At 37.9% G+C, this 72,089-nt stretch overlaps 4 protein-coding genes across 12 annotated transcripts in view; 2 read left to right on the top strand and 2 right to left on the bottom strand.

Moving 5' to 3' along the window:
• The window catches only part of LOC127421517 (oxysterol-binding protein-related protein 10-like), a 62,938-nt gene extending 61,281 nt beyond the window's left edge, over window positions 1-1,657 (bottom strand). The window contains exon 1 of the mRNA XM_051664610.1: window positions 1,187-1,657. Within this exon, the coding sequence (XP_051520570.1) occupies window positions 1,187-1,383 (197 nt within the window). The 5' untranslated portion in view covers window positions 1,384-1,657. The remainder of the gene's footprint in view (window positions 1-1,186) is intronic.
• Window positions 1,658-10,439: 8,782 nt separating this feature from the next.
• On the top strand, window positions 10,440-18,200 carry LOC127421516 (transmembrane protein 42-like). Its single transcript, XM_051664609.1, has 3 exons — window positions 10,440-10,656; window positions 12,371-12,517; window positions 14,740-18,200. The coding sequence occupies exons 1-3, from the start codon at window positions 10,480-10,482 to the stop codon at window positions 14,881-14,883; spliced, it is 468 nt and encodes a 155-aa protein (XP_051520569.1). The 5' UTR covers window positions 10,440-10,479; the 3' UTR covers window positions 14,884-18,200.
• Window positions 18,201-23,298: 5,098 nt separating this feature from the next.
• On the bottom strand, window positions 23,299-39,597 carry LOC127421512 (palmitoyltransferase ZDHHC3-like). The gene is made up of 7 exons (XM_051664605.1): window positions 39,393-39,597; window positions 36,910-37,257; window positions 30,618-30,742; window positions 30,424-30,520; window positions 28,803-28,884; window positions 28,444-28,574; window positions 23,299-26,550 (listed from the first exon to the last, which is right to left on the bottom strand). Exons 2-7 carry the CDS (start codon window positions 37,216-37,218, stop codon window positions 26,392-26,394), a joined length of 903 nt encoding a protein of 300 aa, XP_051520565.1. The 5' UTR covers window positions 37,219-37,257; window positions 39,393-39,597; the 3' UTR covers window positions 23,299-26,391.
• Window positions 39,598-40,943: 1,346 nt separating this feature from the next.
• On the top strand, window positions 40,944-71,845 carry LOC127421499 (histone-lysine N-methyltransferase EHMT2-like). 9 transcript variants are annotated; one of them, XM_051664583.1, is made up of 28 exons: window positions 40,944-40,985; window positions 41,545-41,584; window positions 43,731-43,832; window positions 46,447-46,688; window positions 46,777-46,855; window positions 46,937-47,025; window positions 47,290-47,460; window positions 47,554-47,607; window positions 50,392-50,524; window positions 50,594-50,716; window positions 53,496-53,629; window positions 53,773-53,916; window positions 53,994-54,301; window positions 56,851-57,084; window positions 57,627-57,709; window positions 59,389-59,495; window positions 59,665-59,787; window positions 59,911-60,012; window positions 60,098-60,202; window positions 60,286-60,440; window positions 62,825-62,992; window positions 63,069-63,213; window positions 66,475-66,552; window positions 67,127-67,242; window positions 67,399-67,485; window positions 69,245-69,323; window positions 70,881-71,056; window positions 71,268-71,845. In XM_051664583.1, exons 1-28 carry the CDS (start codon window positions 40,959-40,961, stop codon window positions 71,446-71,448), a joined length of 3,585 nt encoding a protein of 1,194 aa, XP_051520543.1. In that variant the 5' UTR covers window positions 40,944-40,958; the 3' UTR covers window positions 71,449-71,845. The 9 variants fall into 9 exon arrangements, 7 of the variants coding, with proteins under 7 accessions (XP_051520543.1, XP_051520544.1, XP_051520542.1 ...); XR_007894002.1 differs by having other exon boundaries at window positions 40,950-40,985; window positions 43,728-43,832; window positions 70,881-71,121; window positions 71,268-71,414; XM_051664584.1 differs by having other exon boundaries at window positions 40,950-40,985; window positions 43,728-43,832; window positions 59,914-60,012.
• The last annotated feature ends 244 nt before the right edge of the window (window positions 71,846-72,089 follow it).

Below are 72,089 nucleotides of genomic sequence, written 5' to 3'. Positions count from 1 at the left end.
AAAAAACAAACAAATAAATAAATAAATAAATACAAATATAATATGTACCTAAAATATAGTGCATAACTGAAAAAATAAATAAATAAATAAAAATATAATATGGACCTAAAATATAGTGCATAACTTAAAAAACAAACAAACAAATAAATAAATAAATACAAATATAATATGTACCTAAAATAAAGTGCATAAATAAAAAAATTAAAAATAAATAAAAAAATAAAAAAATATTATATGGACCTAAAATATAGTGCATAACTAAAAAAAACAAAAACAAATAAATAAATAAATAAAAATATAATATGTACCTAAAATATAGTGCATGACTAAAAAAAACAAAAACAAATAAATAAATAAATAAAAATATAATATGTACCTAAAATATAGTGCATGACTAAAAAAAATAAAAAATTAAAAAATAAAAATAAAATATTATATGGACCTAAAATATAGTGCATAAATTAAAAAACGAATAAATAAATAAATTAAATATAATATGGACCTAAAATATAGTGCATAACAAATAATAATAATAATAATAATAATAATAATAATAATAATAATAATAAATAAATAAAATATAATATGGACCTAAAATATAGTGCATAACTAAAAAAAAAATAATAATAATAATATATTATATGCACCTAAAATATAGTGCATAACTAAAAAAACGAATAAATAAATAAATAAATAAAATATAATATGGACCTAAAATATAGTGCATAACTAAAAAACAAACAAACAAATAAATAAGAACAAATTCTAAATTATAAATAAAATATGGACCTATAATATAGTTTATGATAAAGAAATTATGCCACACATTTATTCGGATACTGTAACATATGGGGCCGTTCACACCGAACACGTCCTTGGGATTAAAACAAATAAAATTAAATAATTAAAGCTAGACGCAGCGCCACCAACAGAGCAGACGCGTTTTTAAATGTGCAAGTTCTTCTGAACTTGACACGGCGTCTAAAAAACGCCAGACGCTGAAAAAAGAACGGCGCGACGCGGCGCAACGCTCAAAGGCGTACGTGTAGCGCGTGTTTACGCTGTAATATGAACAGCGCGGAGGGACACAAAAACGTGTTCGGTGTGAACGACCACAAAGATGCCACGAGTTTAGTCCAATCTAAACTTCCTCGAGTAATTAACCGGAATCGGTTGTGTTCGGTACCTGTTCTGCCAGCCTTGGATGAGGTTGGTGTATTTGCTGAGCACTCCCTCTATCCTGCGCTTGTGTCCGGACTGCAGCGGTGCGACCTTCCCCAGCGGAGCTGCACCCGGACCGGGAGAACCGAGCGAGGCCGAGCCCGTCCGACCCGCGTCCCTTCTCTCGACGCTCGCTTTAGCGGCGTACTGCGTCTTCTCCATCGCGCTGTTCGTGTCTATCCCGATTTTCGCTTCCCTCTGACCGATGCCATCCTCCCAATCTCTCTCCCTGTCTCTAATTTTACAGCGTGTTTCTATTGGAAATCTCAAAGTGACACTCCCCTCCAACCCGGATATTACAAACCCATCTGAACGCGTCTCATCGCGGCAGTGAGCGCGACGCGGAGCCGTTGAGCGACGCGTGCGTTACGCGCAGCCTCTCGTCCAATTGCTGATTCACTTAAACCGAGTCTTGACACACTCACACACACTGTCCTGACTGTATGCATCTCCTGCATGGACTGCAACACTTCTGACAGCACTAGATTGAGGCAATAGCACAACAACCCTTTTTGGTGTGAAATAAAATTTTTTAGGATTCATAAAGAACAGCAGCCTAGTGCTAAACCAAGAATCTTAAAGCTTTCGCAATCTCTTGTTCCCTTCATCTCAGGGAACCAAGGGTACATGTGTAACCGGAGACGTTTTCGTTTTCAGTTTCTGTGCCGTCATTGTTTTCCAAAGAAACCGGTTTTCATAATGCTGTTTTCAAATGAAGGAAATGTAGTTCTAGTGTAGATGAGAGTCGTAAATGTGGCAAAATCATTGTGTTTTTAAACAAAAATGTATTAGTCTGGGCATGCCCTTAAACCTCAGATTTCAGGGTTCTTTAGGCCGTATGGTTCTGAGGCCGCATCCACCCTTATACACTTTTGTTTGTTTTTGTAGCATCATCGTTTTCCAAAGTATGCGGTCATGAAGTGCGTTTTCCAAAGTCTTCGTTTTCGGTTGAAGAATGGCATCAACGAGGCATCAACGTAGCAAAAATGTGCTTTCAGATGAAAACGTTTTATTGTGGGCATGGCCACTCAATTTTCAGTGTCCTGACATCATCATTTTCCAAAGTATGTGGTTAGGGAGAGGATTTTAGGAATGCTCTGTTTTCAGTGGAAGAAAACATCATTCTAGTGTGGATTAGATATGTCAACGTAGCCAGAGATTATGTAGCAGAGACGGGACACTTCTATTCAAACTAATGGGAGAAATTGGAACACCCAACCAAGAAGCTCTCGCGCCCAGTGGTCAACGGATGTAGAAAGGAAGTCCCGCCATTTTGTGCAAAAGTGTATGTGTGTCAGTAGACTTAAAAAACACCTTTGTACCCAAACCTTTCATTCTCCTAACCACACCTTTAAAAAAAACCTAGGTGTCTAAAGATTCCAGATGGATGACAAACAGACAGACAGACAGACAGACAGATAGACAGACCAGATGATAGATAGATAGACAGACAGACAGACAGCCCAGGTGATAGATAGATAGATAGACAGACAGACAGCCCAGATGATAGATAGACAGACAGACAGACAGACAGACAGACAGACTGACCAGATGATAGATAGATAGATAGACAGACAGACAGACAGACAGACAGACCAGATGATCGATAGATAGACAGACAGAGAGACAGACAGACAGACCAGATGATAGATAGATAGATAGATAGACAGACAGACAGCCCAGATGATAGATAGATAGATAGACAGACAGACAGCCCAGATGATAGATAGATAGATAGATAGACAGATAGATAGATAGACAGACAGACAGACAGACAGACTGACCAGATGATAGATAGAGAGACAGACAGACAGACAGACCAGATGATCGATAGACAGACAGACAGACAGACAGACAGACCAGATGATAGATAGATAGACAGACAGACAGACAGACCAGATGATAGATAGATAGATAGATAGATAGATAGATAGATAGATAGATAGATAGATAGATAGACCAGATGATAGATAGATAGACAGACAGACAGACAGACCAGATGATAGATACTGTAGATAGACAGACAGACAGACAGACAGACCAGATGATAGAAAGATAGATAGATAGATAGATAGACAGATAGACAGACAGACCAGATGATAGATATTCTAGATAGACAGACAGACAGACCAGATGATAGATAGACAGACAGACAGACAGACAGACCAGATGATAGATACTGTAGATAGAGAGACAGATAGACAGACAGACCAGATGATAGATAGATAGATAGATATATAGATAGATAGACAGACAGACAGACAGACCAGATGATAGACAGACAGACAGACAGACAGACAGTTCTTGTCATGTCAGAATTACTGTAATTACGAGATGGCAACTCTGGGGTTCTGCTCGGAGCCATTCACGTCTTGGAAACTCGGAAATGATCAGTTCCTATGACAACACTCATAACGGCAAAACGACCTTGTTATTGGAGCCGTAAACATGTAACGACATTATTGCGTTCTCAAACAAAATTGGATTAGTGTGGACATGCCCTTAAACCTCTGGTTCTTTAGGTAGATATGGTTCTAAGGCCACATCTAATTTTCAGGATTTGTAGCATCATTGTTTTTCAAAATACAGTTTGGAAGTCTCTACTTTCAGTGGGAAAAAAACGTCATTCTAGTGTGGATGAGAGGTGTAAATGTAGTGAAATGAATGAGCTTTCAAATTAGTGTGCATGTGTTCTAAGAAGTTCTATTAAGCCAACTCCATGCCAATCCATTTAAGTTTAAAAACGTTGTTTTCAGTTTCCACAGCATCATCGTTATACAAGAAATGTGATAATGGAAAGCATTTTTTAAATGCTGTGTTTTCGTTGGAAGAAAACAGCATTCTCTGTTCTAGTATGGATGAAACAAAAGCATCCTTCCTCAGTTCTGTCAGTCTTTCTCTGTCCATCTTTTAGTATGATCCAGAAATGCACCCATGTCTGAAGCATCTTAGCGAGTCACTAAATCAATTTCAGTCATGCTGAGAAATGGACCTACAGCACAGAGTCGATGGATCTGTGCTGCATATTAACCAGACCCCCCCGCATCAGATTTCACTACAAGAAGCCAGAGATAGACTTCCTTCTGCCAGCACGACTTTGCAAACACATACAGCAGATCAATAGGAGCAGAGAAAGAGAGAGACTAAAATCAAGCTCAGGTCAACTTGATTATTTCTACAAGCCAAAGAAACCTGGTTTTCACATGGAGAGACTCACACCGAAGGAGAGACTCTAGTCATATCTATAGAGCAGAACACATAAAGACTTGAGAGTGGGCTTTTGTCTTGGACCAGGAAAAAAAAAAAAACACCTATCAACCATCTAAAACATACTTACAAGAAATGCACTAAAACAGTCTCAGAAGACCTTAACGACTGCGTGTCAATGCCCTGGCAATCATTCACAACACAGCACGGTGGCAGTGAGTTTCAAGCACTGTCGAGCACCACGTACATTTTCTTTGCAAAAGTAAATGAAAAAAATTCTGTTCCTGTGTTCTCTCGTGTTAAAAGTATACTGTATGTATTTCACAGTGTTAAATGTTCACAACATTGTTTCCATGGAAACTACATGGAGTTTCTTTCCTCACTATGCTGAAAAGAAATAACGATAAACCAACTTGATTGAGAATTTATCACAGGAATTTCGTTTTCATTATTTACAATTATTTCATTATCAGTATATGCCTACAGCACACACAGAGATCACAAATCCTGCCACAGTCTTAAAACGGTAACGTTTATTGTGAGGACAGACAGATATGGTGTGATCCAGATCTAATGCACTTCTGTGATCAGTCACTTATTCAATGCATTTGATGAATTCATAAGTGGAAATGCCACACCCACACTAAGAGTCAATCAGTTCAGATTAAACATTCAGATGTTTCTGAAAACCATCTGAATAATTAGACAGACTCACAATGAAAACATTTAAATATCATCCCATGATGATTGTGTGTTTGTTATACCTGCCATGATTCTGTGTTGTCAAATGCAGCAGGAATGTTTTGGCATTTGTCCAGTGAAGCGTGTTGTCATTCACTCTCTCTGATGTTAAACTGCGCTGCCGTCTACAGCAGCACACAGGCTGCGATGGAGTCTATATTAAGCTTAACTTGCTCACAGTGAACGTCATTCCAGCTGAGAGGGTCCTGTCAAATTAGGCCCCATGTCCAAATGTGGATCCCTAAGAGTCGTTTAACAGTGAAGACGTCACAGTTCTGCCTCCACACATTGACTGAAGCCTCTTACATACAGAGAGAATCAAACTCCAGCATGTTTTTAGTAATAGAGAAAAACTGTAGATTGCAGATAACTAGACAGACAGGCAGACAGACAGACAGAAAGACAGACAGACAGATAGATAGATAGATAGATAGATAGATAGATAGACAGACAAGATGGATGGACAGATGGAAAAACAGACAGACAGACAGACAGACAAGACGGATGGACAGACAGACAGACAGACTGGATAAATGGACAGACAGACAGACAGACCAGATAAACGGACAGACAGACCGACAGACAGACTGGATAAACAGACAGACAGACAGACCGGATAAACGGACAGACAGACCGACAGACAGACAGAATGGATAAATGGACAGACAGACAGACATACAGACTGGATAAATGGACAGACAGACCAACAGACAGACAGACCAGATAAACGGACAGACATACAGACAGACCAGATAAAGAGACAGACAGACAGACAGACAGACAGACAGACAGACAGACAGATCGGATAAACGGACAGACAGACCGACAGACATACAGACTGGATAAATGGACGGACAGACAGACAGACATACAGACAGACCGGATAAATGGACAGAAAGACAGACTGGATATACAGACAGACTGACAGACAGACCGGATATACAGACAGACAGACAGACAGACCGGATATACAGACAGACAGACAGACCAGATAAACAGACAGACAGACCAGATAAATGGACAGACAGACCAACAGACAGACCGGATAATCAAATCAAATCAAATCACTTTTATTGTCACACAACCATATACACAAGTGCAATGGTGTGTGAAATTCTTAGGTGCAGTTCCGATCAACATAGCAGTCGTGACAGTGATGAGACATATACCAATTTACAATAAACATCAAATTAACACAACACAATTTAAACATCTGATATACACATAATTACACTCAACAATATACAAATAATAACATACACTGTACAGTATACAATACACACAATATAGATACACATTATTCAATAAAAAAGTATATATAGTATATATAGAATGTACAGTAGGTTGTATTGTACTGTATTGACATTCAGGCTGTCAGTTGATAGTAAGTTGTTAAGAGAGAATATAATATAATAATAATATAATTTATGACAGTCCGGTGTGAGATATAAGAGTAATAAAGTGCAGTGCTGATGTATTTTGATCGTGGGAGATCAAGAGTTCAAAAGTCTGATTGCTTGGGTGAAGAAGCTGTCACGAAGTCGGCTGGTGCGGGTCCTGATGCTGCAATACCGCCTACCTGATGGTAGCAGTGAGAACAGCCCATGGCTCGGGTGGCTGGAGTCTCTGATGATCCTCCGAGCTTTTTTCACACACCGCCTTGTATATATTTCCTGGAGGGAGGGAAGCTCACCTCTGATGATGTGTCTGGCAGTTCGCACCACCCTTTGCAGTGCTTTGCGGTTGTGGGCGGTGCTATTGCCGTACCAGGCGGAGATACAGCCAGTCAGGATGCTCTCTACAGTGCAGGTGTAGAACCGTGTGAGGATGTGGCGGTTCATTCCAAACTTCCTCAGCCATCTCAGGAAGAAGAGGCGCTGATGAGCCTTCTTCACAACGACTTCAGTGTGGATGGACCATGTGATTTCCTCAGTGATGCGGACACCCAGGAACTTGAAGCTGCTGACTATCTCCACTGGTGCTCCATTGATGGTGATGGGACTGTGTTCTCTGTCTTTTCTTCTGAAGTCCACCACAAGCTCCTTTGTCTTACTGACGTTGAGGGAGAGGTTGTGCTCCTGACACCAGTGTGTCAGAGTGTGCATCTCCTCTCTGTAGGCTGTTTCATCATTGTCAGTGATCAGACCTACCACCGTCGTGTCATCAGCAAACTTAATGATGGCATTGGAGCTATGTGTTGCCACACAGTCATGTGTGTACAAGGAATACAACAGTGGGCTGAGAACACAGCCCTGTGGGGCAGCAGTGTTGAGGGTCAGTGATGAGGAGATGTTGCTGCCTATTCTAACCACCTGGTGTCTGCTTGACAGGAAGTCCAGGATCCAGCTGCACAGCGAGCTATTTAAGCCCAGAGCCCAGAGTTTCTCATCAAGCTTGGAGGGCACTATGGTGTTGAATGCTGAGCTGTAGTCTACAAACAGCATTCTCACATAAGTGTTGGCTTGTGGTGGGATGTACACAGCAGTGATAATGACTGCTGTGAATTCCCTTGGTAGCCAGAATGGTCGACACAGAAGCATGAGAAATTCCAGATCAGGAGAGCAGAAAGACTTGACAGAATGTATGTTCCTCTGATCACACCAGGATTTGTTGGTCATAAAACATACACCACCACCTCTGCTTTTACCTCAGAGGTCTTTCGCTCTGTCCGCTCGGTGCACGGAGAACCCCGCGGGTTCAATGGCTGAGTCTGGAATCTCTGCAGACATCCAAGTTTCCATAAGGCAGATAATGCAGCAGTCCCTCATCTCTCATTGGAAAGAGATCCGCGCTTTCAGCTCGCAGAGCTTGTTATCCAGAGACTGAACATTTGCCAGTAGAATACTGGGTAGCGGGGGCCAATTTGCACGGCGTCTTACTCTGATGAGAACGCCGGCTCTGTTTTCCCTTTTCCTCCTGCGTTTCTGCGGCCGGGCAGCCCAGACAAAGGGCTCCGTTTGCGTGTTTGTAAACAGCGGGTCGGCATTGAGGAATTTGAAGTCCGGTTTACGGTGTGTAATTGCTGAACCAATGTCCAAAAGTGTTTGTCTGTTGTAGACAATAAGGCAGACAACATTCAAGACAAATAACATAAGAATTGTAAACAAAACAAACAAAACACTACCATGTTGTGTTGGAGCTCGCAACGCAGCAGACATACTCGGTGACAACTTGAGTCCAACGAACAGACAAACAGACAGACTGGATAAACAGACAGACAGACAGACATACAGACAGACTGGATAAACGGACAGACAGACAGACAGACCAGATAAACGGACAGACAGATCGGATAAACGGACAGACAGACTGACCAGACAGATGGACAGACGGACAAACAAGACAGGTAGATAGGATTCAGACAGACCTCTGACAGGCTTTAATTAGTTTCTGTCTGTTGTTCATTGAAAGTTTTTTTAAGTCAAGCTGCTGAATTTTTTCTCCCTCAGATCTGTTCTGTCCTCTCATTGCTTTCATTCTTCAGAGTGTTACTGTGCTAATGAGAGAAGAAAAGAGTTAAACCTCTGGAGAGATCTGGAAGAACTTCTGAGTTCACTGATAAAGAAAACGTGCCGCTGATGACCTTAAACGACTTCTCTGTGCTGCATGATGCGATTGTCAGAGGTTACTTTTTGAGAGGGCACTAGAGTATGATAAATGAGTTTTACAGATGAATATACAGCTGTTTTTCACTACAATAACAGTGTTTAAGAGTCTACCCCCAATAGCAAACACCAATAATACATTTATGATACATCAGTGCACAAGGGTGCAGATAGTTAAGAGAAACTCTAGCATCCTCTAGTGGCCCTAAAACTACAAATCACAAATATTCTTCTGTTTAAAATATGTCTTTTGCACATCAGAGCATCTTCAAGACATCAGTATTGATTGACTCTTGAATCATTCCATATCAAAATAACACCTCTTTAGTGAGAACTAAACCTTACCCTTTAAATTCAATTGGAGACACCAAGATTTGACTCTAGCGAGAGCAATTTCCTCTCTCTCTCTCTCTCTCTCTCTAAGGGGATCATGATTCTAGTGTCTCTAGGAAAAGAAAACATCTCATTAGAACTGGTTTGCTCCTGCCTTCCATAAACAAAGAATTCTGAGAAATTCAATTGAATTTTTTCGATTCTGACCCTCTGTCAGAAACGCTCGGTTTTGGTGCTACTTCCCCTTTTAGACTTGACAGTAAACACCCACTGTTCTGATTGGCTCTCTGCCCTTGACTGACCTGTCATCTCACTGCTCACCACTACTGGGCGGGGCTACGGAAGTGACAAGGCAAAGCTGGGGTTGACGTGTTGTTGTGGAGGCGGTCAGATGCAGATGTCGTTTTGGCGGCTTGGTTTTAAAAAAATGCTCTTTTTGCAGTGAGGAGGACGTTTTGAGTGCTGAAACTTATAGTCTGTGTTTACAATACAATGGGGGAGGTGGAGGTCGTACTGTTGTGACTGCTGTCACCATCTTTGCATTATGCAAGCAGGGCAAACACTGGTTGCTCAAGAATTGCATTTGAGCAGAAAAAGCATGTTTCTCTATCGACGGTCATTCAAAAGTAGACGTCTAATTCTGACCAAGTTTATTTGCATGCAACATATAAATATTTATCTCATTAGCAGATATTAGGCTCTTAAAAGCGTGACTGATATTTTCCCAACTGCTGTAAGGACTTTAAATACATTTGAACACCTTAGTTAGCCATTCACTTAGCATAAGGCAGCACATGCTTAGAAATCAATCATCCCGCAATAAGCATCCTCAAGTGTTTTGTAACGTCTCAACAATACTTATTGCGGTGGAGCGGTGCTGTAATAACTGCTGTAACCAACATAGACATAAGCTGACCCAAGTGACACATTATTCACACAATGCACTTACAATATACACATGCATTTAGCCATACATGGTCCCCATTGTCCACTCTTCAATGCTTTATTGAAATGCAATTTATTGTGTAATACAGCATGAATAGTCTTGGGCTGTATGTTATATATATTGAATATTAACATTCCTCTGGACTGCCACAAACAGCTATTTTCTTTAGAAAATGCAAATCTAATTTATAATAGGTCTTCCTGCTACAGAATGGGTGTTATATTATATCATGCTGCATAAACTACTGTTCCCAGAATGCATTTGTCAGGTTTTACTGGCAATGGTGATAATGATGGAGTGTTTTCATTGGCGTGCAACATCTCACACACACACACACACACACACACACACAAACACACACACACACACACACACACGGGCTGCGGTAGAGATGTGTTGGTCTGGTGAAGTTATGAGCTGATCGTCATGTTTCCCGGGGTTTTGTACGCGCTGCTGGCGGGGTTTCTCGGTGCCGTCGCGTCCTCGTCCGCCAAACTGTCTCTCGGTACCGATTATCTGAAGGGCGTGTGTGAGACGGGACTGCGGACATGGGGAGAGCAGAGGAAATTCAGACCAGAGAACGAGACCACCGCCTGTGACTGGGTGAGTGTCAATGATTAATGCGTTGAGAGTGAGACAGGGGCGGAAGGTCGAGATTCAACATCAGCATCAGGACCAGAGCCGCATCACTCACCGACACACCGAGTCAGTGTGTTTACAAACAACATCGAATTCAACGCATGTCTACAGGGAGATGATGATGATGATGATGATGATGGTGGTGGTGTTACGTGACAGCCACATATGACCTTCAACACCAAGAGCACGTGTCTTCCTTCCTCTGCTAATTAACTATGGGTCAATGACGTCATACTCGTATCTGGGTGTGCTACATTGAATACACCTTTTCTATGATGAACACCTTTTACATTTCTGAACTAAAAATAACTTTGATATTGAGGGAAAAAAATGCCTATGTGATCTTACTAAGGCTGAAAATACTTTCAGTAGTTTGGCATAATCTTTTCTTTTTTTTTTTTTTTTAGCAGTATTATTTTAAAATATTATGATAATAATTTAGTAATTATATTTTAATATTTTTATAAATATTATTTTTATTATATTTTTTTATTTAAATATTCTTTAACATTTATTTAATATTATTAATTAATTAAAAACTAAATAATATTCACGATTAAAAAATTGAAAACTAAAAGTCATCATTTTTATTTATTTCTTTAAAGAAGATCATGTATTAACAGAAAATGAAACTATAATAAAGTCTTCATTGTGTAGTTTGATTAAATATGATTACAAATTGTGTATAAAAATAAATAATTAAATAATAATTGTATTTTAAAGAAAATGACTTGAGGGTTACACCACTTGATATTTTTTTAGAGACATTAAATCAAAATTTATGTTGAATTATTTAAATGTTTTACAAAAAACGTAACATAAATATATTGCACTAATATGAATTTGGCAGGTGCACTCAAAAAATAGATTTTTGCTCCTTGTTGAGTTTAGTTACTTAAAATAAGCTAATGTAACACAATTCTTTAATTTTCATGTCATAATGTTGTGTGCAATCAATTTAAATTTGTAAAATGGAAGTTCACTGAATCCATTTGTGTTGGGACAATTTAAATCATTTTCGTTGGCCATAAGCACATGATGTTGAGTTCGCAGCATGCACTGGAGCGTGAGTAAAACTGCTAATTAATGTCTTAATAATTGCTTTTATTGTGGTATTTGACTGGTGGTGTTGTGTCACCGTCACTGTGGTTTGTGTGTTAAGGACCCTGCATGCTTGCTTGAAAAGTTTTACTTAAAACTCATATAATGTTGTTCTCTATTGCTCAGACTACAAGCTCACGGCTTGTTACACAACATGAAATGATTGGCAACAAAAGTGGAGTAAATTAAGTTGCCTCAATGCAGTTAAAATGATGACTGACAAGTTTTTATCTAGTAGATGTGATAAATGCATTTAAGTTCGAACAACAAGACTTTTTTTAGAAAGAAAAATTATTTAATTGCATGGAAAAGTTTGCTGAAGTTAATTCAAAGTATAGATTTTTTTTAAATGTGCATTTTAAACTCAGTTTTGAAGAGATTTCTTCTCTGTCATTGAGTCTTATGTCTTCCAGGATTAATTGAGCATTAATATTACACATTTATTTAAAAAGCCCATTATTCCCCAGAATGAGACATTTATGGCCTCTGAATTTTGCAGTATGTAAGTGATCTGTAATTGAAAATGAATCTGCCTCACTTTATTCTGTGTGTGTGTGTGTGTGTGTGTGTGTGTCAGTTACACATCCCGCTCAGACTGCTGTGTGGTGGTCTGCTGTTCACCTGTAACGCTGTGATGTGGACGTTCCTTGCGAAAGCTCTCCGCAGCTCGTGTTCATCCACCCGTACCACTGTGACCACCACCGCATCCAACTTCATCTCCTCTGTGAGTGCCAGCACAGCTTCACATATGGCAATTAAACACGTCATTGTAGGAATAAGTACCTTTAGCATAGACCAGGATTACAATTAAAAGAAAGTAACACAAAAAATTGTGGGCCTGGGTATCTCAGCGAGTATTGATGCTGACTATCACACCTGGAGTCACGAGTTTGAATCCAGGGCGTGCTGAGTGACTCCAGCCAGGTCTCCTAAGCAACCAAATTGGCCCGGTTGCTAGGGAGGGTAGAGTCACATGGGGTAACCTCCTCGTGGTCACTATAATGTGGTTCTCGCTCTCGGTGGGGCGTGTGGTGAGTTGTGCGTGGATGCTGCGGAGAATAGCGTGAAGCCTCCACAAGCGCTACGTCTCCGCGGTAACGCACTCAACAAGTCACGTGATAAGATGCGCGGATTGACGGTCTCAGACGCGGAGGGAACTGAGATTCGTCCTCCGCCACCCGGATTGAGACGAGTCACTATGCCACCACGAGGACTTAGAGCACATTGGGACTTCCAGATAGAGGAGAAAAAAAATTGTGGGATCTTAAAAAGGACACTTACTTAATTTTACATATTATGCATGTAAATGACATTTCAACAGTGTTTTTAAATAACGCTTCAGTGTGTGTATGGGTCAGTGACATGGTGCTCATTTATGTTTTCCAGATCTATGAAGTTATTAAAAAATACATTAAAAACACAATTCAAACAAAACATTTACTTGATGAACATATTTTCATTTTCTGAGTTCAAAGTCATTTTAATATTTTTTTCTGGGGCTTAAACTAAAAAATGTCTTAGGGGTTTAACCACCCGGAAACAGAAATAAATAAATAAATAAATAAATAATGTCTCGTTAAAAGCTGAAATTCTTGAAAAAAGAAATGTTGGCATAAGTAGTTTGGAGTAATCCTTTATTATTAATATTTTATTTAAAAAATGAAAACAAGAAGTGAAACAATTGTTTTATAATATTATTTATAGTTGAAAAACTTCAAATCAGTGTCATGTGACAAAAACAACCATAAAACAGAGAGGACCCCTTTAGACCCTCATGACCGTGAAATCTTCAAAATATATCAGATTATATTAAAATTTTATAAAATGGCACATTTCTTTTTCAGATCAAATCAACCAACCCTAAGAAAACTTTAAAAATTCATGATATTTGTAAATATATTTTTTACCTTTTTTTTTTTTATTTGTTTGAAATTGTGTACACACTCATGTTTTCAAGGTGCAATGAAAGTCATTTTAATAGCTTTTACTTGATGGTTCCACTAAAAAAATAAAGATAAAATAAAAAATAAATATGCATTTAAATTTCATAACAAAATTCCATCAAAAATGTAATTGAGCAATCTTTAATAAAATAAAATAAAAACCCTTAATATTTGACATTTTATTCATTTAATTTTGTAAAAAAAAAAACAAAAAAAAAAAAAAAAAAAAAAATTAGGGGCAGTGGTGGCTCAGTGGTTAAGGCTTTGGGTTATTGATAAGGAGGTTAAGGGTTCAAGCCCCAGCACCACCAAGATGCCACTGTTGGGCCCTTGAGTAAGGCCCTTGACCCTATCTGCTCCAGGGGCACTGTATCATGGCTGACCCTGCACTCTGACCCCAGCTTAGCTGGGATATGAGAAAAGAAGAATTTCACTGTATATGTGCAAATGTGTGATAAATAAATACAATTATTAAAATATATATATATTATTAAACATAATGCAGTTCAATTTGATGGAATTTTGTTATGAAATTGAAATGCTTAAATTTAAAAAATTGGCTAAAATATTATTTTTTTAAATGTACACCATTTGACATTTTTAAAGTCATATCAACTTTTTGTATAAAATGTTATAAATGTTTTTTTTTTTGTTTTGTTTTTTTAAATGCATAAAACCAGCATGGACTCAAAGAATACATTTTTACAAACTTGACTTTATATTTCTTATTTTTATCATCTCGTACAACCTTATTTGTCAGTGACACTTATACTTTAAAAAAAAAAAAAAACAATTATACGAATTTCAATATCACAACTAAATTCCATCAAATTGAAATAAGGAATCTTAAATAAAATAATATATATTTGTATTATAATTAAATTTAGTTAAACATTACACGGTTACATTTGATGGAATTTTGTTATGAAATTAAAATGCGTAAATCTTCAAAACAAGCTAAGACATTTTTTAAAGTGTATATTATTATTGTGTTTCTCGACAGGCATTTCTGGGGCAGCTAATATTCGGTGAGACGCACATGGCTCTGTGGTGGGTGGGCATCTCTCTCACTCTCTTTGGACTTCTGGTGCTACATCATGCATCTCCCAATCTCACCCAATCACACGCCAGCAAGAGAGACGACTGAACGCTCACAAACATGTCAACATGCATGCAAAAATGATCAGTGACATTAATATTTGGGTCCAACTCCTCTGAGACACACAAACCTCTTAACAGTTTTTTATTTTCTTGCTTCACTGCAGCAACGTTGCTCTAATGTTTGAGGTTAAATATGAAAATAGAGAGTTTGAAATGTTCATGCAGCTGTTAAATCTCAGTCCATATCCAAAGAGCCATTTGAATCGTGAAATAACTAATGTTAATGTGGAATGGTGGATTTCACGAAGACCATGACCGGGTTACATTTCACCTCAAAACATAAAAATATGAAAATATATTTTGCATAAGGAAAATTATACTTACAGTATATTAATCATTAAGACCGAGTCATTTTCATGACAATCAAGCACATTTTCTCGATTCTCACTGAATGATTCTGTGAAATAAAATCAGCATAAAGTACTTAAGTTTCATGACAATAATGTCACAATCAGTGCTGGGTGTAATCTGATTACAAAGTAATTAGTTACTGTAATCAAATGCAAAAAAGTAGTGTAACACATTACAATAATTATAGTAATCAGATTACATTCACTCTCTTTCAATTACGTTTTTAAGTACATTACTTGGGTTACACATATTTCTAAAATAATATTATTTGATTAGAATACATTTAAAACATGATTATATTTACATATCTTTATGTTTCCGTGAAACATCGACAACAACAATGAACAAGGAGTTTTTACAGAAGCAAGGATAACTATGTGTAAGTAATTTGCCCAACACTGGATTTCCAATTGTAGTTACAGCTGCTTGAATTTTCAATCTGACTATTTTGATGTTTCATGCCCTCGGTGACATCACTTCCTTTAACTTGTGCCTGAGTTTCCACACTTTCATGAGCGTTTACATCACTGTGAGCACAGCGTACGACTTTGAGTTGTGCAATAATGACAACAAACCTCTCACATTGTTTTCTGGAAGATTTTTTCATATATTATGCATGCAAGCATCAGTGATGTGAAAGACACTTTCTGTAGCATAAATGAAACCAAAACCTGTCCTTTAGCCCGTCGACAGACACTGAATGAGAAGTTATCAGGATATTGCAGTGTTTGTCTATATGTACTGATGTAGCATTCTTAAGAAAATATGGTCAACTTTATTTTATGTTGAATCTAGGGTGATAAAACTGCATTTCTGATCCTGGTAGCTTTTCTTTGCTAGTCCAAGGTGGCCCTAGCTAGCTTGAAAATAGATAGCATACCAGGTCGAAACCATCCAGACCAGCTTGGACCGGCTAGAAACCATTGATTTCCAGATTGTTAAGCAGTGAGTGGGCTGAAGGAAGCTGGCTGCTGTGATGTACTTCCTGTGAATCTCTTCGAGTTCTTCCTGTGTGCTGGGTCTCGGTGTGTGAGACTCATAGTGCAGCTAAATGACTAATTAAATCAAGATGGACTGATGCAGTGCATGCATCGCATGAGAGTTCATCCATAGTGCACAAACACCAAACGCTTCCTCGGTCAAACATAATGTGACATACTATTCCTGGCAATGTGACGCTGTATTTTAGCAGATATTTCTGCTTTGGTTTTCTCATGTCAATGTTTAATGTTGAAAGCATCTGTCCTGTTGTGTTTTATTGTTGATATAATTGTCAATAACACATTGAAATGATTTTTAACAGGGGTGTATTTGACTTGCAAAGAGCAATTATTAAATAAGTGATCATTTGATTTTGAGTACTGTCAAATCTACAGTTTAACACTCATTAAACAAAAATACCGCAGAGTACCACTATTTACCAATCACAATCAAGAATTCCATTAATATCAAATGTATTACTTATTAATTTCTTATTTAAAATACAGTTATTGACATATTTTCATCATTTCTTGACATGCTTTTATCATATCACAATAATTAAAACAAATCGTTGACCAAATTTAAGATTTTGTGATGCATCACATCATTAAGCAAAGAATACAAATAAAAAATAAAGTTTTTTGCGTCTTTATAGGGACGCCCCATTTTAAAGAACCAATAACCGATTAAGTGGAAATATCGGTTAAAAATATCAGTCAAACTGATTATTGGTCTATCTCTAACTCAATTCATGTTTACAATTTCAAGTCTTACATTATAAGGACTCCCCATATTAAAGAACCGATAATCGATTAAGTGGAAATATTGGTTAAAAATATTGGTCAAACTGATTATCGGTCTATCTCTAACTCAATTCATATTTAAAATGTAAAGTCTTGTGTGTCTTACTTTATAGGGAAACCCCATATTAAAGAACCGATAACCGATTAAGTGGAAATATCGGTTAAAAATATTGGTAAAACCGATTATTGGTCTAACTCAATTCATATTTAAAATTTCAAATCTTGTGTGTCTTACTTTATAGGGACGCCCCATATTAAAGAACCGATAACTGATTAAGTGGAAATATCGGTTAAAAATATTGGTAAAACCGATTATTGGTCTAACTCAATTCATATTTAAAATTTCAAGTCTTGTGTGTCTTACTTTATAGGGACGCCCCATATTAAAGAACCGATAACTGATTAAGTGGAAATATCGGTTAAAAATATTGGTCAAACTGATTATCGGTCTATCTCTAACTCAATTCATATTTAAAATTTCAAGTCTTGTGTGTCTTACTTTATAGGGACGCCCCATATTAAAGAACCGATAACCGATTAAGTGGAAATATTGGTTAAAAATATTGGTCAAACTGATTATCGGTCTATCTCTAACTCAATTCATATTTAAAATTTCAAGTCTTGTGTGTCTTACATTATAGGGACTCCCCATGTTAAAGATCCAATAACCGATTAAGTGGAAATATTGGTTAAAAATATTGGTAAAATCGATTATTGGTCTAACTCAATTCATATTTAAAATGTAAAGTCTTGTGTGTCTTACTTTATAGGGACGCCCCATGTTAAAGATCCAATAACCGATTAAGTGGAAATATTGGTTAAAAATATTGGTAAAACCGATTATTGGTCTAACTCAATTCATATTTACAATTTCAAGTCTTGTGTGTCTTACTTTATAGGGATGCCCCATATTAAAGAACCGATAACCGATTAAGTGGAAATATCGGTTAAAAATATCGGTCAAACTGATTATCGGTCTATCTCTAACTCAATTCATATTTACAATTTCAAGTCTTGGGTGTCTTTATAGGGACTCCCCATGTTAAAGAACCGATAACCGATTAAGTGGAAATATTGGTTAAAAATATTGGTCAAACTGATTATCGGTCTATCTCTAACTCAATTCATATTTAAAATTTCAAGTCTTGTGTGTCTTACATTATAGGGACTCCCCATGTTAAAGATCCGATAACCGATTAAGTGGAAATATTGGTTAAAAATATTGGTAAAATCGATTATTGGTCTAACTCAATTCATATTTAAAATGTAAAGTCTTGTGTGTCTTACTTTATAGGGACGCCCCATTTTAAAGAACCGATAATCGATTAAGTGGAAATATTGGTTAAAAATATCGGTCAAACTGATTATCGGTCTATCTCTAACTCAATTCATATTTACAATTTCAAGTCTTGTGTGTCTTTATAGGGATGCCCCATATTAAAGAACCGATAACCGATTAAGTGGAAATATCGGTTAAAAATATTGGTCAAACTGATTATTGGTCTAACTCAATTCATATTTAAAATGTAAAGTCTTGTGTGTCTTACTTTATAGGGACTCCCCATGTTAAAGAACCGATAACCGATTAAGTGGAAATATCGGTTAAAAATATTGGTCAAACTGATTATTGGTCTGACTCTAACTTAATTCATATTTACAATTTCAAGTCTTGTGTGTCTTACTTTATAGGGACTCCCCATGTTAAAGAACCGATAACCGATTAAGTGGAAATATCGGTTAAAAATATTGGTCAAACTGATTATTGGTCTATCTCTAACTTAATTCATATTTACAATTTCAAGTCTTGTGTGTCTTACTTTATAGGGACTCCCCATGTTAAAGAACCGATAACCGATTAAGTGGAAATATTGGTTAAAATATTGGTAAAACCGATTATTGGTCTATCTCAATTCATATTTAAAATTTCAAGTCTTGTGTGTCTTACTTTATAGGGACGCCCCATATTAAAGAACCGATAACCGATTAATTGGAAATATTGGTTAAAATATTGGTAAAACCGATTATTGGTCTATCTCTAACTCAATTCATTTTTAAAATTTCAAGTCTTGTGTGTCTTACATTATAGGGACGCCCCATTTTAAAGAACCGATAACTGATTAAGTGGAAAAGTGTAAATATCGGTTAAAAATATCAGTCAAACCGATTATCGGTCTCTCTCTAACTGAATACTTACAATTTCAATTTTTTTGTGTCTTACTTTATAGGGAAACCACATGTTAAAGAACTGCTAACCAATTAAGTGAAAAAGTGTAAATATCGTTTAAAAATATCAGTCAAACCAATTATGGGTCTATCTGTAGTTTAGGGGTTTATTGAATTAAGGCCAAAATCATGTAAATCTTAACAAGGACACTTAATTTATACTTTAAATACTGTTACCTTTAGTTACCTATAGTAACTTTTAAGTTAAACTATGAGTAATTTGCCTAAAATGGGGGCATTTTGTCAGTGCCATTAATATTTACTAATACTTTAATATCTGTAATTAGATACTTTATTATTGGGGACCAGTAGCGGTTCTAGCTTGTATGGTGCCCTGAAAGTTGTTGACCGGGGGGTGGGGGTAGTTGTGGGTTGTTGGAGATGAGATGGCTGGTGGACTTCAGGGCGCCCACGTTTTTGTGTGCTGCTCCGGGCAGCTACCCATGTCACCCATGTCTAAACCCGCCCCTGTTGGGGACAAAATAAATTAAATAAAATCAAAATTGAATGTAAATATTTTGTGTTGGGTGGCTCAGGGGCCAGGTCTAAAACTTTTGGTTTGGATTTCAAATTGCTAAACAAACGAGAGTAAATACAGTAAATCAATAATTAAAGTCAGGGGCTGCCGGTAACCTCATACGTTCATGTAATGCTTAGTCAAATCTGTCGTTAATCTTCATTTGTGATGGAAAGACTTGTTTGTACTAATTTGTCTGAAGCATTAACTGTCCGTTTAGGTGAATTTATGTTGAAGTCTGATGCTTGTAGGCCACATTTATACATGTGTAAATAGTTTTCTTATTTAATGGACAAATTAAAGCTCTGTAAATTCATCTAAATGAAATTATACTAAAATGATTCATTAAACTGCAATGGAAATAAATAAAAAAAAGTGTTTGAATGATTCGTTGTTTTCAGTGTTGTATAACTACCGTTGCTTTTTCAGAGAAAACTGAGAAAAATACACAGATGTAAAAACAAAGAGAGAAATTTATTGAATTGACTTTAAAGGTAAAAGCACCAAAATGGCATTGAAATATTATATTTAAAATACATGCACAATATACATCATTCACAGAAGAGGGTGAAATAATGTGCAAAGTAAATAGAAAAGGCCTGTAAACAGCAGTGATTGTGAAGACTGGAGGGTGATTCTCTGTGATTGACAGCTGTCTCTCAAACTTTACCTGTGGATCCCTATATCTCAGCAGCGGAGGAGAAAATGCCGATCAACCACCAAAATCACTTTACACAACAGTATGAATATCTCCTGATCACATGACCTGATGCAAACAGCCACTGATTGTGCTGAATGATAAAATAATGTGGAGAAAAACATCTACAGCTGTGAGACAGTTTCAAAGCGAGACGAGAGCCGCTGTCTGGATTATGAGATTTCATGAACATTTGAAAGCAGATTCATTTTTAAATACTGTAATGACACCATTTCTGAACATTTATCAATTTGGTAACACTTTACAGTAAGGTTGTACTCATTAACATTAGTTAACTACATTAGATAAACTAACAATGGACAATAGTTTTACAGCACTTATTAATATTGATTTCAACATATACTAATTTGTAGATTTTTAACATTAGAACATTAATGCATTATGAACTAACATACTTAAACTAAAATGACTGGTATTATTAATATGTTAACATTAACCAGTACTACTAAATGCTATATTAAATTGTTCATTGTAAGTACATTATACCTAAAGCAATTACTAATGTTGTAAAAAATACAACCTTAGTGTAAAATGTTACCATCAATATTATGATCCAAAACATGTTTTAAATGTTGTACTATAGATGTGAATGTATGTTGAGGCCCATAATAAAATACTGCATTTAAAAATGAATTAGGGTGAATCTCAAAAAAGACGTGTCTGGGTCATGTTTCAACCCAAAATAAAAAAATGATAATAAAATAAATTAATTTAGCATGCAGAAATTACGTCTATTTTACGACCATTAAGATGTCTTTTGCAATGTGACACATTTTCACTCCAGACTGTCATTACCGTAAAGCAAAAAAAAATAAATAAAATAAAATAAAAAAAAAAATAATAATAATAAATGTCATTCTCGCTTTTTAATTAAGAAAAATGTATATATTGTTTAAATATATATTTGAGATATTTATATTGAATATATATATATATATACACATACACAGTGGTGTGAAAAAGTGTTTGCCCCCTTCCTGATTTCTTATTTTTTTGCATGTTTGTCACACTTAAATGTTTCAGATCATCAAACAAGTTTACATATTAGTCAATGATAACACAAGTAAACACAAAATGCAGTTTTTAAATGAAGGTTGTTATTATTAAGGGAAAACAAAATCCAAACCTACATGGCCCTGTGTGAAAAAGTGATTGCCCCCTAAACCTAATAACTGGTTGGGCCACCCTTAGCAGCAACAGCTGCAATCAAGCGTTTGCGATAACTTGCGATGAGTCTTTTACAGCGCTGTGGAGGAATTTTGACCCACTCATCTTTGCAGAATTGTTGTAATTCAGCCACATTGGAGGGTTTACGAGCATTAACTGCCTTTTTAAGGTCATGCCACAGCATCTCAATAGGATTCAGGTCAGGACTTTGACTAGGCCACTCCAAAGTCTTCATTTTGTTTTTCTTCAGCCATTCAGAGGTGGACTAGCTAGTGTGTTTTGGATCATTGTCCTGCTGCAGAACCCAAGTTCGCTTCAGCTTGAGGTCACGAACAGATGGCCGGACAGATCTCCTTCAGGATTTTTTGGTAGATAGCAGAATTCATGGTTCCATTTATCACAGCAAGTCTTCCAGGTCCTGAAGCAGCAAAACAGCCCCAGACCATCACACTACCACCACCATATTTTACTGTTGGTATGATGTTCTTTTTCTGAAATGCGGTGTTACTTTTACGCCAGATGTAATGGGACACACACCTTCCAAAAAGTTCAACTTTTGTCTCGTCAGTCCACAGAGTATTTTCCCAAAAGTCTTGGGGATCATCAAGATGTTTTCTGGCAAAAATGAGACGAGCCTTAATGTTCTTTTTGCTCAGCAGTGGTTTTCGAACTCTGCCATGCAGGCCATTTTTGCCCAGTCTCTTTCTTATAGTGGAGTCATGAACACTGACCTTAACTGAGGCAAGTGAGGCCTGCAGTTCTTTGGATGTTGTTGTGGGGTCTTTTGTGACCTCTTGGATGAGTCATCGCTGCACTCTTGGGGTAATTTTGGTCGGCCGGCCACTCCTGGGAAGGTTCACCACTGTTCCATGTTTTCGCCATTTGTGGATAATGGCTCTCACTGTGGTTCTCTGGAGTCCCAAAGCTTTAGAAATGGCTTTATAACCTTTTCCTTTCTCATTTGTTAACTTTCTTTCTCATTTGTTCCTGAATTTCTTTGGATCTCGGCATGATGTCTAGCTTTTGAAGATCTTTTGGTCTACTTCACTTTGTCAGGCAGGTCCTATTTAAGTGATTTCTTGATGGAGAACAGGTGTGGCAGTAATCAGGCCTGGGTGTGGCTAGAGAAATTGAACTCAGGTGTGATAAACCACAGTTAAGTTATGTTTTAACAGGTGGGGCAAACACTTTTTCACACAGGGCCATGTAGGTTTGGATTTTGTTTTCCCTTAATAACAACAACCTTCATTTAAAAACTGCATTTTGTGTTTACTTGTGTTATCTCTGACTAACATTTAAACTTGTTTGATGATCTGAAACATTTAAGTGTGACAAACATGCAAAAAAATAAGAAATCAGGAAGGGGGCAAACACTTTTTCACACCACTGTGTGTGCGTGTATATATATATATATAAGTATATATAACTGATGTATTTAAATATGTATATTGTATATATTTGTATTTATATATAATATATGTATATACATACAGTATATACTGTATATACACACATATATACAGTGCCTTGCAAAAGTATTCATACCCCTGGCCAATTATCTCATATTACTGAATTACAAATTGTGCAATTAAATTTAATTCTGTTTGATATTTTATTGAAAACACTGGAACTCAAAATCAATTATTGTTAGGTGAAATTGGTTTTATGTTGGGAAATATAAAAAAACTAAATAAAAAAATGGAAATATCTTGCTTGCATAAGTATTCAACCCCTGTGCTGTGGAAGCTGCCATGTTACACCGATGAAAGAGATTGCCCTAATGAGGACACAATTACTTTACCACTGGCATCCACCTGTGAAACATTAAAGTTGCAATCACATTTTCTGGATAAAAAACCCATTGTTGAGGGATCATTGGTCAGGCTGTGAATATGAAGGAAAATGAAGACAGAAGTTATAGATAAAGTAATAAAATTGCATAGATTAGGGAAAGGTACCAAACAATATCCAAATGTTTGGATATCCCAGTGCACACAGTTGGATCAATAATCACGAAGTGGAAGCTGCACCACACCACCCAGGCACTGCCAAGAAAAGGCTGTCCCTCAAAACTCAGCGCTCTTACAAAAAGGAGACTTGTGAGAGAAGCCACAGAGAGGCAAACAATCACTTTGAAGGAGTTACAGAGTTCAGTGGTTGGGAGTGGAGTAATGGTGCACCAGTCAACCATATCAAGAGCACTGCATAACGCTGGCCTGTATGGGAGGGTGGCAAGAAAGAAGCCGTTACTCAAAAAGTACCATCTGAAAGCACGTCTGGAGTTTGCCAGAAAGCATGTGAGTGACCCAGCTGATGTGGGAGAAGCTTTTGTGGTCAGATGACACCAAGATAGAGCTTTTTAGCCAAAACTCAAAGCACTATGTGTGGTGCAAACCCAACACTATGCCTCAAGACACACCATCGGTGGTGGCAGCATCATGCTGTCTTGTTAGAACTGAAGGAAGAATGGATGGAGCACAATATAGGGAAATACTGCAAGAGAACCTGCTTCAGTCCTTAGGAGGAAATTCACCTTTCAGCATGACAATGATCCCAAGCACAAGGCCAAAGCAACTTTGGAGTGGCTCAAGAACAAAAAGATAAATGTTCTACAGTGGCCCAGTCAAAGTCCTGATCTCAGTCCTATTGAGAATCTGTGGCACTATTTGAAAACTGCAGTCCACAAGCGTCACCCAACCAACCGGAACAACCTGGAGCAAATCTGCCGAGAAGAATGGGCCAAAATCACTTCGTCGCTGTGTGCAAAGCTGGTACATATGTACCCCAAAAGACATAAAGCAGTTATTGCAGCAAAAGGTGGCTCAACCAATTATTAATGTGTGGGGGTTGAATACTTTTGCAAGGCACTGTGTGTGTGTATATATATATATATATATATATACACACACACACACACACATATACAGTATATGCACATACAGTATATATTATAAATATATATTTTTTAAGTAGTTATACATAATGCAGGTATTTGTTGCAAAGCCTTTATGCTGATTTACATTTAAGAAATATTGTTAAAAGAGAATCTAATGAAATTCACCATACAATAATGAGAGTTACAAACAAACACTAAAGTAAAACATAGAAAAATAGATTCTTTTTTTATGCAATATTTCATTTTAATTTTAAGGTAAAATGTGACCTGTATATATTTCTGTAAAGTCCGTCCGTTAGTGTTATGCAACAACAATTACACTTTTCTGTTCAATAAAGGCAGAATCTTCACTCGGCTGAATTGGTGACGTTATTATGTCGTTTCACTATTCAAAACCCAATCAAATTTGGCAACAGATGATTCCTCTCACACTAAAGCGTCGTTTGTGTTCTTGTGCAGAGAATGAACAACAGTATGTGCTCGCTTTCTCTAAAGGCAAAGGCATGTCTTCATTTACCAGCTAATATAAAAGGCATCTGTCAATCCACATTGCCATCAATAGGAAATAGTTCTGTGTCACAGCTGGTGATAGTTTGAAAGTTTTATGGTCAAGGCCTCTTAAATGTTGTCAGCGTCAATAGTTCATTCACACACTTTTGCAGAATCTCAACGGGCGACTAAATCCAGTTCAGCAATATAGACAAATCTAATTCACAAGATTCACAGTGCAGGACATATAATAAGAGTTTAGCTTTAAATAACCGTGGTCAGGATATCGATACTTCTCTCAACAGCTGGTTTAAGGAATATTTCACTGTTAATGTCTCTATGGACGTAAACCAGTGTGGCGTGTTTTTCTCTGGGCGAGCTATACTTGACCGCAGTGAAATCTTCTTGGTTTAGAAAAAGATCAATATAAGTTGAGCTCAATCGACAGCATTTGTGGCATAATACTGATTACCACAGAAATTATTTTAAAAAGTGAGGCACTTACAATGGAAGTTATATCCAATTTTACAACTTCGTTGCCATGACAACAAAGCTGGTATTGTAAAACTGGCTTTAACTTTAAACGTGATAAGGTTAGTAAGAGATTTTACCATATTAAAATCATGTTAACACACATATTGTTTACATCTTGTGTCTATACTTTTGAAACAGTGAGTATTTTAATGTTTACAGATTGGCCCCATTGACTTCCATTGTGAGTGTCTCACTGGAACAGATTTGTGCTTTTTTTTTTTTTTTTTTAAAGGAAACAAGGATCGATATTAATTTTACATTATGACACAAAAATGCTAACGATTGAGCTTAACTTGTATTGAACCCGGAATATTCCTTTAAATAAATATAGTTCACCCAAAGTGAAAATTCTGTCATTATTTACTCACCCTCATGTCATTCTAAACCTGCATACTGTTATTATGAGAACTTTTGAAGAAGCTCTTAATGCATACAGTATATTTCGTTATTTACAGACAAGAAGTTAAATAAAAAAAACAGTCTGTTCCTCTTACAAAGCTATCGTATGACTTCAGATATAGTGTATAAGTCATATGGAATACTTTTATGATACTTCAATGGTGTTTTTGGCCTTTTAGGAGCTTGACAGACGTGCTCACTATGAACCTTGAGTGAATGAGCTACGTAGCAATTCTTCCAGAAGTTTCACAGACAACACAATAGCATACAGGTTTGGAATGACGTGAGGGTGAACAACTAATTACAGAATTTTCATTTTTGGTCAAAACGTTTCTTTAAATCAAAACATCACACATGATGTGTTGAGGGGTCAGTGTACTGTATGGAGTGTCATACATCAGTACACATCGCTCGTCTCACACCACATACTGATAGAGATTTGCTTTCCCGTGATCTGGTGTGGCGAATGGACTCAACCACGCTAGAGAGTAGGGGTGACCGAACACAACCTTCATGTTCATCCACATTGATTTCTTTGCCCATCTCCTCTCTTCTTTCTTCAGCTGCTCGATTCCCTGTCAACACACAGACAGAATCAAACTCGAGTTTATACACATGATGTAGATTATCTGTAAAGAGGTCATCCATTATAAAGGCCTGTTTGCACAAAGATGATAAAAGAGAAACCAAAACGATTCACATTGAATGATACATTCAACAAAGCTATTGTTCTTTGATCAATAGCAGTGTGCAGCGAAGCTATTATCTGTATCACTTGCGATGACAAAATGATATGTATCTGTCTCTGTATTCGGACAGAACGGGATGTGGGCGGGGCTTAAACCAGAAGTACGTCAAAAAAAAAAAAAAAAAAAAAAAAACAACATACATTTTAAATGTAACTCCAATACATTTATAGTTTCTATGAATAAAATATGCGAACAATACGAAAAATTTCATCTATAGGGGGCGCTACAAAAAAAAACAAACAAACAAAAAAAAACGCTCATAACTCCGCAATCGTATGATCAATGAAGTTGAAAATTGGTATGCATCTTGTAGGGGCCAAAGGCTAACATATTCTACAATATCAGTCAGACAAATAAAAAAACATGGCCGCCAGCAGCCAATCAAATTTCAGCAGCTAATAACATCAAATCTGAATGGCCGACCGTTACGAAACTTGAGATATTTGTAGACAGTGTCAGAACGTGGCTGTGTACCGAGTTTTATGAAAATCGGTCACAAGGTGGCGCTATAACAAGGACATTTACATTTTCGCCAATAACTCCGCAACAGAGTTGAACAATCTCAAAATTCTTTTTTCCTCTAATTCCTTGCACCAAGACCTACGATATGTATATTTTCATTTTATTGCATTTTATAAAATGTTTCCGCTATTATAATTTTCTAAAAAAGCAACTTTTTCGAACTCCTCCAAGGCCTTATATCCGATTCTCACAAAAATTGGTGTGTGTCTACTATGAACGCTCCTGACAAAAAGTTATCAAATTAATTTTGATTCGTCGAAGCGTTGCGAAGATATAAACCAACGAACTGGTCAGGCGTCGTCCATTTTGTACATATTGAGCAATATCTACCAAACGAAAAGGCCAAATGTTACGAAACTTGATACTCATATACAAAAGCACATTTTGAGTCTGTATGCAAAATCGCGAAAAACAAAAAAAAAAAAGAAAAGAAAAATATCGCCTATAGGGGGCGCTACAACTAAAAAATGCTCATAACTCCGCAACTGTATTATCAATGAAGTTGAAAATTGGTATGCTTCTTGTAGGGGCCAAATGCTAACATATTCTATAATATGACTCTGACAAATAAAAAAACATGGCCGCCAGCAGCCAATCAAATTTCAGCAAAATGGCTGTATAAATGGTGTGTAAATTATTGTATATTATCCAATGTCACCTGCTATTGTGAACTACATCTAGGACTCCCTAGGTCAACAATTATCAGAGAAAAGTTATTTATTTAGTTATTTAGGGGTTGCATTTATCATGTGGGTTTGACTAAGTGTATATTAATAATATTATTCATAATAATCATACTTATTATTATTATTATGATATTATTATTATATATTATTCTTCTTTTTTTTTTCTCATCAGATGAAGCTGAATATGTTGTTAACTGTGGTTTCTACTCATATTTTTGGATATTTGGTCCCATAATAAATTGCTCACATACCATTCACACATACTGTGGACGAAGTGCAAAAAATGTGGTCTAATTTTTCAGAAAACCCCTCAAATAATAATAAAAAAAGACTCCAATTATTCATAAATAATACTGTATATATGTTTACAATCTTATGATGACCTGAAAGTAAAAAAAAAAAAATGAATAAATTTGGTCCTAACTTTGTAAGCATGTAATTCTGGTTCTGAGTTGTGACATAAGAGGAGAACAAGGACTCAGAGTTCAAGGGTCGTGACAGGGTCACTTACGGTCTCGTCGTTACAGATTGAGTGAACCTGCGTTCCAAACATCACAGCCGTGAAGATGAGGAAGAGCAGACTCTCAAAACACAGGAAGATGAGGAGGATCACCGTCGCCGGAGGAGAGAAGCTACTGCACTCTGACGAGACCACAGGAGACCAGAATGAGACAATGATCTTACAATTCTAATTTACTTTTCTTCATTTTATGTTGTTTAGGAGGAACACCTTTTTTGTATACCCTCATTTTAGTAACGTTTTTACAGTAAAGCACTCATAATGGAAGCTTAGCAGGCAAGCCAGTACCAGAAAAAAAATGTTTAAGTCAACTTTACTGTTTGAAACAGAATACAGGAAGAAATACTCACTTCCCCAGTCGTCTTCAAAACAGAGGACAAAATGGAAAGCCACCATGATGAGTGCATGAAGAGAAATCAGAGCAATGTACATCTGTAAAAAGACACACAAACACCATTTGTTGAACGTCTCAAAGCATGAGAAGAAAGTGTGTCTTCTGATGCAATCTCAGCAATACAATATTTTAAGATGTGTTTACCACCCCTGGAGTTCGCGAGTTTGAGTGACTCCAGCCAGGTCTCCTAAGCAACCAAATTGGCCCGGTTGCTAGGGAGGGTAGAGTCACATGGGGTAACCTCCTCGTGGTCGCTATAATGTGGTTCTCGCTCTCGGTGGGGTGTGTGGTGAGTTGGGCATGAATGCCGCGGAGAATAGCGTGAAGCCTCCATGTGCACTACGTCCCCGCGGTAACGCGCCCAACAAGCCACGTGATAAGATGCGCGGATTGACGGTCTCAGACGCGGAGGCAACTGAGATTTGTCCTCCGCCACCCGGATTGAGGCGAGTCACTACGCCACCACGAGGACTTAGAGCGCATTGGGAATTGGGCATTCCACATTGGGGAGAAAAGGGAGAAGATCACACACGCACATAAAAAGAAGATGTGTGCATCACGAGTACTTTAATTTCGGTGTGCTAAATTAGAAATCGATTGCATGGGACAACAGTGAATTATACAGTTTAGTGCACATTATTCAAAATGAGCCATGTAATAATAATAAATTAATATTTGCTAATATTAATTTATTGACATTCCTTAACCCTTTAATGCATACCTCGGGTCTTTAGTGACCCGGGACCACAGTCCACCCCCTTTACCTCATGCATTTATTTTTTGAGTTTTGCCCACACCTCTTTAGTATTCCTCAATCTTCTGAATAATGCAACAATAATTAAAAAAGGCAAAATTGCAAAAAATATATATATATATTTTTTATAACTGCTTTATTACCAAAAGTGTATAAGGTCATTAAAGACCCGAGATATGTAATAGTGTTTGGGTTTTTTTTTTTGCGCTTCCATAAATATTTTGTATTATTATTTCATATCTACTTTCTATCGCAGTTTTCTATCACACGATATACATTATATTTCTTTGTTTATTACTAGACAGATGAGTACTATATTCATACAAATGACCACTATATCACACTGATTTTCTGTGTGACAGTGGTGAATTATCAGTTTTCCATATGCAAAACTACACATGCTATTTCATCCTCAAGGTGGCGCTGATGTTTCACTGATTGAATTGATTTGCATTTGATGAAGCAGCAACGTGGAAGTAAACTATAGCAAGTTTAACACATGAACAGTATGATATGATTATAATCAAGTTGTGCATCTGTTTATACTCAAAACGTTCCTGAAAAAATGCATATGTGTAGATTATGAGTTATGTGTAGCTCAATGTGCATTTGTGATAGATGTAGTGAAGTGTAAAATGCATGAAGTGTGTAATAATGTTTGGTCACACCCATGCATTTAAGGGTTAATGAGCAACTGAATGGATAAGGAATGAAAGCTCTAGATTTGAAATTAAAAATATCAGCATATACAGTGAGATTACAATCTATTTAATCTATTCACCGCTTTAATGCAGAGTTTGTGTGAAGTTGCGATTGAACTTACAGTGAAAAGAACAAAGTATTTCTGGTTGTTTTCTCCCACACAGTTGTTCACCCAGGGACAGTGATGATCCATCTTCCTGATACAGCGTTTGCACACACTACTCACAGCAAACATACAATTAAACAGACCGGTTTTGTTACTGTACCTTTAAGACCTCTATATGTAAATAACCTCTGTGTGAACCTGTTTGTTACCTGCAGTGATGTGCTCTATCCGGTTTGATGCTGCAACATTTGGGACATTTATACACCACCTGTCCCGGCTTCAGCTGTAAACTCTCGATAAACTCCTTAGTGGCATTTCCCTTTGGTACGGCTCCCTGAGACAAGAAAAAGGCAGAATCAAAACACCACTTCCCGATGTGCAGAAATTAAAAATGTATCCAATCCAAACACAACATTTTTGTCCAAAATAGCCACAAACACAAGACATTTTGTTGCCGCTTCTATTCTTGTCACGGCACCCTCGTTTACCATAATGAATCTCTTTGTTCCAATATACGCACCACATATCTGTATATTAAATGACTATTCTGCGCTCAATACAAGTAAAACTCAAATCGACAGCATTTGTGGCATAATGACGATTAGCAAAAAGTTATGTTTTTTTAATGCTGTGTTTATTAGGATTTCCATTGGTACATATTCTGCATATCCCACAACTGAAGGAAATAAATAAATAAATAGGGGGGCTACACAGACATATACATAGATCAGGTGCATAAGTTACAGCAAATGAGAGATCACACACAGTACATCTCCATTTCTAAAGGGACCGAATAATGGACAATATACATTAATAACACATTAATCTACCTTTTCTACATCACAAATGTCATTATGTTCAAGAAATGATATAAGTGATTCAAAATGAGCTTCTTTACCCTTAAGAACATAAGTTATCTTTTCCATTGCAATGCATGAGGACATCTCCATTATCCATCGAGATATTGTGGGCCTTTCCACTTTTTTTCCTCCAAAAAAATGGCAACAAGTCTTTTAGCCTACAAGCTACACACATTTATTAACATCATCTGAAGTTTTTGTTTTCTGGCAGGATATAATGAATGAATAGTCCAGGGTCTAAGGGTAGATTTACAGAAACCATAAATGAAATCATCTGATTAACTTCCTTCCAAAATTCTTGATTTTTTTTCACAATCCCACATGCCATTGATTAGTGTACCTTTTGAAGAATTACATCTGACACAAGTATCTGGAATATTACTATTCATTTTGTTTAATTTAACTGGAGTTATATATGTTCGCATCAGCCAATTATACTGCAATAATTTTAGACGGCTATTAAACGTCTGGGTTTGGGCCTCAGCACATACTTGTTACCATGTATATAATACAGTTGAAGTCAGACGTTTACATACACCTTAGCCAAATACATTTAAAATAAAAAGTTGCTGGAATTTTGGCCCATTCCTCCAGACAGAACTGGTGTAACTGAGTCAGGTTTGTAGTCCTCCTTGGATTGAGGTCAGGGCTTTGTGATGGCCACTCTGATACCTTGACTTTGTTGTCCTTAAGCCATTTTGCCACAACTTTGGAGGTATGCTTGTGGTCATTGTCCATTTGGAAGACCCATTTGCGACCGAGCTTTAACTTCCTGGCTGATGTCTTGAGATGTTGCTTCAATATATCCACATCATTTTCCTTCCTCATGATGTCATCTATTTTGTGAAGTGCACCAGCCCCTCCTGCAGCAAAGCACCCCCACAACATGATGCTGCCACCCCCATGCTTCATGGTTGGGATGGTGTTCTTCGGCTTGCAAGCCTCACCCTTTTTCCTCCAAACATAACGATGGTCATTATGGCCAAACAGTTCAATATTTGTTTCATTAGACCAGAGGAAATTTCTCCAAAAAGTAAGATCTTTGTCCCCATGTGCACTTGCAAACTGTAGTCTGGCTTTTTTATGGCGGTTTTGGAGCAGTGGCTTCTTCCTTGCTGAGCAGCCTTTCAGGTTATGTCGATATAGGACTCGTTTTACTGTGGATATAGATACTTGTCTACCTGTTTCCTCCAGGATCTTCACAAGGTCCTTTGCTGTTGTTCTGGGATTGATTCGCACTTTTTGCACCAAACTCTGTTCATCTCTAGGAGACAGAATGCGTCTCCTTCCTGAGCGGTATGATGGCTGTGTGGTCCCATGGTGTTTATACTTTGTACAAACAATAGTACACGATGAACATGGTACCTTCAGGCATTTGGAAATTGCTCCCAAGGATGAACCAGACTTGTGGAGGTCCACAATATTTTTCCTAAGGTCTTGGCTGATTTCTTGTGATTTTCCCATGATGTCAAACAAAGAGGCACTGAGTTTGAAGGTAGGCCTTAAAATATATCCACAGGTACACCTCCATTTGACTCCAATTAGCCTATCAGAAGCTAATTGGCTAATTGCCTAAAGGCTTGACACCATTTTCTGGAATTTTCCAAGCTTTTAAAGGCACAGTTAACTTAGTGTATGTAAACTTCTGACCCACTGGAATTGTGATGTAGTCAATTAAAAGTGAAACAATCAGTCTGTAAACAATTGTTGGAAAAATTACTCGTGTCATGCACAAAGTAGATGTCCTAAACGACTTTCCAAAACTATAGTTTGCTAATATGAAATCTGTGGAGTGGTTAAATAAAAACAAATGGGTTTTAATGACTTCAACATAAGTGTAAACTTCTGACTTCAACTGAATATACGTACATATACCTATATATAAATCCAAGTCTTGTTTCCACAATGTTAATCTAGACCTAGCTGATTCTTTTTAACCTGAAATTAATATATCATACAGAAAGGAAATGTGACCTCCGCCCTGACATTTTCTAGACATAATTATTTCCAGTTTAGTTGGTTCTGGTTTCGTGAGGATCTGCCCTTGAGTAGAATATAAGAAACTCCTGAGTTGGAGGTATTTAAAAAAATGTTTTTTAGGAATTTCAAATTTGGCTGTTATATCCGCAAATGACGTTAAAATTCCCTCACTGTATAAGTCTTTAATTTTCCATAATCCTTTCCTAGCCCAAAGCTGAAACCTGGGTCTCTACGGCCTGGAATAAAATTGTCATTCCCCCATATTGAGCTATGTATAGATAGAGAATCTTTTTCCCCTAGATATTTACGTACCTCCTCCCATACATTTATCATATTCAGTACAATAGGATTGTGTGATAATGAACTGATATGTTTTCTCAGAATATTAGTTTTGGCAGAATAAAGGTATAGATTGGAAGGAAGTTCAGAGTCTAATACAGAAATTAATCTCGATCCATTTCGGAAGAGAATTAGCAGAAAAATTATACATGATCGCTCTTAATTGAGATGCCCAATAATACCACTGAATATTTGGGAGTTTCAAGCCACCCCTATCATATGGAAGATACAATAAAGTTGTTCGCACTCTTGGATGTTTGTTATTCCAAATGAATTTAATAAACAATTTCTGTAATATGGTAAATAGTGAGGTGGGTGGTGCTAAGAGAATATTTTCTGCAATATATTCATCTTTAAAATATGAATTCGGCCAATTAGTGAGATTGTTAGAGCTGACCATCTATCAATAGACTTAGAAACAGAGTTTATTAAAGCGTTGTAGTTGATTGCCCAATTCCCAATGCGCTCCAAGTCCTCATGGTGGCGTAGTGACTTGCCTCAATCTGGGTGGTGGAGCGCGTGTGGAGGCTTCACGCTATTCTCCGTGGCATCCACGCACAACTCACCACGCGCCCCACTGAGAGCGAGAACCACATTATAGCAACCACGAGGAGGTTACCCCATGTGACTCTACCCTCCCTAGCAACCAGGCCAATCTGGTTGCTTAGGAAGCCTGACTGGTGTAACTCAGCACGCCCTGGATTCAACTTGTGACTCCAGGTGGGGTAGTCAGCGTCTTTACTTGCTGAGCTACCCAGGCCCCCGTTAATCACTTTTTCTGATTGTAACTGATTGTAACTGTTTAATTCTCCATACCAAGAGCTTGCCTGGTTTTTCCCTTTGATCAAAGTAACTTTGTTTTAATCTCATTAAGCTGCTTGCCACCCTGGAGGCTGCTAGCTCCTCATATTGCATCCTGAGCAATTTCAATTCTTGATGAATAATTGTGTCATTATTATGCCTCTAAAACTGCCTAATTTCCAGAGTCTTTATTTTGTATTCAAGGGCATTCAGTTTCTCATTAGCAGATTTAGACTTCTAATACTGGCCTCTAATAAACACCTTACATGCTTCCCATCTAATGCTAGCTGTAGTTTCCGAGGTATTCATTTCAAAATATAAATCAATCTGTTGATCCATAAACTTTGCGTCTCCCAGTCATCCAGGATGGAGTTTCCATGTTGGTGGGTGAGATCTGAAGTTAGTATCTCCATATATTAAAGAAACAGAGGCATGATCTGATAGCACCATACTATCATACCATGCAGTCCTCTATTTCTGACATCAGAGTGGCTGATATTACAAAACAGTCAATTCCTGAGCGTGTCTTATGTGTACTTGAATAACATAACTGAATGTCTGCTGGTTTTTGATTTCTCCATACATCAATTAAATTGAAATCTTTGATAAAACTATGCAGAACTTTTCTTGATTGATTGTGAGAATGATTTAGCCCTGATGAACGGTCTTTAGTTGGGTCTAATGTACAATTCAAGTCACCGCCTATGATATAATGACCCTGGAGTGTGGAGATAGTTAAGAATGAACTATTGGGACCATAAACAGTGATTAAATTCAAAGTTTCTGTCAATAAAGGGGTCACAAATGGTTTCACTTACTTGAAAAGATATGGACTTGTGAATTAAGATTATTACCCCTCTTGCCTGACTACAATAAGATGCCGAAAATATCTCTTAACACATCTTCAGATCTCAGGTGTGTTTCCTGAAGAAATACCAAATTGCATTGCAATCGTTTTAGTCTACATATGACCTGTTTTAGTTTTTTTTAATATTATACAGTCCCCTACAGTTCCATGATGCTATTTTAATCTTAACCTCCCTAGACATAGTTATCCATTAAATGGTTTCCACCATCAATCTCAACAACATTTGCAATGTGAGTGTCTGTGTATAGAATATAAAAGTTCCTTGTACGTCCCTAAATTGAACTAAAGTTGCCTCCCAATGAGCTTGTGCTCCAGATGATAATAACAACAGATCAAAACACTTTCAACAAATCCCCTGGCCCTAACGGCCCTCCCGCAATCCCACCCTGAACAACTAACTTATTTAAATACTCCCCGGGTCCACCTAATCATTATACGAGGAACCGTGAGTTTCCTTCCTTCTTTCCTTAAAATAATTACTCTTGCCATTTGTTATATGTGTCACCTACATGAAACAATATACATGCATGCATATGAACATAACACATTTCACCCGTACGTCGGTCAAGTTCAAATCGCCATAATCTTATGGATTAAGTCTCTTTCGTGAACTTTGAAGGTTATAGAACCAGGCTTTTCATCAAATTTGAGAGACACCGGTTCGAATCCCGCTCGGAGCAGGTCGAGCAGGACTGGTTACACTTGTATTGTGCTGAACCCGCACCTTTCCTTTAAAGAAGTGTGATTTTTCCGATGTTTACACCTTAGCTGCTCGTGGTCATTTTTGACCAGAAACAGTACAGGTGTAACTTCTTTTTTTTTATTATTTAAGATATTAGAACATAATAAAATAATGCACTTCTTTTGGAATTTCATACTATTTAGATCTTATTCTTATTTACCTGTAAATTTCGCAATTACACAAATAATTTGCATATGCAAATAAGAAAATGTAGGTTAATTTGATTAACACATTATGTTTTCAATCAAACCTGACCATGGTGTTACAAAAAGAAGACATAGAATAAGCATTTTGTACCATTTGTGTGTATGTGTGTGTGCGCGTGTGTGTGTGCGCGTGTATCTCTCCAAATAATTTCCTATGGTCGGTCAATTTTGACCGCGAACAGCAAAGGTGTCGCTTTTTAAGACTCATTGAATCAAGTCCACATTTTTGTGTGTGTGTTCAGATTGCAATCTAGTAAATGTCACGAAGTCTCAGATTTAGGAAACTAAAATAAAACTGAAATCAGTCAAACATGACCGAACAGCCCAGGAATGTTAAAATACTTTCTCATATTGCATCTTAATATGCAACTATAAGAGTAAACAATACTGTAAGTAAGCCATTCGTAGATTGATTCTCCTAAAGAGTGTAAACACTGTGAATCTGTGGCACTTTTAAAACTTTGCTCTGTTAGTTCGAGTGTTCGGGAAACCTGTTTGAAAACAGTCACTTTTTTGCAATTCTGTTTGGCGACTGTAGTGGCCACTTCAGCTTTAAACTCAGAAAATCGTATGATTGGCAGCGTTTTTGTCTGGCTTTGTTTCTTCGCAGTGTTTTGCTTTCAAAGAGGATAGAAATATAAACTGATTTTGGAAACTTGTTGCATCCTGTCTGGTTAGGACCTCATGTGTGTTTGTGTTACTCACCGGATCAGTACACATGGCTCTGAAGTGAGATGCAAGGGCGAGGAAGGCCAGTCCGTTAAACACAGCGCCGTTAATGATGCTGTACACCACGCTCTTCGCTGGCAGCAGCATTACAAACACGACCACAAACTCAGCGTAAAACACCAGCAGCCACGTGATCACGCCGCACACGATGCCGCAGCAGTCACGGATGAACCACATCTCGTCTGCAGCGTGAGCTCGCGGAGGGGGCGGGGCACAGTGCTCCGGGCACAGATAACCGGCCTGCCGCTCGATGTCCCGGCTGCGGTTAGCTGGGGAACTCTTCATCCTGACCGCCAGAACGCAGCAACCTCATCCTCCTCCAGACTGTAAGAGAAATGAGAATATTTACTGAACTGACCTGTACACATCATACATCAGTAAACACTTAAGAGTTCATAATTAATTTGAATATATTATTCAGATTTGTATTTTATTAATTTACATTCTTTAAATTTCAGATTATATTCTTGCTTGAGCATTTATTCTGAAAAAGATCTTCACATGCTTCACACAGCTACTGGAATATTCCTGTATACATGTAATCAGCACAGTCCAAATAAACAAAGACACGTTTTTCTCCTCTGGAAATACTGAAATACCCTTACCATTTATTACACTATATTTTAATAATTACAGATAAAAAAGACATTACACATCTGTTTGACATAGAGCCTTCCTCTAACATTACATTAAACCTCACTGGATGTACACTGTGTCTGAGCATTACGTATCAGCATGTATTATTCATTTACGCAGAAAAGTTTCAAATGAACATCAAGAGAAAGATCTCTCTTACACAATAATATACACTGTACACAAAGAAATACACACTTCACACACAGAACTGTTTCCACTACACACACTCTGTACACAACACACACAATAAAATACAAATACAGTCTGTGCAGGACACAAACATTTTATGTGTATGGTACTTTATGTAACACATTATACACACACACACACACACTCAAACTGCACACAATAAAAACTAGAACACAAACACACAGACACATTCACACACACACACACACAGACACTCACTACACACATCACACAGACACACTACACACACACACAGTCACAACACACTACACACACACACACACACACACACACACACAGTCACAACACACTACACACAGTCACAACACACTACACACACACACACACACAAACACAGTCACTACACACACAGACACTACACAGACAGACACACACACACACAGACACTACACACACAGACACTACCACACAGACACTACACACACACAGTCACAACACACTACACACACACAGTCACAACACACTACACACACACACACAGTCACTACACACACACACACAAACACAGTCACTACACACAGACACTACACACTACACACACACACACACACACAGACAGTCACTACACACACACACACACACAGACACTCACACACACACTACACACACTAACACAACACACACAGACACTCCACTCACACACATACACTACACAGTCACAACACACTACACACGCACACACACAAACACAGTCACTACACACACACACAGACACTACACACACAGACAGACAGACACTACACACACAGACACTACACACACAGTCACTACACACACTAACACTCAAACACAGACACTACACACACACAGACACTACACACACACAGACACACTCACACAGACACTCACACTCAAACACAGTCACTACACACACAGACACTACACACACACAGACACTCACACTCAAACAGTCACTACACACACACACACACACACAGTCACAACACACTACACACACACACACACAAACAGTCACTACACACACAGACACTACACACACACACACACACACACACACAGACACTACACACAGACAGACACTCACACACACACACACACACACACACACACAGACACTACACACAGACAGACACTCACACACACACTAACACTCAAACACAGTCACTACACACAGACACTACACACACACAGACACTCACACTCAAACACAGTCACTACACAGACACTACACACATACACTCACACACACATACACTCACACAGACACTACACACTCAAACACAGTCACTACACAGACACTCACACACATAGACACTACACAAACTCACAGAGACACACACCACACTCACACAGATACACTACACTACACACACTCACAGACAGACAGACAGACAGACACAGACACACACACACACACACACACATACATACACACACAAACAGACACACATTCACACACACAAACACAAACACACACTCACACAGATACACTACACACACACACACACACAGACAGACAGACAGACAGACAGACAGACAGACACACACACACACACACACACACACACACACACACACGCACACACGCACACACGCACTCACTCACTCACTCACTCACACACACACACACACACACACTCGCTCGCTCTCACCGTTTTGTGTGTCTCCTCCAGCAGCGCGTGTGCGTTCAGTGTCTTTTAAATGCTGAATTTTCTTTCGCTCACACACAGATGAATATGTGAGGTGATGGAGTGATTAACTGGTGTATAAATGAGCCGATTTAATGTGTTTTAATGAACATTATTTATCCAGTTTCAGCAGGTTAGCGCGACAACCAGGAAGTTTCGGGTGAGTGACGTCACACACCCAGTACGGTCCACATTTCCGCCGCTGCCGAACATTACATAATAAAAGTCCAGGCGTTCTGAGAAATCTGTCTTTTAAAACATAAAAAACGTTTCATTATTATTCTTTCTTACAAAATTTCTTATTTCTAAACGTTCAAATGAGAGGGGAAAAAAAACAATTTTTAAAATGTTATACACACCTTTTGCATCTAAAGGTATCACTGGGACATGGTATGCGAATATAATGAAATTGTGTTTATCGTTCAAGAAAAAATACCATATAATGTGTCATGTTTACCTAAGAGTGTTTTATGAATGAAACTAAAAATTCTAAACATGTTTTTTCTGTGTCTGAGGACGTACTATGCAAACTGATTTTGATTTATCAATAAAATCATACCATAACCCATAAATTATATGATAAAATTCTATAGAAATAAACAGCATTATGCGTCCTGTTTCATGCATAGTTATAGGTGCACTCAGTCATTTATTACGTATTTTGTCCTGGACTTACATTGACACTTTGTGGCGTGAATGCAGCATCATTCACATATAATAGTTTTCAGTTACCGATGCAACTGTAGAAATTCACTATTCACTATTTATTTTTTTCTCCCCTATTGTCCCCAATTTGGAAGTCCTTGTGGTGGTGTAGTGACTCGCCTCAATCCGTGTGGCGGAGGACGAATCTCAGGTACCTCCACGTCTGAGACCGTCAATCCGTGTATCTTATCACGTAGCTTGTTAAGCACGTTACCGCAGAGACCTAGCATGTGTGGAGGCTTCACGCTATTCTCCGCGGCATCCATGCACAACTCACCACACGCCCCACCGAGAGCAAACCACATTATAGCAACCACTAGGAGGTTAACCCATGTGACTCTACCCTCCTTAGCAACCGGGCCAATTTGGTTGCTTAGGAGACCTGGCTGGAGTCACTCAGCACGCCCTGAATTCAAACTTGTGACTCCAGGTGTGGTAGTCAGCATCTTTACTCGCTAAGCAACCCAGGCCCCCAACCGTGATTGATTTAATTAATGAGTGAAAGTGTCCAAGAGTTGCATGGTTACTGAGATTAAGTGAGTAGTATTCAGCTAGTAATGGCAGCCCCCGCTAAGGGACCCTCTCCATGTAGAATAAAACAGTGTTTTATAAGGTTCCTGTTTTAACTGGAGTCTTCATCTCATGTGAGCAGTCAAGATGTTTTACATATGTTTCAAAGGTACCACTTTTTTAATGAGTCCACCTTTAAATAAAATAAATCATTTTAGTTGTGTTTTATGAATAAAGTGGGCTCAGGGACTTTTATTTTGACGTGTGTCGCCGGTGCGCGAGCTGCTGTTGCTCTCCTCACGCGCATCCTGCAACATGTCGGCAGCTGATCGAGCGCGCGAGGTGAGAACACACAAAACAGCAGTAAAACACACATTAACATGTGCATGCAGAATTCACACTCATGCATGTGCATGTTTGAGGTTGTGTTGTAAATATGCCTTCTTAATAGAGGGTGTAAAACAGCGCTTTTGTTCTGTGAAACTTCTGCATGCAACATGAATGCAATGTTGTTATGCATGGTAGATAAATCAGTGGAACTATGGAGTTATATTTGTCTGTGACACCAGTGTTTGTTCTGCAGTGGTCTTGTCAGTTATTATAAAAATTAATGCATGTATTTGTTTGTTTTTAAATATATATTTCACACGTGTAACCTTTGAACATTTATTCTCAGTACACAGCAAATAAAATTCAGTTTTATGTTTACAAATAATTTTACAGTATATATATCTGTCATACTGAATACTGTAGTCTATGAATAGCTCTGATTAATATGGGTTAAGACTGTAAGTTTACATAAAAGTACTCTTGTTTATAACATTTTAGTGTGTAGGGACTGTGTGTGTTTTATGAGTTGTGTTTCACCACATTATTGTTATTTTTTACTCTTTTTATTTAGAATTCATCAGATGGCAGTTCTTCTCAGTCCAAACATGAAGGTGATTCATAGTACAGTGATGCCTAATTTAACCTTCAACACATGAGTTTACTTAGTGTGTTTGTTATTTTTTGTTTGTTTGTTTAAAACATGTAAATCTGTATAGAACTGTATTATGGGCGTCATATCAGTAGCAGTTTTTATTAAATTATCATCATCAGTCATGTAATATAATCGAAACAAATAATATCAAGGCTTTAATATTTTTAATTTCAGACTGTAAACTCTTATGGATCTTATTGCAGATTTTAAAAGTATTAAACATTGCTCCATTTTTTGTGTGCATTATAATATATAATATTGATGCCTGATTTCATTTGAAGCACATAAAATATTAGATTTGCGCATTAGTTTAAATGCTGGATGTTTTACAGTCATAACAGTATAGATTTCATAGTTATTCATTTATAAGTGCCAAAAAAAATTTTATATAATTTTTTTTCTTAAAGCTACACTATGCAACTTTTTACAAACCATGTCTTTACCCAAATACACTTTGATAAACCTATAATAATTATTTATATATATATATATATATATATATATATATATATATATATATATATTTTTTTTTATTTATTTATTTATTTTTTTCTCCCCAATTTGGAATTCCTAATGCGCTCTAAGTCCTCGTGGTGGCGTAGTGACTCGTCTCAATCCGGGTGGCGGAGGACGAATCTCAGTTGCCTCCGCGTCTGAGACCGTCAATCCGCGCATCTTATCACGTGACTTGTTGAGCGCGTTACCACGGAGACATAGCGCATGTGGAGGCTTCACGCTATTCTCCGCAGCATCCACACACAACTCACCACGCGCCCCACTGAGAGCGAACCGCATTATAGCGACCACGAGGAGGTTACCCCATGTGACTCAACCCTCCCTAGCAACCGGGCCAATTTGGTTGCTTAGGAGACCTGACTGGAGTCACTCAGCACACCCTGGATTCGAACTCGTGACTCCAGGTGTGATAGATAATTATTTATATTTTAGAGCTGTCGGGACGGATTTCGTGGGAAATTGCATACATACGTCATTCGCCCGTGCGTGTTCACGTCATATCCGTACGCAGAGAAAATGAGATCGGGCTACTATAGCGCGTGTATGGTGTGGGAGTTGCGTGAAGCTAAAAGTTTGTTGTCACAATGAACGAGAAAAATTGACCAGGGATCATTTAAAATGGCAAACCAGAGTCACCGGTTGTAAAAACAAAGAAACCCCGAACAGAGCCGAGTCTACAAGCAAAAAGGGGAGGTGACAGAGTCCGTAATAAAACCCGAATCAACATCAGCTTGGCTTTTCAGAGGTGGCGACAACTCTGAGATCTGAAAGGATTTAAAAGCGACCCAGAGATGGCTTTTTACTTACTCAACAGGTAAGATATTTTATTGATATGGTTTATGAATAATTGTGTAATCACACACACACACACACACACACACGTCTGTAATCGGTGCAGAACTTCTCACTTGCCAGCACACGTGTGTATTTTTCTTTATAACAGCAATAATTGATATAAATAAATCCTGTAGTCCTAGGCTTGCCAAGGACATGTGAGTCTTGAAATGATGTTGATCACTGGTTGGTAACAATGACAATCTATAAATTAGTCACTGTTGTTGTCTATTTGGCCAGAATATCTTCAAACTTTACAACATTTGACCTTATCAGACTAGCAATCGTTATGTCTAATGTTAACGTTAACTTTTGTAACGTCATTTATTTCAAAACTTCAATGTTTCCAATAAGTCAAAACAACAGCATGTGATATGGCACTTATGTGCTCAGATGACATGTTTTCAGATATCCGTCTTTTCCTTTCTTTCGTTATTTATTTGTCCATTCGCTCTGATGTCCTGTATTCGTGTGTACACCGGTGCCTCGAATCACATTCATCCGCACAGAGGAGCAGAGCTGAAGCACAACCAAAACGATGTTCTTCTGCAAGACGCATGCAGTTTTATTTTTTAACCGCTCGAGGGACAAAAGTTACATAGTGTAGCTTTAAGTCTTTTGTCGGTGTGCGATTTGGCACAAAAGTTCGCTCCAGGTGTGAATGGCTCATTGGGAAATGTTTCGATTCAAAATGTTAATCACGGCGAAAATTTGTGTTAGGCTTAATTTGTCCTCTTGTTCTGTCCTGTTAGCAGAACTGTTTCCTTCTGTAAAGAGCAAACCGATGGAGGAGACGATGATGTCACCAGCACGCCAGGACGAGGGACAACACGCCACGCCCGGCAAAACTTTCTCAGGTGAGTCTTTCACTGGTGCTCATGACAAAGTGTCTTTTCAGAGTGTAATTCTGATTGCACTCTCTCTCTCTCTCTGTTGTTATTGCTGTGATTGTTTAACACACAATATTGCCATAACAAAAAACAGATTAAAGTAAAATTAAGGTGGCAATTATGGTGAAAAATAGTACCACTAGTAATTGAAATATGTTACAAAATAGGATAAAATAAATGTGCTTTATTTTTAAATTAAAACCATTATAAAATGTAGAAGCAAGAGTACGTATAACAATTTTAAGAGCATTGTTTCAAAATGAACATGACAGGTGTACGCACAGTTAAATAAAATAATAATACAAAAGTAAATTGACAGTATAAAAATTTAAAATAATGTACAGTTATATAAAAAGATTTCCAGTTTTGATTTGTTCATTTTTTTTAAGTCCATTTATCTTTGTGCATTGTAAGGAGCCATTATCATAATTAAATCACATGTAACTTAAATACATTTTATTTATTTTAAATACAACAACGACAACAAGACTTAAAAAGAAATGTTCAAATTCAGTTAAAACACAATAATTCCCATAAAATGTAATGAAATGTGATGGGTCACGCAGAGACTTTTGGAAACGCCCGGTTATTGTTTTTACCATAATTTTAACAATAGTTTACCATAAAAAGTACAAGAATTCTCTTGTTAAACATAGTATAGTTTTTTCTGTTAATTATGCATTAAAATCATAATTGTTACATACTTAATAATTTTTTTTAAATATTATTTTACCATATAATTGCATGTACTGTATTGTTAAATATATAATAATAATTTTTTCTGTATACTTTAAGGTAACTACTTTTTTACAGTAGCATTTTTACATTATTTTACTGTTAAAATTATTGTCATTTTTTAACTTTGGAAATCTTTTTTTTTAATGCTTGTACTTTTCTTTTAATTATGCAGTAAAATCATACTTTTTACATACTTAAGAATTTTTTTAAAATAATATTTTACTGTCAAATTACATGTATTGTTAAATATATAATAATAATTTTTTTACTGTATATTTTAAGGTAATATATAATTTTTTTTTTACAGTAGCATTTTTACATTCTTTTACCGTTAAAATTATTATTATTATTATTTTTATTTTTTTAAATGCTTGTACTTCAGGACAATCCCAAAATAAATGTTTAATAGTCTCAGAGGCACTTTTTCATACTAACTTTAAAACGCTGTGACAAGTGTCTTAACCAGGTATACTTGATGAAAAACTTATATGAAATCTCCTTCACTTGTTATACAATACTTGTGAGGTGGTGTCATTTTGTTTCAATTGAACTGTTTTTTAAACGGAGAGTTCCAATAAACTGTAACAGCATTTGCAAAAGATAATGTAAAAAAGTATTATTATTGAAAGGATAACTGTAACAGCAAGTAGATGTAGACCGATATATCGGTTTTACCGATTAATCTGTGCTGATAGTTGCTTTTTGGAACTATTATTATCAACAAAAAAATCTATGCCGATAGTTGTCATTTCAAAATAAGAGTCCCTGGTGTGTTTCGGGCTTGTTTATATTTAAAAGTCCCACATTATGCACCAAATCTTATGCAGGAAATAAATTGATTAAATTAATTATATATATATATATATATATATATATATATATTTTTTTTTTTTTTATATTTTTTTTTTCTTTTCTATTTAATAAAGTAATTCTAATGGAACTTTATTACCACATTCTAAAAACCTCAAAAGTCCCTGGGGATTCCATTTAATACAATCAAATATTTACTAGGGTCAACGGAGAAATTGTATTTATGAATGAATTTAGGATCACTATATTAATGGATATTGGATATTATTGGCCGATATTAGCCTTTCACCGATATATCGGTATCGGCATATATGTTTACCGATATGCGCCGATATGAAAACTTTTTTCAGAACATATAATACAGAAAACAATGCTTTAGAATTGGTATCATAGTGTAGTTTGTCCAGCAGAGCGCGCTCCGTCTCCAGTGTTTACCACCGTTGAAAGTTTCCCCTGAACTTGTATAGCAGAATACGGTGCAACACCGCTGCTTATCTGTTTATTTTGACTCGGCAGTATTAATATAGTCAGCATTTGACTGATACTAAACAGTACTGGTGTTTATTTAGCTATTTGTTTTATTTTGTTTATTCTTTATTTTAATAGTCAGCATTTGACTGATACTAAACATACAGTACTGATTTTTATTAAGCTATTTATTTTTATTTATTCTTTATTTTCTCAATGTTCATTTCTAGAATTTGTTGACAATGTATAATAATAATGTCAAATATTCTTTGATAAAAATATTTGTTTATGAAAGCATCCTTCTAAGTACCTTTGCATAGTCATATCGGTGCAAAATCGGTGAAAAATCCAAATAGAAATGGTCTGTTTTCATTCCAGCTCAGAAATGAAATATATCGGCCACCATATCGGTAATCGGTGAATTTTTCCTCTCTAAAATCGGTATCGGTCTCAAAAATCCCATATTGGTCGGGCTCTATTTAACACCCTTGTTTTGATACGACAATAAGATCAGTGAGAATATTTTGGTTTAAAACAAACATGATCTCTATCTCTCTTCTCACAGGCAGTGGTGGTAAAACGGCTTCATCCTCCTCCTCCTCCTCCTCCTCCTCCTCTCTCTCTTCTCCATCTTCAGCGTCTAGCAGAGCTAAAATGAGTGTGTGTGGGCCGGGCAGTAAGACGGCTTCCTCTTCCTCCTCTTCATCTCTCTCATCCTCTTCTTGCACATCCCATTCTACAGCCAACTCTCCACCTAAAGTCCACCGCGCTCGCAAGACCATGACCCCTCGACCCCCATTTGCACAGGTGAGCACGTTTGGCTCTTTCATTTTCATGAAAACATCTTAGTTCTCATGGTGATGTCAGATAGATGAAATCTGTTTTTCTCCATCAGATGAAGTCTACTGAGTCTATGATTGCAGCAGCTACACCTGAGAAACCCAACAATAGCAGTAAAACAGACTCTGAAACAGGTGTGTGTGACTATAATCTGACTGGATGTAATTTAGTGTGAATACTTGAGGTTTCTGTTAAATTTTTTACTTTGTCTCTAGCTGTGAAGAAGCGTAAAGTGGCGTTGGACTCTGATGGTGTGGCGCCCCCTGCAGGAACTCCAGAGAAAGTTCCCAGACCTTCAACAGATGTGAGAGAAACCCAATTCTGACCAACAGTGTACTTTGAAACTGTAGCTTCTTATAACTAAAAGTAGTTCAACTATAGTCAAGCTACTAGTTTAAGAAACAGTAGTTAGCTACTAACAAAACTGAGCTTAATACATTAAAGCTATTTAAAGAAGAAAATATTTTTAGATGCATAACAATTGAATTATATTATTTAATCCTGAGTGGTTTTACTACAGTTACCATAGTTTAAATTGAACATAAATGTCTGTTTTTATGTTTGGTAGGCTCCACTGATTGTGTCCCCAGTGATGGAGAAGGTGGAGGCAGTTGCCATGACGACTAAAGAGAATTCTGGTGGTTGGCTGGAGGATCTTGATGACGAGGCAGATGAAGAAGACTTTCACCTGCTCTACAACACGTATTCTGGAGACGATGTCATTTATTCTGACAGCAAGGTGAAATAAAGATCTCATGCTGTGAAACAGCTGATTGTTTTGTGCAGACGTGTTTCTAGTGAGAGTCTCCGGTCTTGTGCTTTTATTTTGCAGTCAGAGGATGGGACGGTGGAAGAGCCGCTGGATGCAGAGCATCTGTCTGATCATGTGAGTGTTTCTGTCCAATGATTTGGAAGTGTATTTTATTTTCATTGAAGGTTTCACTGGTCAAAAACGTTTGGAACAATATTTGACCAGTGGTGTTTTTTTTTTTTTTTCAGTGGTCGATGCTTATATCTCGAGGGCAAAATGGCCAATATTATGCCCATATAATGTTGCAATATTGGATATAATGTTTATATGTAGTTTACATTTTGGAAATATCAGTTATCTGCAAAAATCTATGTCGAAAGTTGCCAATTGTTTTCCACCACCTTAATTATCGGTATCAGCAAAATCCACTATCAATCAACCTTTAATTTACAATATATACATGTATTAGAGGTAGACCAATATATCAGTTTAAACAATTAATCTTTGCCGATAGTTGCATTTTGGAAATATCGGTTATCAGCAAAAGCTATGCCGATTTTTTTCCCCACCATTTAGTTATCGGTATCGGCATAATCCACTATCAGTTGACCTCTAATATATACTGTATATATATATATGTATTAGAGGTAGACAATATATCAGTATCGGCTATTAGCGAAAATGAATACTGATAGTTTTTCACCAACTTGGTTATCGGTATCAACAAAATCCACTATTGGTCGACCTTTCATAAATATAAATGTATTAGAGGTAGACAGATATATCAGTTTAACTGAGTAATCGGTGCCGATAGTTGCATTTTTGAAATATCGGTTAATGGCAAAAATCTATGCAGATAGTTTCCCACCACTTTAGTTATCGATATCTGCATAATCCACTATCAGTTGACCTCTAATATATACTATATATATATGTATTAAAGGTAGACCAATATATCAGTTTAACTGAGTAATTGGTGCCGATTGTTGCATTTTGGAAATATCGGTTTTCAGCAAAAGCTATGCCGATTTTATTCCTATCACCTTAGTTATCGGTATCTGCAAAATCCACTGTCAGTCGACCTCTAATATACAGTATACTGTATATAAATGTATTAGAGGTAGACCAATATATCAGTTTAACTGAGTAATCATGCCGATAGTTACATTTTGGAAATATCGGTTAACGGCAAAAATCGATGCAGATAGTTTCCCACCACTTTAGTTATCATATCGGCATAATCCACTATCACTTGACCTTTAATATATACTGTATATATATGTATTAGAGGTAGACCAATATATCAGTTTAACTGAGTAATCGGTGCCGATAGTTGCATTTTGGAAATATCGGTTATCAGCAAAAGCTATGCCGATTTTATTTCCCATCATCTTAGTTATCGGTATCTGCAAAATCCACAATCAGTCGACCTCTAATATACTGTATATAAATGTATTAGAGGTAGACCAATATATCAGTTTAACTGAGTAATCGGTGCCGATAGTTGCATTTTGGAAATATCGGTTATCAGCAAAAGCTATGCTGATTTTATTTCCCATCACCTTAGTTATCGGTATCTGCAAAATCCACAATCAGTCGACCTCTAATATACTGTATATAAATGTATTAGAGGTAGACCAATATATCAGTTTAACTGAGTAATCATGCCGATAGTTACATTTTGGAAATATCGGTTAACGGCAAAAATCGATGCAGATAGTTTCCCACCACTTTAGTTATCATATCGGCATAATCCACTATCACTTGACCTTTAATATATACTGTATATATATGTATTAAAGGTAGACCAATATATCAGTTTAACTGAGTAATCGGTGCCGATAGTTGCATTTTGGAAATATCGGTTATCAGCAAAAGCTATGCCGATTTTATTTCCCATCATCTTAGTTATCGGTATCTGCAAAATCCACAATCAGTCGACCTCTAATATACTGTATATAAATGTATTAGAGGTAGACCAATATATCAGTTTAACTGAGTAATCGGTGCCGATAGTTGCATTTTGGAAATATCGGTTATCAGCAAAAGCTATGCTGATTTTATTTCCCATCACCTTAGTTATCGGTATCTGCAAAATCCACAATCAGTCGACCTCTAATATACTGTATATAAATGTATTAGAGGTAGACCAATATATCAGTTTAACTGAGTAATCGTGCCGATAGTTACATTTTGGAAATATCGGTTAACAGCAAAAATCTATGCAGATAGTTTCCCACTACTTTAGTTATCGTTATCAGTTGACCTCTAATATACAGTATACTGTATATATGTATTAGGGGTAAACCGATATATCAGTATAACTGATTAATCTTTGCTGATATTTATCGTTATCAGCAAAACCCACTATCAGTCGATCTCTAACATACAGTATATATATAATTCTATAGTATAACAGCGGCCTCTAGAAGTGCAATAAAAATAATTACTGACACCTCCTGGGGATTTGCTGAATAGAAATCTTTCTTCATTGACAATATTCATCTCTGTTTTTATCCTCACTTCAATGCATACAGTATTTAGTTTTTTATTAGATAATCAAGTGTTCTAAATTGAAACTAGAGCATGCAAATAAATATTGGAAATATATGGAAACGCACCCTGTTACCATAAACATCATGTCTCCAACTTCATTTTTGTGAATAATAATAAAAGACCTCATCTAGTGATTTATAGGCTGTAAAAAGCTTAATTTGTTTAATACTTAAATTTAGAGCATTGTAAAGGAGCCAAGTCTCCATCATTTCAAAATAAGAGTCCATTTCTAATACTTAACGCTTCTATTAATCAGCTAAATTGCCGCAGTTATTGCCGACGCCTTCAATAAAGATCAAACTGACTAGTGTGTAGTAAACTGCAGGAAATGTAATGACTGTGCAATGTGTCTGTTGTCGTCAGAGCTCTGAGTCTGATCAGTCTTTAGCTGTGCTGAAGAAAGCCGGAGGACAGAGAGACGAGTCGCCATGGAAACGTCAGGGAAAGGGTAAAGCAAGAGACAGACACCCTGCCGGAGACATGGAGACAAATAAAGGTGAGAGAGAGACAGGTGATGATGGTGTGTGTGGCTTTGTGCAGCTGTAACTCTTTGTGTGTTTGTTAGGTGTGGATTCTGCAGGCGCAGTGACTGCAGCAGCTGCAGTGGACGACACTGACTACACTGAAGTTCCACTGGATTCTCTAGATATCTCAGCAGCCGACAGCATCTCACTGTCTCCACATGCAGGTGTGTGTTTGTTTAAAACATAGCAGGAGTACCTTTAAATGGACCATTTAATTAAACATTAAATATTTTACTGTTATTTTATTTTTCAACATATAATGTTTGTTATTGGGATGTGCATGGATAGTTGTCACTTGGTTAATTGTTCAATGTACCTCTATTCAAATACCACAATCACTATTCGGACCTGACAAACCGTCTGATTTCGGGTCAGATTTTCAAGGCTCCATTAGGGTGAAGTGGTATCAAGACTTTCGTTATAAACTTCCTCTATCAACTCAGTGTTTGATCCTGAGTTTATGATTGGTTCACAAGTGCGTTCACATGAATGAAGCGAATAGTCACAACTCGTGTGCAACTTGGAGCGAGAGAATTAGTGCAATTTACCTCTTCACTGTAGATCTTTATGAAAATTATGAAGAATTTTTACACGGCACAAGATGCCGTTACAAAAGTATGAACAATGAAAACAATGAAACATATATACGACTATGAAATGATAAATAATTTAAAGACATACACAGAAAGAAGAAACATTGCTGGCATGGGCGTCACTTTGTTTTAAAATGTGGTGGGGACATTTTGGGGGTTGGGAAGGGGAGGTTGGTGATGTCACGAAGTAGTGAAATTCATTAATATTAATGAGGTTATGTGCAGGGGCCTGGGTAGCTCAGCGAGTATTGACAATGACTACAATCCCTGGAGTCAAGAGGTCGAATCCAGGGCGTGCTGAGTGACTCCAGCCAGGTCTCCTAAGCAACCAAATTGGCCCGGTTGCTAGGGAAGGTAGAGTCACATGGGGTAACCTCCTCGTGGTGCGATAAGGGGTTCTCCCTCTCAATGGGGCGTGTGGTAAGTTGTGTGTGGATCGCGGAGAGTAGCATGAGCCTCCACGTGCTGTGAGTCTCCGTGGTGTCATGCACAACGAGTCACGTGATAAGATGCGGCGATTGACGGTCTCATAAGCGGAGGCAACTGAGACTTGTCCTCTGCCACCTGGATTGAGGCGAGTAACCGCGCCACCACGAGGACCTACTAAGTAGTTGGAATTGGGCATTCCAAATTGGGAGAAAAGGGGATAATAAAAAAAACCATTTAAAAAAAGAGGTTATGTGCAGATAATGTCAAAAAATATGGTAACAGTTTATAATAATGGCACATGAATGATCATGAATTAAAACCTGAATTAATACTTACTTCAGCATGAATTCATGATGAGTTAAGGATTAGACTAATAAAGAACTAATGAAGAGCTTTAGGTTAGTTCTTCATTAATTCTTGATTAGGACAGTCCTTAACTCTACGCCTGGAGTCACATGGATTCATGTTACATGTTAGTACATGTTTGATAGTTAATGCATTAATTAACATGTGGTAGTAAACTAAATCAAACAGGCTTTATAAGAAAGAATGTGAAGTGCTTCAACCTTAAATTTAACGTACATAATTTAACAGTCATAATTTAACCTTTTAATCCATACCTCGGGTCTTTAGTGACCTGGGACCTCAATCCATCCCCTGTGTTTTGCCCACACCTCTTTAGTATTCCTCAAATTGCCAAAAAAATATATGTTTATAACTGCTTAACTACCAAAAGTGTATAGGGTCATTAAACCCTATATGTAAGACTGACTCGAGATATGTAATAGTGTCGCTTTTGTTTGCGCTTCCATAAATAATATTTTTGATTATTTCATGTCTATATAAGTTTACTATCACAGGATGTATATTTATTTGTTAATTACTAGACAAATGAGTACTATATTCATACAAATGACCACTATATCACACTGATTTTCTGTGTGACAATGGTAATTTTTCAGTATTCCATATGCATGTACACATGCAAATTATACATGATATTTCTTACTCAAGGTGGCGCTGATGTTTCACTGATTGACTTGATTTTCATTTGACGAAGAAGCAACGTGGAAGTAAACTATAGCAAGTTTAACACATGAACAGTATGATATGATTATAGTCATTTGGGTGTACTACTGAAATTATGTAAGTTGTGCGTCTGTTTAGACTCAAAAGTGCCTGAGAAAATACATATGTGTAGATAGTGTAATGTGTAGCTCAATATGTTTTTAAAGGAATAGTTCAACCAAAAATGAAAATTCTCTCATTATTCACTTACCCTGATGCCATCCCAGATGTGTATGACTGTCTTTCTTCAGTAGAACACAAATTAGGATTTTTAGAAAAATGTTGAAGCTCTGTAGGTCCTTATAATGTAAGTAAATGGGTGCCATCAGGCTGCTGGCTGTTTGACGGTCCAAAAGTCATATTTAGGCAGCATAAAAGTAATCCACACGACTCCAGTTGATCAGTTAATATCTTCTGAAGCAAATATATAATATATATCAGAATATATTCTATTCTGTTATTTTTAATTGTCTTAAAAATGTTTTGAAAATTTGACACAATCTGGACATTTTGTAAAACCATTTGTGATGGGTCGCTAAAGACCCACGGTATGTAACAATGTCTGGCGAAACATCCATGCTTTAAGGGTTAAGAGAAATTGTCTGCTGGTTTTAGTGCTTTCTTTTTCTTCTTTTACTGTTTTGCACGTTATAATTATTCAGTAATAAACTGACGTAATGGGTCATGTATGCCATCATGAAATTAGAGACCCTCTCCTCGAAATCTGAACACAAAATAGACTCAGATTACGACCAGGTGTAAACGGTGATGTGTCTCGCTTGTTCACTTGTGATTGGATCGCTCGGAACGCATCTCAATACCAGGTATAAACTGAGTCTCTGTCTCTGTATAGATGGTAGTGATGCAGAAACTGAGCGGTTGGAGGAACTTCCTCTGTGTAGCTGTCGAATGGAAGCTCCTCGCGTGGATGGATTCAGTTCCCGCTCAAATCGAAATTGCATGGCCATAGACAGCATCAACGGAGAGGTGCAATGTTTGATTTAAATTGTAACTGATTAATGATTATTAGTTGTCATGTGAATGTGATAAATTGCATGCATATGTTTTAGATCATGTTTAATGCGCTCACCTTTACACCTCATGGATTGTCCGTACTGTGTGTGTTTCAGTTGGTGGGCTGTACCAATGTGATTGTGAAGGGGGAGACGATGCGTCCCTCGAGCCGCGTGTCTCTGATGGTGCTGTGCGAGACGCATCGCTCACACATGGTCAAACATCACTGCTGTCCGGGCTGCGGATACTTCTGCCTCTCTGTAAGATCAACGAGCATGTAAACAAACCATAATCTCTAAAATAAAGAAAACTAAAAGATTGTCTTTCCAACTTTCAGGGAACGTTTCTTGAATGTTGTCCGGACATCCGTATTGCTCATCGGTTCCACCGTGGCTGTGTGTCTGTGCTGGGTGGTAGGCGGAGTCGAGGAGGAGTGGGCGTCGGCTTGCTGTTCTGCCCTCACTGCGGTGAGGACGCTTCAGAAGCCCGAGAGGTCACCATCCCACCTGCAGCGCCATCATCAGGCAGTAATGTCATCACGGCGAGCGCGTCATCCACCACGGCCACACCCTCTCTGCTTCCCTCCGCTCTCGCTGTGACATCACGGGTGCTAAACAATGAAAGGAGGACGGGAGAGCCAATCAAGTAAGAGAGTTTTATTCTGTATATCACAGGATGCATTAGATTATAAAAAAAAAAAAAAAATAAAAAAACATTTTCAGGGTTCCCACGCATCCTGGAAAACCTGGAATTTTGCAATGCAGTTTTCCAGTCATGGAAAATTAGAAAAATACCTAAATGTCCTGGAAAATAATTATTTGTCCTGCAAAATATTTTAGTAAAATAAAACGGTTTGACGGTGTTGCTAGCAAGGTTTCTGTTACATGTACAAAAACATGGTAATGATCGGGACTTGGAATAGGAGTCAAATACACAAATTAGTATCGTTTTGTCTCTGCTGGCGGCTGCGCATTGTGAAACAACATCAGCGGTTAAGGGCGCATGATTGATTACAGCAGCAGCCAATCGTGTGCTTGGCAATAGCGGTCCGACCGACGCAGATCGTTTGATTGGTTACAGCTACAGCAGCGCGTGCACAGTGAGAAGCAGCACTCGTGAAACTTCTCATTTACAAACAACTGAATGAGAGGGGCGTGCTGTTCGTTCACTTCAGCATCGGCATGTGAGTCTACCTCGTTCATCACGGAGAGAAAAGGGCACAAGAGCTATTAATGCATAAAAGATACACGTTGAGGGCCTTCACATGACTGCCGAATACATTGAAGTCTATAAAGTGATGCGTCAGCACAACCTCGGCTCCAAATTCACACCAGAGTGTTTTTCACACGTTTTTTCCTCACAAATGATGTTTTTGAGGGTGCAAAGCTACAGTAAATATTTAAAAACTGTCAAAATTTGTGGGTCTGGGTAGTTCAGCGAGTATTGACGCTGACTACCACCCCTGGGGTCGCGAGTTCAAATCCAAGGTGTGCTGAGTGACTCCACCCACCTCCTCCTAAGCAACCAAATTGGCCCGGTTGCTAGGGAGGGTAGAGTCACATGGGGTAACCTCCTCGTGGTCGCGATTAGTGGTTCTCGCTCTCAATGGGGCGTGTGGTAAGTTGTGTGTGGATCGTGGAGAGTAGCATGAGCCTCCACATGCTGTGAGTCTCCGCAGTGTCGTGCACAACGAGTCACGTGATAACATGCGCGGATTGACGGCCTCAGAAGCGGAGGCAACTGAGACTTGTCCTCCACCACCCGGATTGAGGTGAGTAACCGCGCCACCACAACAACATACTAAGTATTGGGAATTGGGCATTCCAAAGTGGGAGAAAATGGGAGAAAATAAAAAAAACTAAAAAAACAACTGGCAAAATGTATGAAGAGAGATTGAATATATCATCATTTATTTTAATTAATTATTACCTTATCGTTTCCGAGTATCCAAAGACCCTAGTTATTGAACTACAGTAATTACATTCACCAAAAAACAAACCAAAAAATCGCTAAGATCTCAACATAAACGAGTCCTCTTTTTACTTTCTGCAATCAAAGCAGCTGCCATTTTTTTTCTCTACCAAATACACGTTTTCAATGATTATTTTGCACACCTCCCGCTTTCTTGCGTGGCAAGCTCGTAAATTCGCCCCTCCGTGACGCTTTCTGCAATGCTTGTCATGTGGAGGGCAAAGCGCCGCTTGACGTTGGCGTTGAGTGGAGTGTTGACGCCTCGACTCAACTCATGTGAAATGTGCTTTACAATCACGAAAGGACAGTATTGAAACTCTTATTATTATTATTAGGTTATTATTGTTGTCTTTTTGGATGAAAAGTCATGCTCGGCAGTTCACAAACTGAACGGAAATTATAGATCTGATTTGTTCTTATAATGCTTAAATACTATAAAGTCTCTTGGCGGATTTCTGTTATGAACATCTCAAAATGATTCAGTGACTCGCTCATAGCACATAAGACGATCATTTGTCGCCATCTAGTGGCACCTCCAGAAGTGGTCACGAAACTAGACGATTAATGAAACTGAACAAATTTGTGAAACAAAAACATCTCATCATGATCATCACGTGCACTCCTGTGTGTGTGAGATGACACAGACAGAGAGCACTCTGAAGTGTGCAGCACATACAGACTATGTGTTTATTTAATTAAATCACAGCTTTACTGGGATTAATAAACACACTGGGCCATGGAGGAAACTGCTTATCTGGAGGTGAGAAACTACTGTCAAAACCACACAGAAAAGCCAAATTAAAAGTAATTACATTTAAATGGACGCATGTGTTTTTGCTTAAATATTACACCTGTTGGCCACATAAAATGTCCTGGAAAATTGTGCCTTGAAAAGAGTGGGAACCCTGATTTTGCCTCTCATGGCCTATTGCTTTAATGTAACAAGATAGTAAGTAACAGAAGTAACAGGGTTACATAGCTTGTTACTTTTATCATGAAAGTAAACAAAACATAAAACAGATAAGAATATCAGATATTTTGACATTTTTATAAAAAAGCATGTTTTGTCGAGGTCAAATGGAGTAACCCAAAGAAAACTTCTTGATATTTACAGAAAACCTTGAAAAATATGTTTGAAAGCTTTTTTGAACTTAATAAGTTGTGTACATGTACACCTTTTATATGACCAAAACACGACATAGTTTGATTACTCTGTCTCACAGTGCCAGGATGCGTTGCCGTGGAGATGTCCGAAAGGGGGCGGATTTACAGCCTCAACCGCCCAATGCCATTCCAGGAGGCGCAGAGGATGCGGTCAACCTGGGCGATGGCGGTGTGGACAGCGTCGGACCCTCGCTCACCCTGCCTAACGGGAAGCCGATCTGCCCCAGTGCACTTCCTCCTGGAGACAGAAGGGCGGCGCTACAGAGAGCCATTCTCACACAGGACACAGAGAGGTGATGACACCCAAAAATAAATCATTCATAATAAATGTCACTAGGCCTGATTGGATGGTAATTGTTTTTGAGGGTAATTAAAGTCTGTTGAAGAATGTTTGCATGACTCCTCTGTGATTAAAACATTTTTTTTTTTTTTTACTCCAAACATGCAATACTGTGAGTGTTTTGAAACAATTACAAAATAAAAATAAAAATTACCAAAATGATCATTACTGTGCAAAGTATTATATAGCAGCCCCAACGGACTTAGCAGTGTTAAAAAAAAAAATCCAAAACGACTACTTTCTCCATCAACTCAATGTTAATTTTCAACAGAAATTTAATTACTGCATGATTATGGTTTGTCAAAACAAAATTAAAAAAAGCTTGGCAATTCAGTTTGGGAATTTTCAACTTTCCGACTGCAATAACATCCAATTGCATAATGCATAATTGAAAAACAACTAAATGTACAAAAATGGCCGTTCGAATAGGCCTGTTGTTATTATGTCACATGATGTGATCGGTGGGTGGTCTCGTCTGTTGTTGTGATTGGTCAGGAGGAAGAAGTTGCGGTTTCACCCCCGTCAGTTGTATCCTGCAGCCAAACAGGGTGAAGTTCAGCGAGTTCTGCTCATGCTCAGTACGTACATTTATATTCTATTATACATGTGTAATGTGTTGCCGAATGTTACTTATAAAAAGAACATATTGTCTCATAACTTTTTCTCATTCACAGTATTTATTTTTTATTTAAAGTGGTATTTTTACTGTGGACATGTTTGCATACAATGACTGCATCGATTCCTGTTTTGATGCGTAGAGACCGAAGTGTTGATTATAATGGGAAAGATTTAGTTTGGTCATGGTGTGTGTGTTCAAGTGTTCAATTATTATTCTTAGTAAATAATTTAAATCAATCAATCAATAAGTTAATTATTTGAAAAAGTAATCAATTAGAAGTATACCGATATATCGGTTTAACAGATTAATCAGTGCCGATAGTTGCGTTTTGGAACAATCGGTTATCGGCAAAAAATCTATGCCGATAGATTGAGAATATTCATCCATATTTTTATACTCACTTTTATGCATATTTGATTAGATATTGAGTTGGTCTGAATTGAAGCATGCAAAGAAAAATTAGACCCTATAGAAATGTGCCCATCAGCACATACATTGTGTCTCCAATATCATATCTTTTGAATAATAATAAAACGTGTTCCTCAATAAACCTCATCTGGTGGAACCTGGGTAGCTTAGTGAGTATTGACGCTGACTATCACACCTGGAGTCGTGAGTTCGAATCCAGGGTGTGCTGAGTGACTCCAGCCAGGTCTCCTAAGCAACCAAATTGGCCCGGTTGCTAGGGAGGGTAGAGTCACATGGGGTAACCTCCTCGTGGTCGTGATTAGTGGTTCTCGCTCTCAATGGGGCGTGTGGTAAGTTGTGTGTGGATCGTGGAGAGTAGCATGAGCCTCCACATGCTGTGAGTCTCCGGTGTCATGCACAACGAGTCACGTGATAAGATGCACGGATTGACGGTCTCAGAAGTGGAGGCAACTGAGACTTGTCCTCCACCACCCGGATTGAGTTGAGTAACCGCGCCACCACGAGGACCTACTAAGTAGTGGGAATTGGGCATTCCAAATTGGGAGAAAAGGGGATAATAGATAAATAAATAAACCTCATCTGGTGAAGTATATAGGCTATAGAAAGCTTAATTTAGTAAACTGCCTACTTAACTATAACTATAAAACATTGTAATGGAGCGAAGTTTCCATCATTTCAGAATAAGAGTTCCCAGTGTGTTTTGAGCTTGTCTATATTTACAAGTCACATTATGCGCCATATTTTCATTGTGTCTGGTAATTATTGGGATTTTGTGTTGAACAATAAACTGCATTTAGGATTTGATTCATTTTTCGACTCTTGTTGCATCTATGTCTGTGCCCATCATAGTAAGGAAAGAATAAGAAATCTTTTTACATTCTATAAATAATTATATTTAAACTATCGGCCGATTAATCAGTTATCGGCCTTTTCCACTGACTTAATTATCAGTATCGGCAAAATCCACTATCGGTCAGCCTCTAGTAACAATTACATCAGACTCTTTTTATGCCACGTACACACTACGTGCATTTGAATACGCATCGATTTCTCTTTGTTTACATGTGTCATCCATTCTAGAACACTGATTCTCTCCTCTGAAAATGAAGACTTTCGAAAGCACTCTTCATAACTGCATTTCTGATGACGTAAATCTTTCTTGTGAGTCATGTTGAACTGATATCTTCAGTCTCTCTCTGTGTCTGTCAGTGGAGGGAATTGACCCGTCATATCAGTCGGACTCTCAGAATAGACGCAGCGCTCTCCACGCGGCTGCTCAGAGGGGTTTACTGGAGATCTGTTACCTGCTCGTACAGGTGAGACGAACATACACAACAACGCTAACACTGCAAATGTCCTGAAGATGGTTTTCCAGTCTGTTCTTGGTCTGTTTAGTGATGACGTGCTCTTTGTAGTATTGTTCCTGTCTTAGTTTGTATCAGAGGAAATGTTCCATTCCTGCTCTTATTTCTTGGTTGATTTCAGGCAGGCGCAAAAGTGGACACCCAAGATAAAATGCTGAGGACCCCTCTGTTAGAGGCCATAGTGAACAATCATGTGGACGTGGTGAAATACCTGATCCAGAGCGGAGCTTGTGTCTATCATGTAGTAAGCTGACACACAGACATTGATTCACAAAGGAGTTGTTGTTGTGTTTAGAGACGTGTAGATGAAAGATAATCCGTTTAGATAAAGATGTATGCATCTAGATGTGTGTGTGTGTGTGTTGAGGAGGAGGACGGCTCTACTGGTCTTCATCATGCTGCTAAACTGGGTAATCTTGAGGTGGTCACTCTGTTACTGAGCACTGGACAGGTGGATTTAAACGCACAGGTGAGGATCAGTATTTCTCTGGACATTCAGTCCAGTCCTAAAATTCTACAGTCTCTGGAAAACATCTTCTCTCGGTGTGTTTCAGGACAGTGGTGGTTGGACGCCCGTCATCTGGGCAGCAGAACACAGACACATAGACGTCATTAGAGCGCTGCTCAACCGAGGAGCAGACGTCACAATTCGAGACAAAGTGAGTCTCTCAAAGAAACAAACGCACGATAAAACATTGATCTTTCAGACAACATAACTTCCCCTTTTTTTCTTCTTTCACAGGAGATGAACGTTTGTCTGCATTGGGCGTCGTTCGCAGGCAGCGCTGAGATTGCAGAGCTGGTTTTGAACGCCGGCTGTCCGCTTTCATCTGTGAACCTGCATGGAGACACACCGCTGCACATCGCCGCACGAGAGGGCTACATCGACTGCGTCACGTCAGTCAAATACCCGCTATCCACTCACTCTCATGTTGTTCCAAACCTGTATACATTTCTTTCTTCAGAAAGAGTGCATCATTAGACTGATTTCACGATCTTTCAGGCCTGCACAATTTATCAATATGTCATCAAATCAGCGATATGGTCATACGTGAATATTAAACCGCAAAAGGCTGCGATTTATTTAATGTATGGTGTGTGTGTGCTTCAGGGTGAATGGGTGGCGCGCTGTTCTGTCTGCACACACTGGACTCATGAAACAGATTTTCAGCATTCTCAGAGTGATTGTGAAAGCAAAGTGCTGCAGGTTCAAACGTTTGTTACCACTACAAGTTATTATACAAATAGAAAAATGCAACACAGCAGGAGGTGGGGCTGGGCGATATACCGAACATTCACGATTTAATCGTGATGATTTTGCTGATGATATAAAATTAATCGTGATAATTTTGTTAATGATATAAATTTACGTGTATATTGCAAAGATTTTAATGTGCTTTTTATTTGGACATTAAGTTTCATGAAGAGCGCTCAGTAGACTAATTTTACGATCCTTCGGGGCTGCACAATTAATCAAAATAACATCACTATGGTCATATGTGATTATTAAACTGTAAAAAGCTGCATTTAAAGACAGATAAAAATGATCTGTGTGTGCTCGGGTCACACACTGTTCTGTGCACGCGCATGATGGGCTCTTGTTTTTAGCGCTTTTAGAGCAGTTCACATGCATCATGAAATAAAAGTACTGCATGTTCAAGCATTCACGCAATTCCAAACATTAGTAACCGCTTCAAGTTTATATATAGACACATTAACAAACGCAACACAGTATAACAGAAAAGGAGATGACAGTGTTTCACTCGATGCGGAACATTGTAAATTATACACTGCTCCAGGTGAAGGTGAATTTTCAAAATAAAAGCTCCAGGTGAAGGTGTAGTGTCAAAATAAAAGCTCCAGGTGAAGATGTAGTGTCAAAATAAAAGCTCCAGGTGAAGATGAAGTGTCAAGATAAAAGCTCCAGGTAAAGGTGTAGTGTCAAAATAAAAGCTTCAGGTGTAGTGTCATAATAAAAGTTCCTGGTAAAGTGTCAAAATAAAAGCTCCAGGTGAAGATGAAGTGTCAAAATAAAAGCTCCAGGTGAAGATGTAGTGTCAAAATAAAAGCTCCAGGTGTAGTGTCATAATAAACGTTCCTGGTAAAGTGTCAAAATAAAAGCTCCAGATAAAGGTGTAGTGTCAAAATAAAAGCTTCAGGTGTAGTGTCATAATAAAAGTTCCTGGTAAAGTGTCAAAATAAAAGCTCCAGATAAAGGTGTAGTGTCAAAATAAAAGCTCCAGGTGTAGTGTCATAATAAAAGTTCCTGGTAAAGTGTCAAAATAAAAGCTCCAGGTGAAGGTGAAGTGTCAAAATAAAAGCACCAAGTGAAGATGTAGTGTCAAAATAAAAGCACCAGGTGTAGTGTCATAATAAACGTTCCTGGTAAAGTGTCAAAATAAAAGCTCCAGGTGAAGATGAAGTGTCAAGATAAAAGCTCCAGGTGAAGGTGTAGTGTCAAAATAAAAGCTCCAGGTAAAGGTGACGTGTCAAAATAAAAGCTCCAGGTGAAGGTAAAGTGTCAAAATAAAAGCTCCAGGTGAATATGAAGTGTCAAAATAAAAGCTCCAGGTGTAGTGTCATAATAAAAGTTCCTGGTAAAGTGTCAAAATAAAAGCTCCAGGTGAAGGTGTAGTGTCAAAATAAAAGCTCCAGGTGAAGGTGAAGTGTCAAAATAAAAGCTCCAGGTGAAGGTGTATTGTCAAAATAAAAGCTCCAGGTGAAGGTGAAGTGTCAAAATAAAAGCTCCAGGTGAAGGTGAAGTGTCAAAATAAAAGCTCCAGGTGAAGGTGAAGTGTCAAAATAAAAGCTCCAGGTGAAGGTGAAGTGTCAAAATAAAAGCTCCAGGTGAAGGTGTATTGTCAAAATAAAAGCTCCAGGTGAAGGTGACGTGTCAAAATAAAAGCACCAGGTGAAGGTGAAGTAAAAAATATATAGCCTAATAACAACTTTATGTTTTGGATGACATTACCTAGGCTGCGCAAATTATTGGTTAATTCTAATGTGTATTATAACAATTAAGACATTGTTTTTGATTACTGTAGGTTCTACTGCCTTTCTAAAATACTGAAAATAGATAATGCATTAATTTAATGGTGGTTAATGCAATAAAATTACAGTAACACTTGATATGAAAATAAATCAAATCCTGATGGATAAATTAAGACCCGGCCTACATTTTTGTTTTCTTGTTGTTTACATTTCATATGGAAATATGTCACTTAATGGTCAAATGTCATTTAACGTTGACTTTTTATTTGTTTTTTTACTTCTTCATTCAGGCTGTTTCTCTCTCGGGGTGCCGATATTGACATTATGAATAAAGAGGGTGACACGCCGCTCTCTCTCGCCCGCTCTGACACGCCTGCTTGGGTGGCACTCCAGATAAACAGGAAGTTGCGTAGGGGAATATCCAATCGCGTCGTACGAACTGAGCGGATCATTTGCAGGTCAGTGCCTTTGATTTACATCTCTTACAAATATATTTACCATATTCAGTAGGAAATAAACTGTGATTGCGTTTAGTGACGTGGCACAAGGATACGAGAATATTCCGATCCCGTGTGTTAACGGCGTGGATGATGAAGGCTGTCCGTCCGACTACAAATACATTGCAGAGAACTGTGAAACGTCTGCGATGAACATCGACCGCAACATCACACACCTGCAGGTGGCACTAAACACACAACACCACAGCACATAATATACAGTACATTATATATGATATTTTAAAGTCAACATGAAACGCCTTTCGCAATTTATTTTATTTCCGTAATATGACAAACAGGATATTGAACGAGAAAAAAAATTGTTTGGTGGGACTTTATTTTATCCATTAGGAACTGATTTCATGGTGTGAAGGGTCTCCGTATGACAGTTCATTGAAAAATAAGAGGACTTGATGATGTCAGCTGAAAAGGAAAGTTGTTTCAGAGGCGGAGCAAGTTATTACATTGTGACATAGGATTGACACATTATATTTTCTTTGGAATAACATTAATAATTAACAGACGAATATTACAGTATAAGAGCAGGAATGTGTATTATGATAGTAAGAAAGGGATATTGTACATTCAGATGGCTGTTATCGCAGAAAAACCCTGTCAAGGTGATCAGGACCCCGATGTGAAGCGAGCACTCTTGAATCAACCTGACGGGGTTTATATTGCGATAACAACCATCTGACTGTACATTATCTGGCTTATTACACGGCTATTAACCAAATAAATAAATACATGGACATAAATTATTGATTTGCATTGAAATTATGTAATTAAGTGAAAATAAATAAAATGCTGAACAGCTAAATTCCACCTCTGGTTTGCTGTCAGAGTTCTGTTGGTGTTTATTTTGTAATTAATGAACGTCTGACTGCTCATTATTCAGCCTGTTACAAGACTACTTGCCGGATAAATAAATTAATGCACATGAAATATTGGTCTGAGTTGAAACTATTTTATCAGCTTACTTGAAGAGATCATACAGTGATCCAAAGAGCAGGAGAGACGGCTCCCAGAACCCTGATGAGCGGTCTACTGTATGTGGATGTGCGGTTGTTACTCAGAAATATCAGGCCACTAGATGGCGCCATTGAACAATCAGAATCGAGTATTCCAGAGAGCCGTGTAATAATCATAATTAACTCCCAGAGACCCAAGCATTGAAATTGATGAAATACTGTATATATACAAATGTTTTTAGAAAGCCACAGGTTATAAAAGTTATTTTGTTTTTTTTGTTTTTAGCAAATGTTGTTTTTTGGGTGAATTTTGCCAGTGGGCATTTGGGGTTGCAATATGTCGCCACAGTTTTTTTTAAGATAACAAGTGGAAGTTTTTCATACAGTACACAAGTAAAAAGCATAAGTATATGAACAGTATAGTTTGCGACCAGCTAACAAATTTTACAATTTAAAACAAATAATGAGGACTATCGATATTGATAATATATTTGCTGGTATAATCAAAATAATAAAAAATATCCTTCTCTATGTGTTGTATATTTACTTTTAATAACTAATAAATTACCATTTAATCTTTACCATAAATATGAATATAGAAAATGTTTGTATTTTTGCTACACTTTTGACTACAAAATTGTCTGAAAATATATATATATATATATATATATATATATATATATATATATACTGTATATACACTCACCGACCACTTTATTAGGTACACCTATACACCTACTTATTCAAGCGATTATCAGCCAATCGTGGGCCTACCATCTGTGTGCCTCAGCAGAAATCGAGATTCAGCAGACCAGGCAATGTTTTTCCAGTTTTTACTGTCCAGATTTGGTGAGCCTGTGTCCACTGCAGCCTCTGTTTTCTGTTCTTGGCTGACAGAAGTGGAACCCGACGTGGTCTTCTGCTGTTGTAGCCCATCTGACTCAAGGTTCGACATGTTGTGCAATCTGAGATGCTATTCTGCTCACTAGAATTGTACAGAGTGGTTATCTGAGTTACCGTAGCCTTTCTGTCAGCTCGAACCAGTCTGGCCATTTTCCTTTGACCTCTCTCATCAGTGATATTCTGCTCACGGAAAAGTGTTATAAGTTTGCAGGTAACCTTTCTAAAAGTAGATCTCGGCATCATTGGCACGTGAGCAAAAGCAAGCGAGAGATGAATATGTATATGTATTTTTTATTTGAAGTCCCATGTATGTTAATGTAACTGTTGCAATAATCATGTATCATAGTCATGCAGCCTGTTTTATTCAGTTGTGTGCTGAATGGAAAGTCAAACCATTGACAAGACCCACATCATGACACTTTTAGCATGTAAACGGGTAATGTTTTGAGAATAAGTAAACTCGACCGCTTTGCGCCAAACATTAAAAGTTCTATAATTGGGGGTCTGGGTATCTCAGCGAGTATTGACGCTGACTATCACCCCTGGAGTCACGAGTTTGAATCCAGGGTGTGCTGAGTGACTCCAGCCAGGTCTCCTAAGCAACCAAATTGGTCCGGTTGCTAGGGAGGGTAGAGTCACATGGGGTAACCTCCTCGTGGTCGTGATTAGTGGTTCTCGCTCTCAATGGGGCGTGTGGTAAGTTGTGTGTGGATCGTGGAGAGTAGCATGAGCCTCCACATGCTGTGAGTCTCCGCGGTGTCATGCACAACGAGTCACCTGATAAGATGCACGGATTGACGGTTTCAGAAGCGGAGGCAACTGAGACTTGTCCTCCGCCACCCGGATTGAGGTGAGTAACCGCGCCACCACGAGGACCTACTAAGTAGTGGGAATTGGGCATTCCAAATTGGGAGAAAAATGGAATAAAAAAAAAAAGTTCTATAATTTTAATTTTTTTTATTAAAACAGACCCCTGATGTAGAGAGTGTTAAACTGAATAATAAATTAACAGGGTTGTAGAGATGGTAAAATACATAATTTATAATAAGCTCAGCCTTTATTCAGTTTTTTATGCCTGATAGAAAAGTACAATACAATATTTTAGGCAATTGCAGAATAGTCCCATTAGTCACACATACACATCAGAAAATTTAGTACACAACTATTTCCAAGAACCAAATCAGTACGGAACATTGTATCTCAAAAGGAATACAATGTGGCCCCCTATGCACTACTTAAATCCCGATGTGGCCCCTTTACCAAAATAGTTGCCCACCCCTGGTTTAGAGTGTCAGCTGTTTTTTTATGTGTAGATTTTTTCCCATATTAAATTAAAATGAGATATTTAACGTTGCAGCTCTTCTACACTGGGTCTCTGAGAGTTAATCAAACTTCACAACTGTAATCTGATTTAACCGTCAAGTTTGTTTCTTTGTATAGTGGCTTTCACAATACGCATTATTTGAACGATTTGTTTGCAACACTTTTGTATGCGTGAATAAAAGACAGTGACACAAAACGTAATAATTGAAAACTAAATCATCATTCATGTGTGTGTTTGTATTTCAGCACTGTAGCTGTACGGACGACTGTTCCTCCAGTAACTGTCTCTGTGGACAGCTCAGCATCCGCTGCTGGTATGATAAGGTAAGAGCAAGTGTTTGAAGGTTAAATACACCGTAAGATCTATCAACAGCATCTGTGAGCACTACAATAATGTCGACTCATCCCTCAGTTTGTAAAAGAATTATTTTAATATGTAAAATATTAGAATTATTATTATTATGTGTTAGTGTTATTATACAAAATCAAATGCTCCTCCGGTGCCGTTCTCAATGCATGTTATTAGTTAACTGAACTATGGAGCATCTGAGATGGTCTTTGTCTTTAGTGCTCACGTCTCTTTTATAGCAGCACATTACGAGACCGCGCATTCTATGTGTGAGAATTTATTGAACACAGCCTTTTGAGATTCACAAAACTATCGTATGTGTTCCATTGAGCTTCTGTACAGCTCAATTAACACAGCAGTAATATGAGCTTCACCTTTCTGCTATTAAACCCTGTGAAACGCTTGACTCATAGACTTCAGTTGTAAGTGCATTATTGTGAGTTTGCATAAAGTAAGGATTAAAAACGATTAGTGCTTTAAGTTGTGCATATGTGATCATGTAGTTTGAGCCAACTAAATGAAGACTTCAGAACTACACGTTTTCTGCAGGACCATCGACTTCTTCAGGAGTTTAATAAGATCGAGCCTCCACTGATCTTCGAGTGCAACATGGCCTGTTCCTGTCACAAAACCTGCAAGAATCGAGTGGTGCAAGCTGGAATCAAGTACACCAATCAGCACACACTTATTCTGAGTCGTGCGACTATTTTCATAATAAATTGGCTGTTTTAGAATATTTTTGCATGTCAAATGAAAGGCGCTTTTGCATAAACTGATCATTAGTGTTGGTGTGTTGATGTATCCGTGTGTGTGTGTTTCAGGGTGCGTCTGCAGCTGTATCGTACAGAGAAGATGGGTTGGGGCGTCAGAGCTCTTCAAGATATTCCACAAGGAAGTTTCATCTGCGAGTGAGTCTCTCTCTCTTTCTCTCTCTCTCTCTCTGGTTGATGCTGAGTTAGTTTAGCTGGTCTCCCAGCCTGACTAGCTGACATGGAGTGATGTCAAAAGTACCGGTACTTCAGTACCAAGCTGATACTAAAATATAAAATATGTAACAATACCATTGTTTCTGCAGTACTGGTAGTGTCGAGCAACGACTCATTTTGTTCCCAGCGCGGTGTCTGAATGCACACACGCTTACTTGAGCGCATGTTCTAATACTTTTACAAAGTAATGGACAATTAATCAAATTAAAATCATGAAATGTCCCAGTGTGGTTATTAAACTGCAAAAGGATGCAATTTAATAAAGTAAAATAAAATATACAGTCTGCATGTTTTGTATGCTTCAAGTGAAATACACTAAAAGCACCACATTTTATGAGTATCGCGCATTGTGCATATTGTAGCAGATGATAGAAGAACACGCTCATTCACTGTGAAGCACGCAGCGCCTGCAGACTATATATTTATACAATAAAATTGCAGCATTATGCACTTTAATAATCACACTGGGCCATTTAACCAACCACTTATCTGGATGTGTGAAGCAACCATCTAAAACACCAGACGGAAAAGCCTTCACATCAAAATAAAAGCTTGACGTGTGAAAATGAAGAACAACGTGATAGCAATATATATTATCACTGTATAGTAAAATGCAATATTTAATGTAGTAATAATAATAATAATTATTATTATTATTGTTATTTTTATATGCAAGCAATTTCTCATAATAAGCAAGAGTGCTGTTGTACTGAACAGAAGTTTTTATTAATGTTTTCATTTATAATGTTATGCTCGGTTGTGCAGCACTTTATTTGACAGAAATAAGACCAGTTGGGTGTTTTAGACAGGATCTTTATTAAAGCACTTAATTTGATAAAAACAAATGCAATGCCTGGAGTCGCGCGTACGAATCCAGGGCGTGCTGAGTGACTCCAGTCAGGATTCCTAAGCAACCAATTGGCCCGGTTGCTAGGGAGGGTAGAGTCACATGGGGTAACCTCCTCGTGGTCACTATAATGTGGTTCTCGCTCTCGGTGGGGCACGTGGTGAGTTGTGCGTGGATGCCACGGAGAATAGCGTGAAGCCTCCATGTGCACTATGTCTCCGCGGTAACGCACTCAACAAGCCACGTGGTAGACACAATTTTGATGATAAAATTTTATTAAACTTTAAGTGAAATTAAGAAAAAAATAAAACTGATTTCATAGGGTCATATTAATAAATAAATTGAAGCACTATTTATTCAATTGAGAACCTCTTCAAGGAGACATGCTATTACTGTATTTTAATGTATTATTTAAATTGAAATGCAACATTTTAATTGGCTAAAGGATTGTTTAATAGCATATTACCTTTTTATTTTGTGGTATCGAAATTGGGATCGAGAATCATAACATTTTACTGGTATTGGAACGGACTACTGAAATTTTGGTATCGTGACAACCCCACTGACAAGTGTCTAAAACTCTTGAAAACCATCAAAACAGACCAGCATAGCAAGTTTGGCAAGGATAGGAGACCAGCTTAGCTGTTTTAGTTTTTTCAGCAGAACGGTTGCCAAATGCCCCAAACCCTTCTAAAACCATCAGACTAGACCAGCCTGACCAGTAGAGACCATTGAATGCAGCTAAGACCAGTAAACCATCTTATGCTGGTTTAAGCTCTTTATTCAGCGGGGTAGTCTGTTATTTTTGCTGTTACGTGTTTGTGTTTTTTGCAGGTATGTTGGTGAGCTGATCTCTGACGCAGAAGCAGATGTGAGAGAAGACGACTCATACCTCTTTGACCTTGATAACAAGGTCCTGTGCTGCAGATTTATGCACATTTTCAAATTCTGGACAGTTTTTAATGGTCTATTCACACCAAGAGCACTATAATTCTTATTTATCCCCAATTTCTCATGCCCAATTCCCAATGCGCTCTAAGTCCTCTTGGTGGCGTAGTGACTCTCAATCTGGGTGGCGGAGGACGAATCTCAGTTGCCTCTGCGTCTGAGACCGTCAATCCACGCATCTTATCACGTGGCTTGTTGAGCGCGTTACCATGGAGACATAGCGCGTGTGGAGGCTTCACGCTATTCTCCGCGGCATCCACACACAACTCACCACGCGCCCCACCGAGAGCGACAGCCACATTATAATGAATACGAGGAGGTTACCATAACGTGACTCTACCCACCCTAGCAACCGGGCCAATTGGTTGCTTAGGAAGTCTGACTGGAGTCACTCAGCACGCCCTGGATTCAACTTGCGACTCCAGGTGTGGTAGTCAGCGTGTTTATTTGCTGAGCTACCCAGGCCCACGCAATATGTATTATTTAAGAGACACGTGGACTTTGATTTAATTGCCTTAACACGCCTTCCTGAGGGCAGGGGAGTTAAGAAATGATTGGCAGGATGTGTGGGATCATTCAAGATTTTCACGCTTTTACCTTTCATGCGTGACACATAAATGTCATTTGTGTCTGTAAGATTACATCCCACAGTTTTAGAGGCAGATCATACTATGGCACTAATGCGTTTCCTCTGCTGAATTGTGGAGTTGCCAAACCACACTGTAATTGTGAAAGTTAGTACGCTCTCAGTCACTGCCCTACAGAAGTGGAGCAAACCATCCTTTGATACTCCAAACGTTTTAAGCTGCCTTAGAAAGAAAAGCCTTTGGTGTGCTTTTTTAATAATCCCAGTTAAACTATCATCCCATTCAGAGATGCAGAATTAGTAGTCCAGAGAATCTTGAAACCAGGCACCCTTTCAACTTCTAGACCATTGAGATGGTTAACGGCAGGAGAACATTCTGTCGCCATCGGAAGTCGAACACCGTTTCCTTCGTTTTTAAAACATTTAGCACAAGATCATTAGCACCGCACCAGTCAAGCAGGGAAGACACCTCACTCCTATAAGCAGATTCGTTGTTTTCTGTAATCGCTGTGAGTCTCCGCGGTGTCATGCACAACGAGTCACGTGATAAGATGCGCGGATTAACGGTCTCAGAAGCGGAGGCAACTGAGACTTGTCCTCCACCACCCGGATTGAGGTGAGTAACCGCGCCACCATGAGGACCTACTACTAAGTAGTGGGAATTGGGCATTCCAAATTGGGAGAAAAGGGGATAAAAATGTTAATAAAAAAAAAGTGAATGGGAACTGGTACTGTCAAGCTCCAAAATGATAAAACAACACCATTAAAGTAAAATAAAAGTAATCCATATGTACGACTGTTTTGTGTGAGGAACAGACCAAAATAAGTAGTTATTCACCAAAAAACTTCCCCTCTCAAAATCTTAATGAAATGTATGAATAGACTTTAAAACTCTTATGCTGAAGTGTGTTGACTTTGTTTCCTGCTCTTTCACAGGACGGTGAGGTGTACTGTATTGATGCACGTTACTATGGCAACATCAGTCGCTTTATAAACCACCTCTGTGACCCGAACATCATCCCGGTGCGTGTGTTCATGCTGCATCAGGACCTGCGATTTCCTCGCATCGCATTCTTCAGCTCCAGGGACATTTTTACAGGACAGGAACTCGGGTGAGACGAGACGAGATGTTTTCCTGCATGCAGAAGTGATGCATGTTTCTGGAAAGCAGGTTATCGTATGTAATTGCTTTATGACCTCTTGGCTTTGATCTGAAGGAATTTATGGCAGCAGTTGCTTCCTGTTAGACATAATATCGTTTCCCAGTGCCAGTTTTTATGATACGGCAGTTTACCCAACACATTTTCTCTCTGTATCTCGCAGGTTTGATTACGGCGATCGCTTCTGGGATATCAAGAGCAAGTACTTCACCTGTCAGTGCGGTTCAGAGAAATGTAAACACTCGGCGGAGGCCATCGCGCTGGAGCAGAGCAGACTGGCACGCCTGGAAAACTGTCCGGAATCAGCCAGTGAACCTGGACTTCCTGTGTTAGCACAAACATGATGTGAACATGACAGTGAAGAGCTTTGTGTTTGTTTGTATGACAAATACACACTTATACAGCTCACATATTTGGAGACACTTGCTTTCTCAGAGGTGTTTAAATTTGATATGAAGGTAAAGGTTGTGTTTTTGGCTTCGAATGATTCGTTTCTATCAGCTGATCTGGAAAGTGGAAATGATACATTTGGTGCACGCAAATCCCCTTTTTAAAATGCCACCAGGAAGTCGTATTCAAATTCAAACAGTATGGAATTCTGTCAGAATCGTAAGTGAAAACATTATACAAACTGATCACAAATACTGTCCCTGTTGGCATTCCATAAAAAAACATTCACTTTTGTTGATTTGCTTTTTTATAAGTGTATTTTGTTTTAATAAATACTATTTGATACAGAAATGTGTTTCCTGTGTTTTTGATGCCACAGTGCTAAAGAGAATTTAGTTCTTTCTGGAATTCGAAAAGTAAACAGTAACCATGGTAATCATTGATTCTGCCAAAGTTGCTGTAATTACAGTTTGTTGGCTTGAAAAGCTTTATATTTACATCGACCGAACTCGGCACAGACCTTTAGACTACTGGAATAGTGAGCTATGTTGAACTGATCAGACACACGGTTTTCACACAGTAGACGATCAAAAAT

Source organism: Myxocyprinus asiaticus, chromosome 30, assembly GCF_019703515.2.
Source record: "Myxocyprinus asiaticus isolate MX2 ecotype Aquarium Trade chromosome 30, UBuf_Myxa_2, whole genome shotgun sequence".
Classification (NCBI taxonomy): domain Eukaryota; kingdom Metazoa; phylum Chordata; class Actinopteri; order Cypriniformes; family Catostomidae; genus Myxocyprinus; species Myxocyprinus asiaticus.
Note: the sequence above shows the minus strand (reverse complement) of the source record. Positions and strands in the feature narration are given on the sequence as shown.

Coding starts and splice junctions, on each gene's coding strand:
- LOC127421516 (XM_051664609.1), top strand. CDS start 10,480: ATGTTTCCCGGGGTTTTGTACGCGCTGCTGGCGGGGTTTCTCGGTGCC. Junction 10,657..12,370: donor AGACCACCGCCTGTGACTGG/GTGAGTGTCAAT, acceptor TGTGTGTGTCAG/TTACACATCCCGCTCAGACT. Junction 12,518..14,739: donor CATCCAACTTCATCTCCTCT/GTGAGTGCCAGC, acceptor GTTTCTCGACAG/GCATTTCTGGGGCAGCTAAT.
- LOC127421512 (XM_051664605.1), bottom strand. CDS start 37,218: ATGAAGAGTTCCCCAGCTAACCGCAGCCGGGACATCGAGCGGCAGGCC. Junction 30,743..36,909: donor GAGCCATGTGTACTGATCCG/GTGAGTAACACA, acceptor TTCTTGTCTCAG/GGAGCCGTACCAAAGGGAAA. Junction 30,521..30,617: donor GATAGAGCACATCACTGCAG/GTAACAAACAGG, acceptor TGCTGTGAGTAG/TGTGTGCAAACGCTGTATCA.
- LOC127421499 (XM_051664582.1), top strand. CDS start 40,959: ATGTCGGCAGCTGATCGAGCGCGCGAG. Junction 41,585..43,727: donor TTCTCAGTCCAAACATGAAG/GTGATTCATAGT, acceptor CTGTCCTGTTAG/CAGAACTGTTTCCTTCTGTA. Junction 47,461..47,553: donor TCATTTATTCTGACAGCAAG/GTGAAATAAAGA, acceptor TTTATTTTGCAG/TCAGAGGATGGGACGGTGGA.